General features: G+C 45.3%; 3 protein-coding genes and 1 long non-coding RNA gene across 4 annotated transcripts; all 4 read left to right on the top strand.

The window, feature by feature from the left end:
* Nucleotides 1-10,992: 10,992 nt before the first annotated feature.
* On the top strand, nt 10,993-35,422 carry LOC118774850 (fibroblast growth factor 11-like). The gene is made up of 5 exons (XM_036524397.1): nt 10,993-11,185; nt 25,793-25,903; nt 27,384-27,487; nt 34,866-35,064; nt 35,292-35,422. The coding sequence occupies exons 1-5, from the start codon at nt 10,993-10,995 to the stop codon at nt 35,420-35,422; spliced, it is 738 nt and encodes a 245-aa protein (XP_036380290.1).
* Nucleotides 35,423-50,676: 15,254 nt separating this feature from the next.
* LOC118774660 (claudin-7-B-like) lies at nt 50,677-57,608 on the top strand. Its single transcript, XM_036524053.1, has 4 exons — nt 50,677-51,321; nt 55,389-55,553; nt 55,975-56,059; nt 56,337-57,608. Exons 1-4 carry the CDS (start codon nt 51,099-51,101, stop codon nt 56,497-56,499), a joined length of 636 nt encoding a protein of 211 aa, XP_036379946.1. The 5' UTR covers nt 50,677-51,098; the 3' UTR covers nt 56,500-57,608.
* Nucleotides 57,609-61,444: 3,836 nt separating this feature from the next.
* Nucleotides 61,445-64,345, top strand: LOC118775754. Its single transcript, XR_005004845.1, has 4 exons — nt 61,445-61,552; nt 62,485-62,538; nt 63,495-63,593; nt 63,925-64,345. It is a non-coding gene; the product is annotated as an uncharacterized LOC118775754 (long non-coding RNA).
* Nucleotides 64,346-65,954: 1,609 nt separating this feature from the next.
* Nucleotides 65,955-67,812, top strand: LOC118775647 (cornifelin homolog B-like). The gene is made up of 4 exons (XM_036525658.1): nt 65,955-66,116; nt 66,720-66,838; nt 67,211-67,362; nt 67,508-67,812. Exons 2-4 carry the CDS (start codon nt 66,733-66,735, stop codon nt 67,631-67,633), a joined length of 384 nt encoding a protein of 127 aa, XP_036381551.1. The 5' UTR covers nt 65,955-66,116; nt 66,720-66,732; the 3' UTR covers nt 67,634-67,812.
* The last annotated feature ends 3,706 nt before the right edge of the window (nt 67,813-71,518 follow it).

Below are 71,518 nucleotides of genomic sequence, written 5' to 3' on the forward strand. Positions count from 1 at the left end.
AAACTTGGATCTGAAAATCTGATTAAGAACACAATCTCACCCTCCCTCATGAAAAGCAGGCATAATAACTCTCTGTCCCGTGTAAACACCCACACTGCGCTGAATCTGCGCTAAAACGAGCTACCAAAATCTGAAACTAAAGAGACATAATCCCTTTAGTTCATCCAGAGGCTTGGACTCTGCTGGTGGATGGGGCAGGGAGGGGGTAGGGGGCGGAAGGGGCGGAGGGATGGTGGGACTATTTCTAATATTACTGTCTGTTTGAGTCAGTGGTGTGAAGCTGTGTGTTATTAAAGCTGAACAATAGCGTCGCACAAACGTAGCTTCTGTACATGTGTGTGTGTTCATCACTGTGTTGATTTTATTAATGCCTGTGCGTGTATTTGTGTTTGTCTGCATGTGTGTATATATGTTTGTGTGCATAATAACCATGTATATGTATAAGTATAATAACCATGTATAAGTATAATAACCATGAGTTATTATGGATAGAGTTATGGTTATAACAGGTGTGTATTTCCATAGACAGGATGAGCTGCTGTAAGGAGCATGCGTGGCGGGTGCTGAAGCTGGGGATGGTTACAGCAGCGCTCCTGCCTGCTCCTGTGCCTCTCTGTGTGCCTCTCTGTGTGCTGTATCACGGTGGCGTCGCGTCTCCTCCGTAAGACAACACCCAGGGAACAGGCTGACACATACGCACGCTGTCCCCAGACATTCAGCAGACAGGCTGCCGGAAGCAATCCAGGACAGGACACGCAGGGTGAGGAAGACGGCGATGAAGATGACGACGGTGACAATGTCTAGACTTTGGAAAGGTGGGGAGGGGGCAGGGACGTGGGAAGAGGAGGTGGAGGTGGGGGGCAATTTTGCATGAGCGTGAGTGATTCAGACTGTCTGTTCCTCTTACGCAATCACAGACAGCGCGTGAGGGGGGGTAATCTCGTCCCTCCCGCAGCAGTGGCTGATGGGAATAAGGTCGATTCTGTCAGGGTCATGGGGGGGGAGGGGTTATCTGTCTGTGTGAAATTGAGTCCAGAGACATGATAAAACCAGAGGAGTACCGCAAGACCATAAAACCAGAGGAGTACCGTAAGACCATAAAACCAGAGGAGTACCGTAAGACCATAAAACCAGAGGAGTAAGGGGGCTGAATTGCCTGCAGTCACAGTGTGGTTCCACCCACAGTTGAACCACTCTCCAACCGTCACACCGGGGGACTTCAGTGTGAGTGGTCAGCACTGCTGACCAGAGAGGGCTTAATAATGTCTGCAGATCAGCAGGATCCTGCCTGCACCGGGAGAAGCGTCCCCTCGGGACAGCATGAGCTGAAACGCTGTTTTTAAAGCCCGTGTCTGAATGTTTTGCGTGATGAAGTGTGTAATTACAGAAACTCACTCCCTTTCACTCCATTGCATACACTGTGTGGAACATGACCTCTGGAACCTTTCTGCATTTCACATAGAAACTTTAATCCAAACAGAAACATTGCTATAATCTCCAGCCTCGATATCAAAATGATTTAATGTCACCCATGTCTCTTACAATTATACAATATATAAGGACAGTTATAATTATGCACTTTAATTAATGTGAAGTACACAAAGCACATCAGATGCAATTAAGTAAAAAGGGAACGGGCTGCAGATGGGTGATTCGTGTGTAACCCTCTCGTTAGTCATGCAGGTTTATGACGATTAGTAGCTTAGAGGTCAGGTCCGTGCCTCTGACCTCCCCACACAGGGCCACACAGCTGGGACTGTTTACACCATTCAGGCAGTGGATTAGACTGATGTTTACAGTCAACTTTCAAATTATATTTATTGCTGGTTATGTAACGGTTTTTGAGGAGCGCTTGTTTGTGGAGGGGACCTCAGCGCCATGTTGAATCTGAGACTGCTCTCTCCCCAGTTCTTTTCTGTCTTAATGTGTTCGATGATTGACAGATAGAGAGTGACAGAGAGAGAGGGAGGGAAAAAGAGAGAGACAGAGAAAGAGAAGAACGGAGAGAGAGGGGATGTAGAAATAGAGCGAGGGAGAGGGATGGAGGAGGAGGGTCACAGAAAAGCTGGTTCCTTTTCCTTCAGCCATTTTGGGTGTACAATGTTCTCCCGCTCCGAGCGAAAGTAACAACAAGACATTTAAGGGCATCCTCGCTGCACCGACAGCATTGCCTTTTTGGCGGGGGTGTGCTTTCACTCCAGGGCTGTTATCTCTAAGGGCATCGTCACGCCACCAACCAGTCCCTGACCCGTTTCACACCCCAGCCTCTGTGATGGACGGGTCAGGGGCCTGTGGCTTTGTCCTTGAAGGAGAGGCGGCAAGGTCATGGCACCGCAGGTGAGGCATGGAGTTGTTTGGCTGGAGCTTCTAAGCAGAGGGGTTTACGTTCAAAGGACCCTGCTGATTTAAATGTGAACAGCAAGGTTTCGGACTGACTTCAATAAACTGTCCGTGCGCATTTAATACTTAAAAAAATCTCCATGGAAACGGACTCCAGCCGAGTGCGGGAATAAAGGCGAACATCCTTAACATGATCCCGCCTGACGTCATATCAGAACACAGGGACGCACCCCAGCCTCTTTCCCTGAGACCCAGCCACACAGACAGCCAAACACAGGACAGGCATGTCCTGAGCTGCCTTCACTGAGTCACTAAGGGGGAGGTGATGTGTGTGTGTGTGTGTGTGTGTGTGTGTGTTGGGGGGGGTCACAGACAAGCAGAGCAGCAGAGGTGAGATGTATTTCAAAGACATCTGCCACTTTTTATTAATATTAGCACTAGAAGAAAAAGATAAGGGGAGAGAGAGCGAGAGAGAGAGAGAGAGAGAGACAGAGAGAGAGATAGAGAGTGTTGAGAGCCATGCTAGAGAGAACCATGACTCGAAAAAGAACACCGAAGTGTAATGTCCTGGCACACCTGTGATTACAGGTCTTGGTTGCAGGGTACCTGTGAGGGTTAGTGCATGCTCTTGCCACGTCTATGTTGGTGAGAGAGAGGACATGATCGTTTGCCTTTCCAACAGATCCCCAGGATTATGAAAAGTCCTTTAGGCAAATAAAACCCCACCAAGAACAGCATTATGAGAGCTGAAGCCAGAAACCCCTCTCCTTCCTTTCCTCTCTTTCCCCATTTTTCTTTTCCTCTCTTTCCATTCTGACACTACCTCTCCATCCTCCCTTTCTCTCCTCTCAGTTCAGTTCAATTCAACGGTGCATTACTGGCAGGAAAAAAAAAAGCCAAAACAGTGAGAAATATTAAGTGTAAGCATAACACCTATTCAGGAATATATTCATACACACACAGACACACACACACACATGCATGCACACAAAGACACACACACGCGTGCACACACACACACACACAGTTCCTCCTCTCTCTTGGATGAAAGATGCCGAATCTCTGTGTGTTTTGGTGCGATATCACAGCGTAGGTATTGTCCCTGCATTGTCCCTGTTTAGCAGGGACCTCAGCCATGTCTTGCCACAGGGAAGCACACCCCCAGCCCCCTACGCCCCTACTTTGACCCTGGATTTTGAATTAATTCAGTTACAGCACACACACTTAGCTGCAGTAGCTATCTGTGGTGCACACATATGCTAAAGTATTCTGGCTGTCATTTCCCTCTACCCTCTCTCCCTCACTGTTCTCTCCCTTTCAAGCCGCCTTTCATGTTTGTGTCTGTTTTTATTTAGAGAGCCATCTGTTTATAACACTGCCTTCGAACTATAAAGATAATCACCCTAAAGATGGTTACTGCGCTAAACCACGCAACAGTAATGCTTTTATGTAACGCTTTTGCAGGGCTTTTAATTAAAAGCAGAAATAGATTAATAAATAAATAAACCATAGAAATGATTATTGCTTTACTTAACATACATTAGCAGATGACAGGATGAGTAAACTCCTTCCTGCTTTATTTTTACAAAAAAATATGCTACCACTTTACAGCTGAGTTTGAGCTGCTGTGTTGGTCATGTGACGCTCCAAATTTGCCTTTTATTTGGCATGTACGGTGAAGAGTGGAAACTGTCCCAGAAACAGAGTCTTCCCCTGCCTGGCTCCCCCGCCGAGGGATGCCTCTGTGAGGCCCATCTGCTCCCGCCCTCTGGGTATTGTCTGTTTTTTAAACAATGGTCCTGTCCCTCAGCATCTGGGGCTCTGTTTTTGGGCTCTTTAAATATTTAGAGGCCAGTTGTTTTCTGCCTCCTTCGCATCTTTTACGGTGAGAATATTCCTGAGCCCAGCCCGGATGACAGACAGGTCACACTGCCAAAAACTGGACCTGGAGGCCATTTTTATATGATATATGGGATAATGTTGTACCTTTAGATCTTTGTGAGACCCTGTATGAATGTTAGTATAATGGAGTGACTTAACATACTTACTGCAGAGAAACACACAGTTCATCATTATTATTCTCCAAACATTTCTGCAGTGTGTTTTTGTTACTAAAACATTGCTCCAGCCTGACAGCACCATTTTGCTGATGTGTCATGTTGTTTTGAGAATGCTCACGTTTCTGTGTCTGAGCTGCCGGCTGAAATGCAGCAAATTCGGGGTGCGCGACTTCTGATGACTTCTGTTGAGGCTACACGAGGCCCAAACCAAAACATTACAAAACCTTTGGAAAACAACGCTTTTTAAAGAGACAAAATTAGCACTCGGAGGAAGAGCATCCCAGTGCTCCATGCTCCAAGTCTCCAGTGCAGAAAAGCAGCTGAACAGCAGGATTTTGATCTTGAATTTTCATCTTAAGCCTGGAACGAATAGAAACAGATCTGGGTTCATCTAATGGGTGCTGTCTGAGGCCATAACTGTTAGCTCAACAAATTACCCAGATCCCCATTCTCCCTATTTGATCTTTATTCTACTAAGATTCTTCAGGAAAAAATGTTAATGCATTTTGTTGAAAAGGCACAGCTGTAAGACTGATTGACTGTGTAACCCTTATGCAGACTGATTCATCCAGCACCCTTACTCAGACCAATTCATTGTGCAATGCTTTTGTTCCAAAGCTGTTTTGGTAAGTTACCAAGCTGGATGGCACAACAGCAGTGATCCCCTGAGGATTTGAACCCATGATGTACTGGCCCTGGACCTCCGCTGCAGCACAGAGCTGTATGGAATGAAGCCATTCGAGTTTTGTCGGTTATGGACAAATGAGACACAATGAGATAAAGCACCTCTCTTCAGGTTTTTGACACAAGCCTATGCACCATATTCAACATCTGGCACACCATATGTCATAGAAGATTACATAAATCTCTTGTGCTCAATGATTTCCACAGGTCACACAGAAAAAAATAGAAATGACATCATGATCCAGGCACAGAGTTCACCTCTTTTTGAACATGGCAATAGGAGAGATTGCCACCCTGTTGACATTCGCCAATTGACTGCCTGAATAGAGTATACAGGCAAATGCTAAATTCTTATAAAGAATGGGTGAGGTGAGTGTGAGGCGTAATGGAATCAATTTCCTTCCCTCGTGTTTTTTTTTTTTTTTTTTTGCGATGCTGCAGAGACTTATCTCTCTCCTGTGATGAGCCCCCACCCATCTCAATTTCACAGGGGACACAGGACTACTTCACCCCCACTTCCTTCACGGCATCACTCGAAGGTACTGCCGGTCCTGTTTGATAAACACTGATGGAGCACCGCTGCTGCTTGCTAACGCTACGCTAATGGCAATGTTAGCCAGAGAGAAGCGCAGGCTGGCTGCTGGGCACCCGCACCCTGAGCCAGGCTTTATCAGCTGATTGGAGGTAATGAGCTGCCTAGTAAATAGGGTTTACTGAGCCTTATCTGAGGAGCTGTGGTGCCTCCACATTCATTCTGGAGCTGTCTCTGAACACGGGTTCGAGCTCCCTGTTATCATCTGGCTGTGTATTGGCTCTGAGAGAGATGGGGGGATTTCAGGAGGTAAAGCTGAGGATCCCGGCTATCGCCGTGTTATCTCTCTGCCTCTTGCACCACCCTCATCCAGCTTCCTGCTATCTTTATTTATTGAAAACATTTTTGAATACGGGATGCTCTTTGTAGCTTAACTCTGATACCAAAATTCTTGCATGGGGAAGTAAGCCTGTATGATTTATGAGATTAAGCGCACTGTTAATCTTTCATATTTTGTTCGTTAACCACATCCAATCACCAATGTGCACGTGTGCACAGACGCACGTACAGACATGTGTGCGTGCACACCCACACACACACACACACACACACCCACACACACACACACACCCCCCCATGCACACACACACACGCAAAAAAGCAGGGTCCTGAGAATCAAACCCAATTATTAGCCTGTCTCAGTAAATAGAGGAAAGCTGTAGCTGTCGCCTGCTGTTAATGAAAGAGTGACCTAGAGGTCAAAAAAATTAAAAATATCATTTTTGAGGCAAAAACGGATATTCCACATGGTTGCGTAATAGAGTGAGGATTACAGAACACATTCTCACATCTGTGCAGCGTGATACAGACACGAGGAGTGAGGAAGAGAGATGGAGAGATGACAGAGAGAGAGAGATGGAGAGATGACAGAGAGAGAGATGGAAGGATGACAGAGAGAAAGAGATGGAGAGATGACAGAGAGAGATGGAGAGCAGAAACTAGGCCAGGTTGCTGAGGTTGTGAGGTGTGCTGAGAAAAGGGGAGTCTGGACAGGCATGTTGTAACTCACTAGAACATTCTCTAAATCTGACGTTTACCACACATTAACCGCTTTCAAAAACCACATTCATTTGGCAATGTCAGTCTTGGGATCGAACTGTAATACCAAGGCACGAAGAACAAATAGAGAGACAGAGAGAGAGAGAGAGTGACAGACACACAAAGGTGTAATTATCTCTCTGCCTGCTTCCCCCTCTTAGTGCAGTATGATCATTGACTTTATGAAAGAGCAGCATGCAGGGATCAGTCAGCCTCCATTTCCTCTGCCCAACATGATCCCCTCTTTTTGCCTGTCTTTCCCTCAAGTAAAACTATGTGGAGATGATGGGAATACCTGAAGGGCCCCACTGTCTGCAGGGCTACTCTATCATGGGCCTGGAGGGCTGTAGCATCTGCAGAGTCCTTGGCAGAGGGAGAGCAGGAGGGGACCAGGGTGAAGGGTGGGAGGACCAGCACTTCCATACAGCACCTCCTGATTTACTGATATCAGTAAGTAAGTATACAGATGACCCCACAAAGTGACCCCACATGGCAGGCAGTTTCATCCTGCACCAGTGATAATGAGGACTGTCATTAGCAGAGAAATAATATTTTAGTTGTGTTTTAGTTGTGTGCCATGCTGAATATGCTTTGCAAAATTTCATCATCAAGACAACCGAGCTGAGCCTTCATGAGTCTCTCTGAGCAGAGGCTGTGTCCCCCCCTGAGCAGCAGTGTGCATCTGTGTAATGCTCAGTCTCTGTGCCTGTGAGTCCTTAGACCAGTGAGTCTCTACACCAGTGAGTCTCTGTACCTGTGAGTCCCTACACCAGTGAGTCTCTACACCAGTGAGTCTCTGTACCTGTGAGTCCCTACACCAGTGAGTCTCTACACCAGTGAGTCTCTGTACCTGTGAGTCTCTACACCAGTGAGTCTCTATGTCACTGAGTCTCTTTGCTAGTGAGTCCTTAGACCAGTGAGTCTCTATGCCAATGAATCTTTAGACTAGTGATCCTCTGTGCCTGTGAGTCTCTGTGCAAGTCAGCCCCTACACTAGAGAGTGTCGCTTCGCCTGTGTGAATTTGGTGAGTGGTACGTCGAGCTGACAGATGAGGAGAGCAGAGCAACAGATGAGTATCGCATTCCTTAAAGATGTCATTGCTGACTACATCACAAGCAGGTCACTCAGCAACTGCCCTGACCTTGGTGGCGGAGAGCGGCATTCTCAAGGGTTTTACTGGCAGCTGTCCATCATCAGGCAAAGAGCAGTGGCCTTGATGTTGTAACATGGTTGGGGATGTGGGTTTGAACCTATATTCTCCCTGCTGTCTGTGGTGACCTCTGAGGTCAGTGCCATCTAGAGGTCTCCATCAAGCATAAGCATAAGAAATTTATTTTAATTCAGGCCTGCCAATACCTTTCTTTAGAAATAAAAAAATGAAAAAAAGAAATATCTAATAATGTATAAAACCATGTACTTAAACATCTAAACAAAATTCTAAAAGCTGTTTAGTATAATAATGCATAATAACATGCAATTAAATACTTTAACAGGAAATTATCTGATTCAGTGACATGCTTAGCTCAGCGGTAAAGTACATAAAAACATTTGTCTGTAATGCTGGATACAAGCAAATAATAAAGGAACTGCCAGCACACACAAAATGAGGTCTGGTCCAGTGTTCATTTCATTTTCAGTAGCATTTTCTCTGCCATTGCCTGTTTGGAATCAGTTTTGTTGATTACATAATCACTACAATGTGCTGATTGGCAATATAACCACAGCCTGTCTAATTTCCTCAGTATCAGTGCAGCCAATATGCCAGACAGCGTTCACAGAGGTTCCTCTAGCAGCTTACCTTTGCTGTCACCGTGTTAGACACATTCTCTGAGAGACCTCAGAGTCTACCACTGAACAGTAGGTTATTCGCAGGAAAATATTAAATGATTACAATAAGGAAAACAGAGACAGAAAATATCGTGGTTGCACCTTTTCATTTGATTTAGAATGTCAAGGACAGCTATTTTATGGTATGTGTGTGTATGTTTGTAAGTGCATGCGTATGTGTGTGAGTGTGTGTATGTGGGTGAGTGTAAGACTGAGTGTGTGTGTGTGTGATTGTGTATGCGATTGTAAGATTGAATATGTGAGTGTGTGTGAGAGTGTAAGGTTGAGTGTGCGCGTGTGTGTGTGTGTGTGTGTGTCTGAGTGTGTGTGTGAGTGAGTATAAGATTGAGAGTGTGAGTGTGTGTGAGTGTGTGTGTGAGAGAGTGTAAGATTGAGTGTGTGACTATGTGTGTGTGTGAGAGAGAGTGTAAGATTGAGTGTGTGACTATGTGTGTGTGTGACAGAGTGTAAGATTGAGTGTGTGACTATGTGTGTGTGTGTGAGAGAGTGTAAGATTGAATGTGTGACTATGTGTGTGTATGTGTGTGTGTGACTGTGTGTGTGTGTGTGCTTTTGAGTGTGTGACTGTAGGATGAGAGGGAAAGCTGTCATGGTGTATTTGTCAATGTCACAGTAAACTAATGTTCTGGCCTGACAGGCAGTGCTGTCTGTTCCTTTAAGACAACATTATGCTCCATTATGCTCCGTATTATATATTTATTTCCATGTGGGATGGGTGGGGGGTTCAGGTGAACTGGGGATATGCATGGGGAAAGGTGGGGGGCGGGGGGAAAATTAAAAGGAGGGAAAAAGAGAAAAATGATGGAGGACAGAAAGGAAGAGAAGCTGGATGACACAGAGAGGAGAGAGGGATTTTAAGTAACACAGAGTGTGTGTGAGAGAGAGGGAGAATGGGGGAGGGAGAGGGAAAAAGGGGGAGGGAGAGAGAGAGAGAGAAAACCGAAAGAGAGAGAGGGAGAGGGGGAGGGTTTAGAGAATTAGAGTGTGTGTGTGCTTTTGAAAGAGAGAGGGAGAGAGGGAGGGAGACAGAGAGAAGCATGTTCCTAGTGAAGGCTCTGTGAGCTTTAGTGAGTGATAGCGAGAGAGGGGGACGCATACACTCACACACTCGCAATCACAATCACACTTGCACTGGCACAAACACACACACACATGCACACACACGCACACACACACACATTCACCCTCACGCGTGCACACACATACACACAGACACACACACAAACACACACACACACACAGACACGCACATTGATACCCGGCTCTGAGGGAATAGGAAACGTGTGACAGCAGTAGGTACCGTAGCGTGTGTGCTTGTGTGCTCGAGTGCGTGAGTGTGTGTATGACCCGGGACTCTGTGATGATGGAGTACTTACGGAGCACGCTTGCCCTCTCCTGCAGGTGACACAAACCTGCCACTAACATCAGAGCCACCCCCTTATTCCTCTGCTCTCAACTCTCTCTCTGTCCTCTCTCCTCTTCTCTTTGTCCTCCCTCTTTCGCTGGGAGAGTAGTTGCTGCCTTGCGATCTTAAAGCGTTCTCTCTGAAGAATGCGCTGGCTGGCTGACTGCCTCCCTCTCTCTCTTTCTCTCGCTCTCTCTCTCTCTCTCTCGCACGGGCGCACACTCTCTCTCCTCTTACGAATGTCACCTCTGTATGTGGTAGCCGCTGGGTTTCACTCTCGCAGTGGGGTGTGGGGGTAGGTGGCTGTGGATGTTAGGAGAGACTGAAGGGAACTCTTGGTCCTGCTCTGCTCCACTGGCTCCAGACTCACGGCTGTCCTTCCTTTGGATTTACAACCCTGGGATTATTTTACCCTCCAGTTCAGTGCTGGGAAACTTTGGACGGTGGAAAAGGGAGTCCTGTCTGCTCGTCTGCTTGTGTTTGCTTGTTTGAAGAACGTTTTGTAAAGCTGGGACGGGTGTTTTTTGGGGAAAAGAGGACTGCTGTTGGACCAGGATCACATTTTTTAAAATTATCTCCATGACCCTTTTAATACTCTTTTTACAACGATTTTACAAACTTTCCTGCAATTTGTGGTGGGTTTAGTTGAGCCAAAAGGAGTATTGTGTGTGTGTGTGTGTGTGTGTGTGTGTGTTTTCTGGGGGTGGGGGGGTGGAGGGTGCATGTCACCTCTGTCACGACACATCCTCCCTGTGTCGTAACAATGTGATTGTTGGGGTGCTATTTGGGGGTGCCTCTGTTTCTTTTCCTGTTGATGTTACTGAGGATTGATTGCCCACGTTCCCCTCAGTGGTGACCGGAGCTCCACAAACTTTCAATTTGGACATCCCGTCCCCCTCGCTGCCGGGCACTGAGGCTCGGTACCCCCCCCTCCGGTCTGGCTCCAGGGAGAGTTCGAGTGTGAGGAGGGGGGGTGCGGTAATTGAGGACCCCCCCACACCCCCCCCAGGGGTAAGAGAGGATCATGGCGGCCCTCGCCAGCTCTCTGATCCGCCAGAAGAGAGCCGTGAGGGAGGACCAGGGCAACCGGCCCGTGGCCAGCAAGCGCAAGCCCTGCCCCAAGAGTAACAAGTCCCTGTGCCAGAAGCAGATCCTGGTGCTCATCTCCAAGGTGCGCCTGTGTGGCGGTCGCCGAGGGAGAACCGAAAAGAGACCCGGTCAGTCCCTGTTCCACTTCCCTCCGGCTGGGTTTGGGGAAAATAGGGTTTACCTGGGAGAACCAACAGAGTTGGGGGAGGGAAAGTTTGCGATTCATATTGGACAGTGTGGGAATGAACCCTGACCGAATGTGCACATTATAAACACTCCCGTCCTTCGGTTTGGGTGAGCGTTTGTGAAATTCAGCATTTGTTTTTAACCTTAGACATTCAAAACTGCTATCTTGCAATAATGCCTTGATCCAGACCCAGTGTGATCGTTAAACATTGCAGAGAGCAGGGCTTTCTCTGGTCCTGGCCAAATTTCCAAACTGTCCATCTAATCATCCCAGCACTAATTTAAATCACTCCCTAAATTCCTGTTTCCATTTCTGCTGATGTATGGTTGGCATTCTGTTTCATTTTTATTATTATTATTGAGATTTGTATTATTATGTTTATAGTGGAGGGAATGATTGAAATGCAGCTACTGCAACATTGGTCTGTTTAACCTAAACAGTGTTTAATCTTTACTACACACTTTTGGACTGTTTGGTGACTTTTATTATCAGGGTTGTTGTGCTGATATATAGAGCACCTTTATAAGTTGCGTTTAAAAACACCTTCATAATCATTCATAATCATTCAGAGCTCCTCTCTACAGCTGTCATTTACTGTTATTGAATATAGCATGTTATTGTGGCAACTTGCATGCAATATGACATCTGATACTGGCTTTGCTAAATGACTGTGGGTATTTATGAGAGATGAGGGATGCCATGTAGCCTTATGAATATTTATGAATCACTACGACCCTTAACATGCAGTCTTGTGAAGTGCTTATGTAGGTGCGGTGTGTGTGTGTGCTTGTGAGCATGGCGGAGTGCAGTGCTGTTATTATGGCTTTATGGCTGTCTCTAAAAATCTGAGTGCTGTGCCTCTTTCTGTGGGTTTGGGCTGAGGTGCAGCTGGATGAGTTTCAAACACTTCTGTAATAGAAGGTTGTTTTTATATTCCAGCATGTGTAATGTGGCAAATACAGAAATATATGTGTAAATGCACATTTCTATCAAACCACAAGGAAAATTACACATATTTGATGACAAACGCATATGAAAATGAGCTGAATTGTACATTTTAGATGGGTACTTATTATGTGCATAAAGTATAACACACTGATATTAATAGAAAGAAAACCTGCACACAAACACAGACACTATGCACACACTCAAACATGCATGTGGGGGCTAAGTTTTGGGTCAGGGTGTTGCAGGGTATGTGGTCTGGATGTTAGGTCTGGGTGCTGGGACAGAATGTTGGCTAAGGGTGTTGGGTCAGGGTGTTTGAGCTAGGTGTTGGGTTAGGGTGTTGCAGGGTGTTGTGTCTGGGTGTTGGGTCAGGGTGATGGGTCTAGGTATTGGGGCACAGTTTTTGGGCAGGGTGTAGGAGCAGAGAGTTAGGTGAGGGTGTCAGGTTTGGGTGTTCGGAGTGGGTGTTTGGAGGGCCTAGTTTTACAGGCAGAGTGAGTCTGTGTTTGGGATCTCCATCACCCGCTCACAGGGGAGCCGCGAGACGACATCCGCCATGTACGCACTGCAGCACGGTAATTGCCGCTGTAAAACACGCTAACGACCGCGCCGCCCGCGCTCGGCAATGTCGGGGAAATGTTTGGCGTTCTCCCCGGTTTCTGATACAGGCGATTGCATTACCGTGCCGAGGGACGGCTTTATTACGGCCATTCCCCCCGTGTGTTTCCGTCTGCTCCGAGCGTGCTCTGTAAAAACGTTATTTCCTGTCAGCAGAGGCGGAGTGGCTGGGATGTGTAGGTGATTTAGAAGGCGGGTGCGCTGTGTTGCCGTGGGTCCCCCCGGCGTGAATATTCTGTCATTATGAGCTCACCGGATTCCTGGCCTCAGATCACCCTGACTGCCTCCCTGCTGCTCTCCTCAGATGCAGCATCGAACACAGAGAAATGCCATCACACACGGAAAACATGTTAGACCACACAGCTCACCACACACACACACACGCGCGCACACACACATGCACACACACGCACACACACACACACACAATTAAACACGTGTATATCATTCAAAAATAGAAACTAAGGCTAAAACTCTTAATTTTCCAATTATTGCTTACTTGCTTGTCTCAAGACACCCTATCTGCTGACATCTGTGAGACAGAGACAGCCTATTGGCTGATGCCTGTGATTACCTGAGACAGCCAATTGGCTGAAAACAGTGATATGACAGTTTTCCCAAGTTTTGAACTGTCGCTGTCATCATGTCTCTTAAACAAGTTTCATTACAGACATTAGCGGATCCAGAAAACAATGCAAGCAGCTCAGCTGTTAATGAGGTCACTTCCTCCATTAAACAAGGTCATTTCCTCCATTTAAAAGAGAAAAGGAAAGTGAAAGGGGGACACGAGGGTTAATGAAGGGCTTTGTGATATTGGGTTCAGTGAGGGGTAGAGTGTGGGGAGGGGTGTGCATGTAGGTCCTGAGAGGACACCTGTCTCCCACTGCTGGTAGAAGTGTTGCACTCATACTCATACATACTATGCAGGTGATAAATAATCTGACACAAGCACATGGGAGCTGCTCATTCAGACTGAATTGTAGGTTTTAAGTAGAAGGACACATTTATTACACATCACACCTGCAACAAGAACGACAAAACAGCCACAAGCTGAGAAAACAAAACAGGATAAAATCACATAATGCCCAGCCTTAAGAACACAGTAACACCGACCTGAACACAGTGCCCATCAACTGATTCATTATTATGAACACAGGAACCATCAGCTGATCCATCATCCTGTACACAGTGCCCGACACCGAGCCATGAGAACTGAACACAGTGCCCGGGCACTGATCTATAAGAATTTAGCACAGTGCCTAGTACTCATCAATCAGAGCTGAAGACAGTGCCCAGCACTGACCACTATGAGCCCTATACTGCCACTTGTATAGCGACTGTCAGAGGTGTGAAGGAGCTGCCGTGGCAGACAACAGTGACACGATTGGTCAGGTCTAAACAGCAGCATAGACCCATGCTGCTCTGTGGTACCTCCTCTTTAAGGGAGCCTGGAAGGTACACTCAGGCCCCTCGTTTGACCGCATTCACAGGCAGAAAATGGGGTGCGAGCGACCCGTTCAGGTCCGTGGAGAAGGACCCTCCCTGCCTTCATAATTATGCAGTGATTCATTTGGCTGTAATCAATACGCTGCTCATTAACACACACTGAGTAATGGAGAACATCCTGCCCTAAGCATCCTGATGGCCGGTTGCAGAGATAGGCTCAGTAGCCTGGCCAGGGTCTCCACAGTGTCCCTCTGTCAAGGACAGCCTCGTCCCCTCTCCCACTATGTATTTTTAAGTGCGATGGGGAGAGATAGTGCGCAAACTCTTCCAGCCTTGAAGGTCAGTCTCTCCAAGGCAGCAGCTATGAAGAACAGAGTGAATGTGAGGGTATTCTACTGCCTTGAACGTCTCCTTCTGTGACCAAAATCTGATAACATGATTTGATCAAAGCTTATTATCAGCTACTCCTGAGAAAACTCAAAGAATGCTGAACCTGAGGGCAGCAGTGTAGAGCAGTGCTCATGTTGCTGGACTCTGGACCTGAAAGCAGTAGTGTGGAGAAGTAGCCTTGGTGCTATAGTCATCTAGAAATGAATAAAGCTACATAAATGGTTCTTCAAATTCCCTTTGAAATTGTAAGTATTGTTCTTCAGGTATATTGACATTGTATTCAGGAACATACAGGGTAATCTACTGCCTCCTTAACGTTAACACATCTGTGTATCCACGCATGCGACAGCACCCTGCAGTCTATGCAGCACTCTGTGATAAACGGACACTCTGCGCTTCCCTGCACTGTCTGCTGCTCCCGACCCTCAGACTGCGAGCTGTTTATAAAAGCCGGTTATGAAGTGTTTATGGATGCTATGCCACCCCACAGAAGTGCGAGCTGGCCCAGTGGAGCTCACAGCTGCTGAAGCGCTGGGCGGTGGAGGGGGGTGGGGGGGTATGGGAGCAGGCTGTGTTCCAGGTGTCAGCGCTGCTCACTGAAACAGATTTACACAGTGCTTTTGTTCTGCTCCTGGCCTCCTGCCCTCAGCCTCCATCGCCGGCCGACTCCTTCTGTCTGACACAGATGCACAGCGGCCATGCTCACAAGCGTCGTGTAACGAGTCACCGAGCACACACAGGAAGGAGCACCATTCATCTCTGTCCATCTCTGAGCTCAACACAAACAGAGATGCTGGTAACTGTCTCTCAGGTTCTCCCCCTCTCAGGTGTTTCTACCTGCGTTTGTCTCCATAAAGAGCTCTCTCCCTTTCAGGTGTGTCTACCTGCGTTTGTCTCCATAAAGAGCTCTCTCCCTCTCAGGTGTTTCTACCTGCGTTTGTCTCCATAAAGAGCTCTCTCCCTTTCAGGTGTGTCTACCTGACTTTGTCTTCATAAAGAGCTCTCTCCCTCTCAGGTGTGTCTACCTGCGTTTGTCTCCATAAAGAGCTCTTTCCCTTTCAGGTGTGTCTACCTGCGTTTGTCTTCATAAAGAGCTCTCTCCTTCTCAGGTGTGTCTACCTGCGTTTGTCTTCATAAAGAGCTCTCTCCCTCTCAGGTGTGTCTACCTGCGTTTGTCTCCATAAAGAGCTCTGTCCCTTTCAGGTGGCAGGCCTTGCATTCCCTCCTCTACCTCCATGTGCCATGTATGTGCCATCATGAAGAGGCATGAGACAGTGAGGGAGGGTCAGATGTTTTCCCATGATGCATTCAGCCTGTCTGACACGCTGTTAACTAGTCCCACAGTGCAGGACTGGAAAGCGTGCTGTGAGTTGATTGGCTTAGATTTGTGTCTCTGACCAGATTAGAATTCAGAGAATCTTTGTGGGCCATTCGTAATGATAGTGTGAGGAGTTTCCAGCTCCGATGCAGACCACCGCACCACTGACCCAACAGCTTCCTCTCTGCTGCTTCAGCTGTCACTGCTCCCATATGTCCCCTGTGTCAGATCCTCTGTGTGAATTATTATTATCATTATTATTTCCAGTCAGTTTTGCTTTTTTCCATTAAATTGCTCGTCTGTCACATGGACCTGGAGTCACAACCATGTCCACCTTTTAACATTTTGTATTATGTATATTAGGTAAGATGATGCAGCATGATATGTTCGCTAAGCTATACTGTATCCCGTATATTTATATATATATATATATATATATATATATATATATATACACATGCACTCACACACACACACACACACACACACATACTCACTCACACACACACACACACCCACACACACCCTGTGCTTGCTGTCTCTGACCTTCTGCAGTTAAATAAGGTCAGGTAAACCCAGAGTGGAACCGGGAGGCTCCCGTGGTTTGGGCGAGGGGGCTGAGGGTGGCAGTTTGCCAGGGTGTTGGGTTTGAAAAGACGGAAGAAACAGGGGTCCCAGGTGGCCTCTCCCTCTCCCAGTTGTAGTAACACGTCAGCAGTTGTTTGTAGGTTATATTGACTGTGCTGGAGAAAACGCTGTGTGCCCCAGCGTGCAGGCTCTGAGGGAGTGCAGCACAGGAGATATAGCATTAAGCTGACCACCAGAATGGAACTCCCAACCCGCTTACTCAACAACATCTGATAAGACATGCGGTATTATGTAGCTCCTGATCAGAACTTTATACAAACAGGGGTCAGAGAGAGAGAGAGAGAGAGAGAGAGAGAAAGCTCCTCATCAGAACAAACAGGGATGTAGTTTTTGAAGTTTCTTCGAGTTTATATTTTTGTATGCTAGTGTGTGTATACGTTTGTGCGTGTGTGCATGTGCGTGCGTGTGTGTGTGCGTGTGTGTGTGTATGTTTTTGCATGTGTGAGTGTGTTTCTGTGGGTACATGCATCAGTGTACAGTGCATTGTTCTTGGTTCCACAGCAGCAGAACAGGGGAGCATAATGCAGGAGGTGGTGAATTACAGGGGTTAGTAGTGTGTGGTCTCAGGAGATCCAAGCCCTGCATTAAGCACACCCCCCATACTCTACTCTATTAAAAATGGATGACTTAATGCATGTGTGCAGCTCCTGTAGGGGGGGGAGAGGAGGGGGGGGGGAAGGAGGCGGGAGGGCACCTTGCTGACTGCAGCACCTTGCCTACCTGTGTCCTGCGAGCCCTGCGGTGTGTGCGGGCACAGGTGCGCAATGTGTCCTTCAGGTTACAGCGCCATAAATCTGAGCGCCTGGCGTGGAGCCACCTCCCCCCCCCACCGTCGACCCTGCCACGTTGTGTAAGAGCGAGGGAGTCGTGTGAAGCAGCGAGTCTCTGGGGGACTGTGAACGGGCAAACCGCTGCAGGGAACACCTGACCTACAGCTGCATTACAGCTCACCATACAGCACTAACAGCCAGGGCAACGAGACCCCACACCATCACAACAAGACCAAACACCATCACAACCAGACCTAACACCATCACAACCAGACCTAACACCATCAAAATATATTACAAACAGTCAGGGCAACAAAACCCAAAGTCATCACAACAAGAACAAACACTGTAACAAAAAGACCAAACTCCATCAAAATATATTACTAACAGTCAGGGCAACAAGACCCAAAGTCATCACAACAAGAACAAACACTGTAACAAAAAGACCAAACACCATCACAATGAGACCAAACACTGTGACAAGAAGACCAAACGCCATCGCAACAACACCAAACATTGTCACAATGAGACCAAATACCACTCACAGCTAGAGCAATAAGATCAAATGCAAATAATTTGACATGTGGTTCTATTAAAACACTTTATAATAAGATCTGATGATATATACTAAATATTGCTTTAATAGCTTTATCAATAACTACACTGTTAAAAACATGTGTTTATGTGTGGTCTGACATTAAGGTATATTAACAAAATCCATTAATATTGTACTAATCATCAACCATGTATTTTCAGTTATTTTAATTATGATTAGTAGTACTTTATTCATACTTTATTGAGCATTTATAATTAACAGTATCATAAAGTACTACCAGAAATTAGAAAAATTTTGAAACCCAGAGAAAGCAATGTAGAAGGTGGTTAGCCAATGAGATGACACTGTCCAAACTGACATTACAATTGGACGATGAGATCACACTGCATTCAAACTGACATACCTTCTCTTTACAGTGTACTCTTAGGTACTTTCATCAGCAGGAAACTCCTGATCTCCTGGATGCGAGCACATACAATTAATTTTGAGAGAGAGGGACTTCTTAATCATTTCCCCTAATACTTTTGTGATACCAGAAAAGCTCAGAAACAAATTAGAGATTATGCCATTACGCAATGAAAAGCATCTAAGTGTGTTTGATAATCTCTGGGGAATTTTCTGGAAGAACAGACAGTCAGACCATAGGGACTGGTGCTTGTTTAGGCCTTTCTCTCATGTTAAAACTCTGTAATATCCGTTAGGATATTTGCCAAACAACTGGGTTAAGCATCTAAAAAAATCCAGCGCATAACCAGAAGTTAAACTTTGCAGATTACAGCTAATCCTCTATATGCCTGAATTTCTTTGTTCCATGAGGGTGGGAACAGAAAATGTCAGGCCCCCGCAGATCAGAGCCACAACACCCTAAAGGGGAGCCGGATTCAAATCCCTGGAGGAACAGGATGAAAGTCTCCAAAAAACAGGAAATAGAGAATAAGAAACAGGAAACATCTTGTTGACTTTGTCTTCTGGCACAGATGCCTTGATAGCCTCTTGCGCACAACAATGGAAGAGGAATTTGTTGGTACTTTGATTAAACATGACAAGGACAGATTGGGTTTGACCTCTGCAGAGAGAGAGAGAGAGAGAGAGAGAGAGAGAGAGAGGGAGAACAAAAGTCTGCACAAATTATTTCACGAGTTATTTCACACACACACTCACACACGCACACTCACACACACACATGCACTCATATCAACCTTTTAAATGTGTCTGGACTGATTTACTAAAGATCTCTCTCTCTCTCTCTCTATATATATATATATATATATATATATATATGTAGAGAGAGAGAGAGAGAGAGAGAGATGGAGAGAGAAAAGGAGAAGAGCTGAAGAGCTGAAGGACACCCTAAACACTGTAACTGTCCTCAGTGGGACACTGACAAAATGTGTGTGTGTGTGTGTGTGTGTTTGTGTATGCACGTATGTGTGTGCACGTATGTGTATTTGTGTGTGTGTTGTCTGTTGGGATGGGAGTGCATATTCTTCTTCCCTCTTAAATTCAAATCCCCCCACCCCCTTTGCCACGGGTGTGTTGATATTATCTGTCAAATTATTCATCCATCTCTCACACACTTTCCTCTCGTTCCTCATGGGCCTGAAACAAACAGCCCCCTGAGATTTGGCATGGTGATAATTACACAGCTCAGATTAAGAGATACACCAAGGCCCCGAGGAGCATCCTCTCTTCCTATTTAAAAAGATAGGGAACACAGTGAGTATTATTGATTTTTAATTTTTTGATGATGATGATGATGGTGATGAAAACACAAACCACTGAGGATAAATTCCTGTAAAGTAGCAATATGGCAATGTACTGTAAAATATGAAAACAGCGTTGTAAAATGGCTGTGGTGCTGTGTGTGACAGTGCTGTTGTCATGCCTGGTGCTGTCTGTGGTGCTGATTGTGTAAACACTGTGTAAAGCAGAGTGCTGTCTGTGGTCCTCAGTGTGTAATCTCTGTAATAACACTTATTTTGTTTGGTAGTACATTTGCATTGCATTGGAGTGGCAATGAAGCATATATCTGAAATGAACTGAGAGTGGCAGCTGGTGTAACCGGCAGCATGTATGCGTGTTTATGAGGTGTAATGGAGTCCTTTAATGCAGTATCATATAGCCCTGTGTAAACCAATACTTTGAGTTGCTTCAGTGTTGGAGAAACAAGCTCACTGTTCTGTAGAACAGCAGTTCCCAAACTTATTAGACCATGCACCCCTTTCAAATGTGTGACCCTGTCCATACACCCCCTTCACCTCATCATCCAAACTTAATGCGGTAACAGCAATGCAAGTTACTGTATCTCCCACATCTTAAATTAGAATAATAATAATAACTGTCTACCTATGCTCAATGAGATGGGTGGCCCTGCTTGTTAGAACAAAGCTCAGTGAAGTTGGGAGTAACTCAAGATAGTTTTACTCTTATATCTCTCTCAGCATCCAGCCTCTGAGTCCTGAAAAATCCAACTTCACACAGGTAGGGCATGGCAAAAGGCAGCAACACTTTCAGTGCTTGCTTGGACATGACAGGGCATCCCTGCAATGCTGGTACCCAGAAGTCCATGAATGATTTATTTTCTAACTGTATATGTGCCCTGTATTGTCCCTCTGTATAGTGGATCGGATGGGACACTGGGGCACTAGTTTGAAAGGATTGCAAACTAGTCCGACACAGGTACGTACCCTGAGGGGAAAATAGATCCAAAGCTGTTGGCTGAGATGGCTGCATCCTTCAATTTAGAAACCTTTCACATGATCAGTCAGCACAACTTCATTTGTTTCCATAAATTCATGTAGTGTTGGAAAACACTGAGTGAACTAGCATTTACCAAGCTTGATCAGAATGTCAGTTTTTTTTTTAATCGCCTCAACCTTGTGTTGTGTATTGAACACAGTTGCACCGACACCCTGAAAACTTAAATTCAGTTCATTCAAAGACGCAAAAATGTCTGCCAGGCATGCTAGTTTCTGAAGCCAGGCCTTGTCATGCAATGAAGTAGACAAGTGAAACAGATTGTCAACAAAAAATTGCTGGAGTCCGTATCTCAGCTCAAATAGCCTTGTCAACGTTTCTGCATGAGAACCAGCACGCTTCAGTGTGCAGGAGAAGTGTCTTCTTTTTGCTTCCAATTTTGTGGCACAGCGTTGTAAAATCCTTGAATTTAGCAGACAAGCTTTACAGAAGTTAGCGATTTTCACTGAATCATTAAGAACTGACAGAAACTCATCTGGCATGTTTTTATTGGCAATGGCCTCTCTATGAATGCTGCAGTGCACCCACAAAACTGATGGTGCACCTTTTCTGATGAGAGCCACAATTCCCTCATGTTTCCCTCCCGTTGACTTTTTTCTCCATCGGTACATACTGCCGCACAGCACGCCCAGTCAATTCCATTCGCTCTGAAGAAGACGTTGATTAAATCAAAAATATCTTCCCCATTTCACGAGTGGCAAAGGGCGGACAAAACAAAAAATCCTTATGCACTGTGTCCTCAAATAAGTACCAAACGTAAACTAAAAGATTGGCTAGATATGCAATATCTGTTGACTCACAGATTTGCAAAGCTTTGCTTTTGATGCGATTGACTAGTTTTGCAGAGAATTTTTTTATACATACTATCAATGTGGCGGGCCACAGTATTGTCAGAGAGTGGACTTGTATCCAAATTGTTGCTGCCTTTTCCCTGAGCATGCAGCAGACCATATCTTTACGAAGTGATAACTAAACATTTTCTACAGTTGTTGTTGGCATTCCTTTTTTACAGTGTAGACCACTGTAGTGTACATTGCGACATTTTGCAAAATGAAGAGATAATGTGAAGATAGTTAATATTGACTATTTTTTATATTAAAATATTGCATTGTAAAAATGCATATGGGCAGTTTTATGTTGTCAAAAAAGAAATTTAAACAACTTCTACCATGATGAATTTATTCCTGCGCAGCCCTAAATATTGCCTTGTGCACCCCAGGGGATGCGCGCACCACAGTTTGGCAACCGCCGCTCTAGACATCTGTTGTTAAATGGGAAAAAAAAACATTTTCAATATTCAGTAAAATAAGGGGTCTGACACTGACTGGCACAGAAGCAGACAAAAGAGAAGAGGAGAGAGAGAGAATAGCGTGAGAGTTTTTTTTTTAACTCGTGACATGACACAGACGCGCTTTTTGTTTGGCTTGCTGTTTTTTCTGTTGAAAAAAGAGACGTCTTTCCCCTGGGTCCTGCTGTGGGGAACACACACTAAGCCAGGAGGGAGGCCAGCCTGCGGTCACTGAAACCATGCTCCTTTGTTACCCTGCTGCTGACTGATGGTGGTGTCCGTTTGCCCAATGAGCATCTACTCCAGCTAGCTGCGGGGACTCCCTTTCGGGCTCAGCTCTTCGCACTGCAGAGTGCTATGGTGGAGTGGCTTTGGATTGCTGTGATTTAAGTCAGCGCAGTGTTTAAATGCTCCATTTGCATGTTAATAGCTAATGCAGAAAGCCTTAATTTGCGGGGCTGTATTACAGAATTTTAGACTTTTCTTTGTGATTTCAAAGTGTTCCTGCAGTGTCCTGCTAGCAGGCTTTCTCTGTGATGTTTGTCCTATTTGATGTATTCCTGGTGTCTGATGCGACTCTGCACTTAAGGACCATTAAGCGTGATAGGTTCAGTGACACTTTCAGAATTTTATGGAGGTTGGTGGGACAAATTTTAGAGGCTCATCTTTATGGCGTAAAAGCCCTGCATGCCTTCTCCTGTAATGCATTCACTTCCAGGTCAAACTCTTCTGTGCCACTGCTAATCAGGCCCAGGCGTGTGTAGTTGTTAGAATGCTTCAGAATGGTGTCACTCACCGTAAAGTGAACTCTATTTTCCTGGGATCTGGTGTTTGACTGACTACAGTCAGGGCTCAGATCTGACAGTACTGCTGTAATGGAGTCAGCCTCTGCTAGAGCACAATATTTGTATCTCAGGGTCATTGAGAGACGGCACTGTGACTGCAGACCTCTTTCTCCCTCTCTTACTGGTTGGGATGTGAAATGTCTGCTGTGGAGGCATTTAGTGAAGCTTCTAATCTTCCACTGTTTCTCCCCCTCTTTTTCTCTCCCTCTCTACCTCTGTAAAACAATTCCTCCCTGCCTCTCTCTCTTCTTTCCTTCCCTATTTTCTCTCTCTCCTTCCCTCTGTACCTCTTTTATGCAATCCCTTCCTCCATCTTTCACTTCAGTTCCACAAAAAAGCTTTGCTGGCATGACACACTATGGGTACATATTGCCAAAACAAGAACAATCACTCAGAATACGGAGCAAGAAATCAACTGAGCCTCTCCCTCTCTCTCTCTAATCCTCACAGGCTTATTTTTCTGATTTTCCTGCCTTTCATTCCACACATTCTCTCTCTCTCTTTTTAACTCTGGCTTCACCAATCACAAATCTCTAAATGGGGGGGGGGGTCTTTCTGTCTTCATGCCTTTTTTCCTTTATTCCTTAGCAGTCCCTTTCCTTGTGTATGTGTGTGTGTATGTGTGTGTGTGTTTATGGTTACCCATAACAGACTTGTGACATTGTAATGAAGTGTCCTTTATTAATATTTATTGATGACCTCCCCCTTTATTACATACAGTATTTCATAATCTTCATCATTGTCATATTAATATCAATATCAATGTTACCTTTCTCTCTCTTGCTGGTGAGCAGTGTAAAGAGTTTATCCTGCTTGCTTATGGGGTGATATATTGTGTTATAAGTCACAGCACAAGGCCCTGGGCTGAAGCAGGCAGAAAGAGCCCTAACTCATAGATGAAACCCCCCGTGCTTGTGTCATGTTGTTACTGATGGCTTCATCCCTGCCACTGTGATGCTAACAGCACCTGTCCAATCGAGGGGTGTCCTGCCGGGGATGCTGAAGCGCACTGTGAGGCAAGGCGAGGCTGTGAGCGTCAGGGCGAGGCTGTGGTGAATTTTGGGTCTTCTTTATTGGGATGTGTGGAGGCGGGATCGATGGCAGGGCTGTGTAGGTCTGGAGGAGGATCAGCAGACTCTGCAGCATTTTGCACAGCAAGCAGAAGCAGCTTCTCCTGACCCCTCTGCCCCCCCCTCCTCCCCTCTAAAAGCAAAACACCTTTTAACCTTGACAGCTTCTCTGGGTCTGACTGCTTTTTCCCACATTGCCTCTGTTAGCTGTAATGTGAAAGCACGGGTTGCTGGGAATGTCTTGTCTCTTGGTACTGGGCACCAAATACAGCCAATGGTAAGGGAGAAAAGGCTGACCAATCGTGTGCCACCCTGGAGATTATAGTTGTAAATCCCCAGTCCAGGTGTCTTTGCCAAAAAAATTTGGATGCGCCCATCATCTAATCAGAAAAGTACAGCAGCAGTGAAACAACAGTTTCATTTTGGAGGTTAAAAATGAGCCGATGATTGGGTGATTCTTACTCCGGGCTCATCATTGATCCATGCTGTGTGGAACATCCCAGAATTTCCTGACATCAGCTTTCTCAATTCTGTCTTCCAAATGTGAAAAAAGACTCCTGGATTCGATTAAAGCCCTGAAGTCATCTTGGAGAGAAAAGAGCAGTTTTACTGTGAAGTGCTTCCAGATTAATGTAGGAGTGATTTTGTATTAAAAAGAGCTTTCCATACGTAAAGATCTCATTGATTGAGTCTGCAGGTATGTAATTAGGGGTCAGTTCTAATTGCAGCGATGTGAATGCAGAGCTGTGTCTTGTTCAGAATCGTAAGTCCTTATTCTGGGTTGGCTTAAATTTGGCGTGTTTTGTTACTGATGAGGTCAGGGAGGTCTGTGCTGTCCTGAGAACCTCCCTGAGCACATGCCTCTGAACACAGCAATGCAACCCTCAGGGTGCTGTGCAGGAAATGGTTAACATCCAGGGACTGGAAGCGTTCTCTGTGGTGACACATTTATATTTTCTCCCCTGAAAACCACAAAACAAAGACCCTTTTTACCAGCAGTCACAACGGGAAACTCAAATTCCATTCATATTTAATAAAGCTCATTAAAACTTCATTGCAGTACTCTGCTTAAGTGTGTGGTCTGTCAGCACCATTTTGCTGGCTTTCTCAGGGTAAATGAATGTGTCTGTAAGGAGGCACAGAAATAAGTAACGCTGTTCACACCCATGTGATGAACAGAGGATGGGTGGGCTGAGATCTAAGAACTGGAACAGGAACAGGTTAGACCAAGAGACTGATATCAGTGGTGAGATCAGCACACATGCTGTCTGATATCAGCAGTGAGACCAACACATATGCTGTCTGATATCAGTGGTAAGACCGGCACACATGCTGTCTGATATCAGCAGGGAGACCAGCATGTGCTCTTTGGCACAAAACATTTTACTTGATGATCAAAGCCCACATAAGGACCCATCATCAGTGAATCACATCAAATTTTATGAATCTTATTATATTCATGAGATTTTATGCATTGACCAGGGTGTTTAATAGTGACATTAATCAGCTTTAGCACTCTCCTCATGCAGTGATCTCAGCCATTCTTTCTCTGATACTGTGGTGATTTGCAAGGCCATAGTGTCACGGTCATGCTCAAACATCCACACTGACACAGTGGGTTTTATCAATCATACCGAAGATCTTCCAAAGTACAAGACACAGGGCCAAGCCTGTCTTTCTTGGGATCTATGGTAGGGGAATTATTTCATGATCCCAGAATGCCAGTGTGTGTGTCCATGAAGCACACAGCATTAGGTGAATGGGTGTAGGGATTGTTAAACAGAACACTGGCCCTGGCAGGTATGTGTGTTTGGTGAAGGCACACGCTGTGTGTAAACAGCAGGGTGTATGGGCTTGTGGTGATGTGTCACTCTGTTAACCCTCTCCTCTCCAGAACCCCAGCTGAAAGGCATTGTGACCCGCCTGCACTGCCGGCACGGGTTCGACCTCCAGATCCTGCCAGATGGCACGGTGAACGGAACGCGAGATGAGAGCAGCTCTTTCTGTAAGTCTGTCCATCCTTCTGTCTGTCTGTTTGACTGTTCATCTCTCTGTTAGATCAGACAGCTGAAAAACTGAAGGACTGTATGAGTGTGAGTGATAGAGACAGAGAAAGAGAGAGAGAGAGAGAGAGAGAGAGAGAGAGAGAGAGAGAGAGAGAGAGAGAGAGAGGGTGATTTAGATTTAAAAAATGCCTCCTTTCCTTTAGTGATAACTGATAACAGTGTTGTGGTTTATATGAATTCTAAATCCATAAATCCATAAATCCATATATTTACAGATGCACGTATACATACACATATTTATATACTCCCTCAGAGAGAGGGGGAGGATATGAAGATATGAATGAAAGACACATTCTAGAGATGCAGAGAAGAAGAGAAAGGTAAGCAGAAAGAGACAGAGGGACAGCGGGTGACACGGAGAATGAAGGAAAGAAAGAGAGAGAGAGGCAGAAAGAGGAAGAGAGAGGAAGAGATGCGGAGAGACAGAGAATGAGGGAGAGAGAGAGAGGCAAAAAGAGGAAGAGAGAGGAAGAGAGAGGGAGAGATGAGGAGAGACAGAGATGTATGGCTGTGATGCAGAGACCTGCCTTGAACTTGTCTCAATCTGTCTCTCCTCGATACGCCCCTCCTCCATCTGTCTCTCTGAGCGTTTCTGACAGATTGAGCAGCGCTCGACTGCACTGAGAGGTGTCAGTGCATGAGAACGATGCTGTAAGCAGCCACAATACACAGATATAGAACAAATAGAATGGGCTGGCATGTGGAGAGTAATGGGCAAACAGATTCCAGTGGATGTTATGGCTCCTGTCCTTCCTGGGCTATCTCCACCCATATGCTGTGGGGAACTCTAACAGGGGCCAAACAGGCAGCTGGACCAATCTAGTTACTCTACTTCTACTGATTCTCAGAGCCTCCATGTGGCACACAACTAGCCAAAGGATGCAACACCCACACTTTTCAGATGAACCACTTACTCCCCCCTCTCTTACAAATTCCAATTCAAACGTGCTTCTTTCTCACTGGTTGAGTGCCCTGTTTTGGGGATTTCTTTTGTCACATGGGACTTCACTCCTTTTGCAATCTTTTATCTCTTTTCTCTTGTATTTGTCACCCTCAATATTCAGGAGCACCTCTTGTAATTTTAACTCATCCTTTGATGAGCTCCTATTACACCTTCTATTTAAAATATGCTTTATTGGCAGGTGAAGCTAAAATGTTACTGCTAAAGCATTCCACTACAGTATAAAGAGTCATCATAAATGCTACGGTACAATATACAGCATGAGCATATTTATATCAACATGTACACAAGGTGAACATACAAATAATACAGTAAAATAATAATATTTCTCCCTTCTATCTCTTGTCCCTGTCTCCTTTGCTCCCCCCCTCTCTCCCCCTCCTCTCTCTCTATCTGTCTCCCCCCTCCCTCCTTTGTTCCCCCCTTGCCCCCCCCCCCCCCCTTGTTCCCCTCGGCAGCGCAGTTTAACCTGATCCCTGTGGGTCTGCGCATCGTGGCTATCCAGGGAATAAAGACAGGCCTGTACCTGGGCATGAGCAGCGAGGGCTATCTCTACACCTCTGTGAGATTCTTCCTCTTCTTCTTCTTCTTCTATTATTATTATTATTATTATTATTATTATTGTTATTATTATTATTATTATTGTGTTGACTATGAAGATTAGTTTCCATCAGCTATGTGTGGGTGTGTGTCCAATTGCTTATATTGTCATAGCAGTATTGTGTTGTGTTGCTATTCTATTTACTTCCCACAGCCAAGACATCAGGCAGCAGATGTATCATTAGTAACCAACATGTCCCTGGCATCTCCCTATAAGCTGGTCCAGACAGGTCTCAGAATGTCTCAGCATCTCCTACCCACTCCCCTGAGCGTGCACGCTGAGCACCAGGGCTCCTCGACTGGGCTCACAGGGAGCAGCTCTGCTGCGGGGTTCAACCATGGCCCACATCATCTGTCACAACAAGAGATATGATTGGCTCGCTGAGCTAAAGACCCAAGCCCCCAGCTGAGGGAACGAATCACAGCGTTATTCTTGTCTAGTGGGCGAGGTCACCTTCTGCAGTGCGTGCTCTCTTGCTCACTCTTGCTTCGGAGCTGTCATGTTCAATATTTTCTGTGACATGCCCACGGTGTGGATTTTTAATGTCACTGAAGACCCTAAAACTGTCTCTAGAATACCACTATAAATGTGGATAGAGAAGCTGGAGTTCTAGTGTCATACATGTGCACTGATGTTCAGAGGGTTGTAGAGTTTGATTTATCATAACCACCTCATACTGTAGACACACAGAAATAATAATCGTACATTACCCAGCAGGGAGTGTAAATTATCAAAGATCTCTAATATGTAGGGAAAAGAACAGATTCATGACAGCAGGATACTGTGGTCCTGATTACTATGTTAGGATGAGAATCCTCCGAGTCTAGTTCTCTGTGGAAAACACACAAATACACACCACAGAGAAAACATACACTGCACAGATTAGCAATCCGAGAGGGGGTGTTGCATTTATTTGTGTGGTAGTTTTGTGCAGTTTTGGGTAGTTTTTTTGTTTTTCTAACTGCAAACAGCATGCCTTTTTCCTCTGTCCCAAATCTGGGAATTAATTAGTAGCTAGTAATAGTAACCCATTCCCCCTTCCCCCCACCACCAGTGCACACATATGCGCACACACACACACACACACAAGCCCTCCCAGATTTAGAGAGAACTGCTGTAGGGGACGCTTGTGTAGCAACACTCGTAACAGCAGAAAGGTGACCCATTTTTCAGGGGGGGGGGGGGGGGAGGGAATGCCTGGGAAAATAACTTCAAAGAAACGCACCTGAGGGACGATGACCTGGCTTTACCAGCAAACTCATGTTCTCCTGTTTACTCGCTTCACTGATGGTGTGGTGTGGGCCCAAGGCCGTGGACCAAGCACTGAGACAGGAAACAATGCAGTGCTGTGTGCCATACTGGCAAAGTTGGCCAAGCGACCGAGCTGGGTGTGTCACTGAGCCACTGGTGACATGAAACTGGAAGGAAGTTGGCTAGACACTCCAGGGTTCAGTCAAGCCCTTGTGTGTCATTTTGAAATACCCACAATCATGGCGGCTGCTCTGAAAGCACTTGCTCTGGGACACTGCATGTGAGGGAAGAAGGGACAGGGCGGATATTGAAATTAGGAGAGGCTCATCTCAGAGGGCCTTAGCACACAATGAGGTCTTGCTAAAGGTCTCTTAACAGCATACACAGAGGCCAGTCACTGTCAGAGACAGAGGGAGGGAAAGAGAGAGAGACAGAGGGAAAAAGAGAGAGCGGGGGAATAAAGAGAGAGGCAGAGGAAAGTAGAGGCACAAAGAGATTCAGCTGATAGGGACTCTCTGTGGCTCTGCTTCTCTCCTCTGCATGCTGTTGGGGGTGTAGGGAGTTCTGGAGGGGGGAGTCACAGGGAGAGGTTAATAATGAGGGAAACTCCTTGTCATTGGTCTATCGTCTGAGGGGTGTGTCCCTACACTACCTGTGGGCGACTCCTGGAAATTGGTTTTTGTTAAAAATAGTGCAAAGTCCTGTACTGACCCACTTTACCAGCTGTGTGCTCTGGAATACCCTCCTGGGCCAGGAGAACGAGAGACACGGGAGGATGGAGGAGAAGAAGGAGGGAGTGAAGGGGGGCAGGGAGAGGGAGAGGGAGAAATGGATTGAAGGAGTGAAAGATGGAGAGAAAGGGAGGGAAAATGGGATGATGAGAGAGAAGGACGAGGGAGGGAGAGAGATGGAGAACAGAGAGGAGTATTTGCTATAAGAGGGAGTATATCTATGCACTGCCAGAAGGCAGAAGTTCTTACTGGTCCCAGATTTGGTCTGCATCTAATCAGGCTTCTGAAGTAGACACCCAAGGCACTTGGGTCCTTCCTTTACAGAGATACCACTAGCTCATCTGTGGGAACCTGGAATGGCACTTCTGAGATGAAATTTGGATTTCATCACAAACTGTATTTATATGTAGTGTATGTATTCATTTTAGGATTGCACGATATAGCCGTCGCGATCAAATAGCTATTTTTAGCACAATAACAGCTATCCCCAGTATGTGGCGTTAGGTTTCTTCCTGTATTTTTTTCCCTTTAGTCATACCTGATGCGGGAGCACACCTCCAGTTTTCCGAGGCCATGTCAAATGCTTCCGGGGGAAAAAAATGCCACTCGTATCTATTCAATGTTGATATCACAGCAATACCACTATGCTGCTTCAGTGTGGTAGATAGAAACACATGGCTACAAAGATAAAGAGTGAAAACATATGCTATGTGTTTTTCAAAGCTAATAGGTAAGTTAATCAACATATAGTACAAGTGATATTTTTCTGCCATGGAAGCATTTCACTGAACTTTGGAGGTGTGCTCCCGCATCAGGTATGACTGAAGGGAAAAAAATACAGGAAGAAACCTAACACCACATACTGGGGATAGCTGTTACTGCGCTAAAAACAGCTATTCGATATATCGCGCCGGCTATATCGTGCAGCCCTAATTCAAATGTAGTGAATTCACTAATTAATATTAATATTTAATTTATGCTTATTTGATATAGTGTTAAGGGATTGTCAAAGAGTACTTCAAAGAGTGGATTTCATAATCATTACATTGCATTACTGGCACTTAGCAGACACTCTAATCCAGAGAGACTTACATAGGTTACACTTTTTTTTTTTTTTTACAATATTAGTCATTTATATAGCTGGATATTTACTGAGGCAATTGTGGGTCAAGTACCTTGCCCAAGGGTACAACAGCCTTAACCACTATGCTAAACTGCCGCCCAAGTTATTTTCATATGACAATCAATTATTGTCATATAAAATCAACTTGTCATATGGGAATATGGATATGGATGCATATGCATATAAGGAACAGCAGCAATGCTGAAACAGTGTGATGGAAACAGAATTAATGAGAAATGATTTTATATATGTATTTGGTTTGAGATAGAGGGATGGCCTAAATAGAACACTTACAGCGAATATAGCAGGGATTATATTAAGGAATAGCTCTTGAGAGGATCAACAAGAAAAACCCTTCAAATGTTAATGAGAGAAAAGTTGAAAATTTGTCCTTACCCTGCTCATGGTGAACTCAACAGCTCAAATGCTCTTTGTACCCAACAAGCGTCTTAGTTTCCCAATCTCTCTGAGGGAAGAAAAGCCACAATTGTTACGTCTCTGAGTAAAATACAGAAGCAATGGCCTAAGGATACAGCCAGGAATCCAGCCTGGTTTCTGGAAAATCCCTCAGCATGCGGGACGAGCCGTGACATCCCATCACAAAGCCTTGTGGGACGTGTGTTGTTGCTGTTTACTGAATGAAAAGTTCTGCTCCTCCAGGTTCTTATATCAGTAAGACTCTCCGCTCATCTCTCCACTCTGTGTGCTTCCTCTGGTTTCATTCTGACAAAAGCTTTTATCACCTGCACAGCTGTGGAAAGCACTGCCACCATGTTTCCAAATAGCTTAACCGAGGGCTAAACTGCACAAGGAGAAAAACAGGGGGTCAAAGAACAGAACCTTGTGGAGCTCCATATTTCACTCAAGTGAGGTCAGAGGTCAGGGTTTGTACAAATGGGAAATCTCTTTGACAGATGTGATCTGAGCTATGAGAAGGCACCTATGCTTTAAACCAATGAGCATTTTTGTCTGAGTAGAAGGGCTTGGTCATCAGGTGGGTCAAATGCAACACGTAAGCCAGCTTTCACAAGAGCAGCGTCTGTGGCCTGATTGTCACATATCTCAATGATAGTACTGTTGCTGAATCAAAAGTTATAAAATCATCTGCTGTCTACAGGATTAGGATGAGAATAGGTATAGAAATATGATAATGGTTAATCACATTAATGTTGTTTTTGTTTTTCCTTCAGAAGGAGGACATGGAATTTATTCCAAAGATGTCAGACTTCATTTTTATGATGCCATTTTGCGTTCTTGTACCTAGATGCTGTCAAACAACATGTTTGAGAGGGACCTTGTTTGGTATTTCCATGTAGTCAGGAAATAATGACAGACAGCAGGGTCGTGAGAGAAACCTGCGGGTGTGGCCATGTGAAATCACCAGGTTAGGTGTGTCATTGTGTAAACTTCATTTACAATTTGGACATAACCTCTTAAATCTTATTTTATTTTCTCTGTCACATTTTCCCCCAAATTACAGCTTGATATGTCAATTGCTGGATTAAAATCTCCAAGCTCTGCTGTGAAAGCTGAGAGGAAGACAGAAAAAGAGTGTTGTGACCTGTACACAGTCCCATTGAAAGGAGTTAGATTTAACATCAAACAAACAAAAGTCAAAAAAAGTATAAGATATAAAATGCCTTGTTAAGTCTCTCTGTCATCATGCCATTGCCACCCTTATCTCTGTCGCACCCTCAGTCCCTCCCTCTCCCTCTCCCTCCCTGTCTCTCTCTCTTTTCCTCTCTCCCTCCCTGCCTCTCTCTCTTTCCCTCCCTCCCTCCATTCCCCTCTCTCTCTGTCTATAGCAGTACATGAAGGTAGAGAACATGTCACTCTCCTCACTAAAATTGGACCCGTCACCTCCCCTCGTTCCTTCCTGCGTTACAGTGATGGAAGATCTGTCCTGTCACTGCGTCAGAACGAGTGCGTGACCTCACTCACACACACACACACACAGACACAGACACACACACACACACACACACACACTGCCCTTTGAAATTCTCTAACCATACCACTCGGTTTGGCCACAGTTCATAAATATATTTATCATTCCTAATGACTTAATCCATCCCATCCTGTCTGGGCCCTCTGATCTCTCCATCCATACCTTACTGACTTATGTAATATATCATGTCACGTCAGCATCTGTGCAGCGCTCTGACGGCAGCAACAAACAGACGCTGTGTGCCTTCTCTGCAGGGAGGAGAGAAAGAGAGGGAGAGTGGGAGAGAGGGGAGGAATCTTTGGGTCGATTATAAAACAGCGATTATGAAGTGCCACACTGTGAGCTGTAATCAGAGCAGAGCAGGAGCCGTGCAGCTAACACACCATCGCAGAGAGCGGAGGGATTATCGCAGCCAGACTCGCTGCGCCAGAGAGACCCCTACTGCTCACACCTGGAAGCGCATCCGAGGGACTGACTTTGGTTGTGTGTGTGTGAAGCTTGCGGTTCCGTTGTCACCAGAACAGTGTGTTTAAGGAATATGAATTTCTTTTTTTTTCTGTGAGGCTTACATCTCCACTGCTCTAGATAAAGTGATGGAGAAGGATCAGGCTCAGGACAAACACTCTCCCACTCGCTTTCTCAAACACTTATTCACATGAATACGTCATTTTCAGATCTCAGGTGTTTTCCCCGAGACCGGGCCCAGCAGGCTGTGTTCATTTCCAATGAGGTGCTGAACCTTAATCCAAATGCAGAAATGAGCTATGCAGTGTATGATGTGAACCATGGGTTACTGTGCAAAGTAGTGACAATTGAAGGGTCTCTTTCAAACAGATAAATAGGTAACATGACAGTACATCTATTTCATGTTATGTCAGGATGCAAACCCTCAGATATGATCAAAACTGGTGATGAGGGAAAGTGTTAGTAAAATGGTTTCTGACTTTGCCATTGAATTGCACTTGGTCGTAAGATGGCTTGGCGGATTGGATAGAATCCTGGGGGAAACGTCAGATGTATAAATATGGGCTAAATGCACTAGCTGGCACCTCAGATTCAGCAGGATCCCTCTCTCCCGCTGGTGTGTGCACTGCTCCCTTTCTCAGCTCTCAGTGTCCTTGGCTCCTCATGGGCTGTCCCCTCCTCCAGTCTGGGTAGGCAGTTCCCTCAAATCAGTGGTCTGTGTTCAGCTACGCAAACCCTAGTCCCGAGCCAAGCCATTATGTGCTGACAGCTGAAACTGATCCGGGGGGGCGATGTTATATCTCTGTAGCATTGACTAGGTTTGTTAGATTATAGAGCTGGTTATCCTGTTAAAGATTCCTGCCGATGGCAGGTGGATATAATCACATCTGTAATCAGATGTGCTTGGCTCAGGAGCGGGAGGGGCAGGGGCTGATGTAATCAGAGGTGCTCGACTCTGGGGGAGGAGGGGCTGGAGATGATGTAATGTGATGTGATTGGTTGCAGTGGGGGAGGGGTGGGAGCAGGGGCACGGTTTCGCATAGTAAACAGGCTGTGTTGAGCTGTGGAACTCTGCGCACGCAGTCTGTTTTATTTGAATGGGTTCCGGCAGGTGAATCACCCAGCAGAAGTAGAGTCAGCCAGAGAGCCCTTGGGGCAGTCCAATCTCGAGCCAAGAAACCACCAAATATGTCCCCACCCCCCGGCCAAAGTTACCACAGGGTCAGAGGACAAATCCTGCCATGTCTGCTGGTCATGTGGTGATGTGGCAGATAATAATCATCTTGAATGTAATCAGCAATTGCATGGCGACAGCTCTCCTCTCCCCTCTGTTTGTGTTGTTTTTTTGTGGGAGTTAAAGGTGATTGGGCCACTTCCAAGTGTTTCTGCGGAGATCTAGAGGAACCCGGCTGCCCTGGTGATGAACACAAACAGATCAGGCACCTTGGCAGAACTGAGCGCCATATACACTGAAGAATTAAGAGTACCGCCACCTTCATTCCCATACAGACAATAAGACTACCCTGTCAGCACCTTCTCGCTGTCTGGGTTGCTCCGCCCTGCCCTGCCCTGGCTGATTGGTTTGCCCCCTGACAGGAACTGAGGCTCATGGTTACCCTGGGAGACATATACCTGTCACCAGGCAATGGGGATGGGGAGGGGCCTTGAGGGAGGGAGTGAAGCCTGGCTAAATGGATGAATGTGTGTGTGTGTGTGTGTGTGTGTGTATCATCATCATTTATCTCCTCTTGAGTAATCTGAATTTAAGGCTAATGTGTGTGTCTGTGTGTGCTTGTTTGTGCATATGTGTGTGTGTTACAGGAACACTTCACACCAGAGTGCAAATTCAAAGAGAGCGTGTTTGAGAACTACTATGTGACGTACTCGTCGATGCTGTACCGGCAGAGCCAGTCGGGCCGAGCTTGGTACATCGGCATCAACCGCGACGGGCACGTCATGAAAGGAAACCGGGTCAAAAAGACCAAAGGCGCCGCCCACTTTTTACCCAAAGTTATCGAAGGTACACCGCCACCTTCACCTCCCTAATCCAATCCCTGAAAGCCCTCTCCACTGAGTGGAGTATGTGTTCAGTAATCATTGTGTGTGCTCAGTAATCAGGAACTCCTCTTTTGTAGAGTGAGCTTTCAGTAATCAGAACTCCTTGTCTGTTTAGTGTGTGTTCAGTAATCAGAACTCCTTGTCTGTTTAGTGTGTGTTCAGTAATCAGAACTCCTTGTGTCTTTGCAGTGGCCATGTATAAGGAGCCCTCGTTGCACGAACTCGCTGAACAGAGCCCGCCCAGGAAGACGGTGAAGACCGCCGACTCCCCCTCCCTCCAGAACGGCAGGAAAGACCCCCCAAAGGCCGACACCTCGTAGCCACCAGAGTCTGAGAGCACTGTTACCCACTAGGGTACACCACTGGGAGCACTGGGGGCTTTAGAAAAGCCCTGTTCCACGGGACCCTGCGTTCCCGACGGTTTGGGCGAGGCTGAGGGAATCGGCCAGGGGTGGAGCGGGGAGCAGGAGGCCTGCAGCACACTGGCATCACCAGCTCGCTAGGCAGCTCAATCTGCAACCAATCACCTACCACCTTTCAACTGTCCCACAGGCAACGGGACTCCTCCGTGCCCAGAGCCGTCACGGGAACCTCCTTCTCAACCTCCCATCGTCCACACCTCCACACTGCTCAGCCCCCAGCTTCCCGGACTCTCTGATAACATTTTCTCTTCCCCACAACTTCCCTAACCTGCCAGGCCTGCTCTCCTGTCCTTTAATCCATTTCCCTATCTTTCTGATCCCATTCCCCCTTTTCCCTCATACCCTGCTCCTCCTGGCTGTGCCCATTCATGCCCTGTTACCTGCTGCAGGGAAAAGCCCAGCGTCCCTCTCATTCTGACAATGGTGGTTGTGTTGCTGTAAATTACATGTGATATGATAATAATTACCACCGTTTACACCTCAGTGGGGGTCAGTCTCCTCGCTAAGTCACGGTAATTACCGTAGTAATCGGTCAGCTGTCGGCTCGGCTTCCACTCTAATTATCCTGGATATGATCAGGGCGTCAGAAACACAGTGAGAGGAGCTTCTGGAGGGACCACCAAAAGCCAGGCTTTTACAGGCAGCCATGAAATCCAGGAAAACATGCCACTCAACTCCTCATAATGAAATTTGAAATACTGAAATTAATAATAATAATAATAATAATATTTTGCTGTCATGGATAATGATCTGTGTGCCCAGATCAGGTGCTGTATGAAGCTCAACACAGCAGCAGTGGAAGAGTTTGGAGAAAGAAGGAGCTTTTTAGCACTAAGGCAAACCTTCACCTTGCGCTCAGGGAGAAAACGAAACTGAGATTCCACCCTCCAGCTCTGCGTGTAATCCAGCATATGCTGATTGGAAGCCCTCCCCATATGTCCCTCTCTCCATCCCTCTCTCTCTCTTAGAGATAGCAACCCTGCTGTGTAAATCCTCTCACAGACTCCCATTAGCACTGAAAAGCACAGTCAGGGGAGGACGTGTGCTAAAGGGGGGCACAACACATTTCTCAAACATTTCTGCAACATTGTGGCAGCATTAGAGTATTGTCTCAGTGTTACAGCAACGTTGAGAGAATGTATCATGTGAGGTGGGCTCCAGTCAGCGCAAGTATAGTCGGTAATGGAAAGGACTTGTTTGGTTTACACATTAACTCTTTCACGCCCGTCACCCCTGAACAGGTACCCCTACATTTTAAAGAGGTGGACATGAGAATGTGGGGAAAAGTCTCATGTTCATTCCTTTGTGAAAAAGTCATGTATGTTACATGTGTTGGATATTGATATTATGTCATCTGTAGATCACATGTAATTTTCCCACAAATGACTCATCAGGCAGTCCTGTATGCCCTGATGTGTATAAAGGAAACAATCATACCTCTAACTGGAGGGGTTTCAGGTTCAAATCCAAGGAGAGACTTTACTGTTTTACTGCTGAGGCAGATGCTTAGCCTGTGTTATTGCTGTATAGCACATGTGAAAATATGAGCTCTGATTAAGTGTGCCTGCCAAGCAAACAAACAGTATGAATCACCAGATGATATATGACCCTTATGTCACTGATTCTCAATCCTGCTCCTGGGGCCCCACTGCTCCACACGTTTTCCATCTTTCCCTGCTCTACCTACCTGACTGAACTCATCAGTGGCACTTTTGATTAGCTGAGCACACCTGATTTAATCAAAAGCATGTTAATCAGGTGTGTTTGGAGCAAGGATAGATAGAAGATATGCAGGACAGGGGGCCTCCAGGAGTAGGATTGAGAAACACTGCCTTATGTGATCATCTAACACACAGTAACATACATCACTTTTCCAAAAGGGATGAATGCATGCCCTTTGACCTCCCTATGTTTTTTTGAGCAGCAGAGGGGCGGGGTTTACTCTAGAGGCCCTTCTCCCTCTGAGGGTCCACCCCTCTGAGGTGCCTGGTTTTGAGGTACAGACACATTCCAGCTGGTCACACAGTTGAGGTTCTGCAACTTCATCAGAGCCTTGGAGCAATATACAATTCAAAAGCCAAAAATGCAAAAGGATGATTTTCAGGGGCTCTTGTGGGAATCAGCCATGTTAGTTTTATTGCTGTAAAAGTCAATCTTTGAATCCTCAGAAGCGCTGCTTGCAATATCTGCTGTTACTGCATTGCAGAACATCAGAAAAAATTGCTCTCTCCCACTGTGTGTGTGTGTGTGTGTGTGTGTGTGTGGGTGGGTGTGTCTGTCTGTCTGGCTTGGTAGTTCCCCTCTATTCTATGACACACATTCAGTCAGTCCTAGAGCCCTCCAACAAATTCCCCCCCGCACACACACACACACACACACACACACACAGACACACAGACACACACACACACACATCATCCTAACTCCATATGACATGGTTACTGTTTTAGAGCTTATTTCTGTCATTAACATTAACAGAGTGACAGAGCAGAGGACCCCCAGGTCTGGAATGGCAGTTCGGTGATGGTGCGGGACACTTGAACCAGCACCCAGGGGACCGCTCTGCTTAATTGCACATAAAAGCAGCACTCTGCGTCACATAACGCTCACCTGATCAGTATTCCAATGGTGTTCACTGCTTATCCACTAATTCTACTTATCTAAATGGCACACTGATAATCATTCGGTTTGTGCAGAAATCAATGAGAAACCGCAATGTTTTCCCACCTCTTGGATATAAAATGGTCTGTTGATTTAGCCGTACAGATTGCTGATGCAGGGGCTGTGATTCTGTACAAACACACAAGGGAAAACACAGTGAGGTCACTGCAAAGTGGAATAGTGGTTGTCACCAGAATGTTGTTGGTTCAAATCCAAAATGGAGTTCTGCTGTTGCGCTAAACCATCAGGCTTAGGTGGGTGGGGTATAGCACAGTGAGAGGGGCTTTAGGGAGGTGGAGTTTAGTAAAGTGGGGGGGGGGGGGGGGGGCTCACTGAGGTGACATTAGGGAAGTGGGAGGTGGGCCTGTGGAGGTGGTGTTAGGACAATAGAGTGTAGGGTGTTGGAGGCTCAGGGACAGAGGCAGGGGGATGGGAATCAGGCAGCATATTGATGTGTTTATCCCCTGTCTTGGCTCTCTGAAGTCACGCTTCATTTCCTAAACCAAATCTTCCTTTCCCCCAAGGCTGAGTGTATGTGTGTGTATTTGTGTGTGCTTGTGTCTGTGTGTGTGTGAGAGAGAGAGAGACAGAGATGGGCTGGCAAAGACTGTGTGGGGGTATCTTTGTGTGTCCATACATGTGTGTGTACACAAACACAAACATGTACACACACACATAAACACGCACATACACACAAACAGAAGAGCAATAGCCCAGCACTGAAAGCAATAATTGAAGTGACAGTCCTGGAGTGAGGGAATGTGTGTGTGATTAGGTAATTAGTTAAGTATTTTTGTTCAATTGTGCTGTATGTTCCGTTGCAGTTAGGGGTAGTCTGTCCTACTCAGTCCTACGCAAGATGAATCTTACAAGGGTTACCGTGATGTCCTGCAATAAGTCATGGGAAACTTATCCTGGCTTTTGGTGCATATATAAATATATCTATATACATATTTTTTTCAGTCAAAGAGGTTTTTATGGAGATTGTTGTGTTGTCATTGTGAACCATTGAGTACTACTCATTATGATTCATATGTAATGTAACTGTGGGTGAGTTTCCTCTAACATTAAAGGGCACCTGGAGTCCTTCTCTGAAAAACAAAAACAAGGGTTCATTTTTTGTTGGACAGTCCACGTTGTTATCGGTTAGTGTGTTTCACTGGGTTTTACGGTCATTGGACCGACGTGATGTCCAGCGTGTGAGGGGATAACATCATGGAATCGGGGTGACTCAAACAACAACAAAGCCAAATACTGACATGTTTTTCAGAGAGGAATTCCTGGAGTCAGTGAATGGTACTGTCCTGTTCTGTAGTATGTTATTTTCTTGAGCAGCTTTGTGTTTATTTTAGCTCTTGTGTCGAGATGGGAGCAGCAGTGCAGGGCTTTCAGTGAAAGCATGCTGGGAGAGTGAGCATGGATGCCATACCAGTCGCCTAAGACAAGGGTGTTTGTTTAGCCAATAATGCTGGAGTCTGTAAAGGTCATAGAGGTCGTCTAAGAATCAGTGTTTTCATCTGAACCTGGTGAGATAGAGATGAGAGCGCCACCCCCTACAATGGTTATGACGGGTGGGAGGGGCGACTTGGATTCCTTGCTCAGTGTTAATCTCTCCGAAAAGGATCTACTCTCCAAAAATGCACCTCTAGTTCCGGATCCACCTGCAAGATCTACTGAAAGGATTGACTTGCCGATCCAAGTCTGCTATGTCTTCCAAAAATGACTTAAAAAAAACAATAAAAGTCTACTCGTCCGGTCTTCCAAGCTGTGTATCTGTCTTCCATAAAGAGCCACCGAGACCATGGGAGTTTGGAAAGGGAGAGGAGTCAGAGGTGAGCCCCCCCACCCCCAGAGCGGGGTGGCATGACCAGTGGCCCACAGGCTGTGGGGCAGGGCTGCAGAACCAGCAGGACAGGTGAGCAGAGGTGACCCGGGGGTGACTGGAAGAGCTTCACTGCACCTGCATGCTATAATACTTACCGGACACCATGGAGGAAGAAAGGACAATTCCCACTCAGTGTCTCCTTCAACCTCCCCTGCTCCCCCCTCCCCCAACTACACACACCTCGTCTCTGCGTTTCCTGTCTGATCATTGTCATTTCTGTAACGGTGGAGAGGACGGATGTGACATATTGGATATCATTGAATAAACAGATATATTTGTATGATTGTAAGGCCTGGCCTTTGAGTGCTTCTTGTGTGCAGTACCCCCCCCCCCCCCCCCTCCCCCACCTCACTGTCCCCGCACATGGTCACCTGGCCACTGAGGGCTAGGGCCTCAGAATGAAACCCTGTTATTATTAGATAAGAAAACAGAATGCTTGGCTCAGTGGCCCCCGTGGTTTGCACGATCAGTTACATTCACATCCTCTCTGGGTGATTGCACAGCAGAGCGAGGGGAAGCATTTTTGGATGACTTTGTAAAGGCGAGTCCATAGATTCTCTCCTTGCCCTGATCGGGGATCAGTTTCAAATTTTTGCCCCTAATGATAGTTGACTCGGGTAAGAGATGGTTTAGCCTATCAGGGTGAGGATTAGGCATGGATTGGCTAATAGGTTGGTGTGGCTACCATGAGCTAGTGAGGGCTATTCGGGTGAGAGCTCAGTCATCCAGCAAAGCACTCTGCATGGGCTTAACGTGTGTAATCTACATGTGCATGACAGACTGGTGTGAGAACGATCACCCTCAGAGATAACTGAAGTGGCGCTGCTCCAGAACGTAAGGATGGCCGATGCTGAATCCTGGGCTTGTGCCGGTGAACGCTCGGGTAAAGCGCAAGTGTGTGCTGGCACTCCACAGATGCCACATGTCACCTGTCCCTGTGAGGTCCGGACAGCCACCTGACAGCTGGCCAGAGAAGCTCCATAGCAACAGCTTTTAGTTAGCTGTGTTTCTGTCCCTTCAGTTACAAATTCCGTCATTTATTCCTTTTTCACCTGTGACAGAGAAACTATCTCTACAGGGTATCCACAGACAGACTTGGATGTGTTCCATATTAAACCCCCATTCTTTGGAATGGCCCATTGCACATTAGGCTCATCACCACAAGCTCTGCACTCAAGCAGAAATGCTGGACTTTGCAAATGCAATCCTCCTTTACACTCACACGCCTGCAAAGACCGTTACTCACAGTACAGGTCCCTGAGCCAATCACAATGCAGAGAACACTGCTGGAGGTTAGACGTATCACCACGGATGTCTGAGTGGCACAGAGGTGCCTGATGAGCTGCCAGGTGTCTGGCAGCAGAGGGATGAGGGAACCCTAACTGTAACACATATATGCGCTGGGTACTCTGCTAAATTGTCCCAGGCCCCAGTGATACAGTGTACTGAGATGTGAATGTGATGTGATTGCGTGTTTAAAAATGGGCCGGTCATTCAGGTTAAAGGCACAAACCGCTGACTTGTCACAGAGATGCTGATGGAATGCCTGTAACGGACAGAAGGTTTAAATGGTCATTTTTCAGATAACTGACATGTGGAATGTTGAGTGTTGATGTTTCTGCTGTGTTTGTTTCATGAATGCCAGCATTTCCAAAATCCCTGCTTCAGTAGAAAGCCCTGTGCTCCTGAATGTGGCTCCTGCTACACAACGCACTCTGTGATTGGTGCAAACAGTGGCGCATTGGCCCAAAAATCAACAGTGTATTGTAAACAACCAAAAGTGTCGCCTTGGATGTCTGGCATCCTCATTCAGCATCACCAAAACAGTCATGTTAATCCCTCTGCATTCTTTTGCTCTCAGCTGAGAACTACTGTCTCATTGTGGAACTGTACACATCCTGAACCCCGTACTGTCACTATACTTACTGTATGCACTTTTGTACATCGCTTTTGATAAAAGCGTCTGCTAAATAAATAAATGTAAATGTGAAAGTCTTTCATTAGCATCTATGCATTCTACCCTGGCATCTCACTCTAAAACATGATGGCCACAGGGACAAAAAACAGGAGATCCACACTCTTTTGGGTTTCAAACATTGCAGGTGGGTTCCAATCGGTTTAGCGTATTTAAGAATCTCCTGGAAAGCAAAACAATAATTGCACTTGCACTTGTCTTCCCCGGGGTCCTCACGGTTCCAGTTCAGGCGTGTGTTGCTTTTCTCGCACTTAATTATGTAGTTAATTACATTTCCACTGTATCAGAGCTGGTGAAAAGCCAGGCGTTTAATGAGGGTGGCTCTCTGCACGGTGGGACAGCGATGCTGCAGCTCTGTGCAGATTGGATGGAAAGGTCAGATAGCCTTGTACCAGTCACTGCATGTATATGCACTCCCATAACATGGCTGGTAGAGGCTGGAGATGGGGTAACGTTGCCAGAGCATGTCAGAAACAGAACAGCGTGTCCTGCCGGCTGTGTGCCGGTAACATTACAGCTCCGGGCATGACAAATGCTCTCACAGTAGAGCCCCTGCAAGGGAATTTAAATGCTGGTAGTGACTGGACATTCTACTCTGCAATTTCATTGGTAGAAAAATGCGAAATGCCTCATGCTCTGATTGGACAATGGGCACCATAAGTAATACTGACATCTGCATGTCAACTGCATTTTGGGATTCACAGCCCCAACTCTGCCCCTTCTCAGTCAGGTTTCTCAGTTTCCTGAAAGACTTACAGCTCCTACATTTATCAAAACTTAAAATATTTTTGTTTCTCAGCAACATGTTATTGGCACGTTTTTTAAATTGTTTGCAACATTACGCAGCTAATCTAAATTGAAGTTCCAAACTAAAATTTGGGAGGAGAATTTTCCTACAATCCCTAAGACAATCTCTCAGCATTTAACCAAGCCTAGATAAACAAAACCCAGGGTTTTATTTACAAGTATAAAAAATCCTACCTACTCCAACTTCCTTTCTGTGTCAGCTGTTCACAGCATCTCTCGTCTACCCCATCTTCACCTTCTCTCTCTGTCAATGAGAAGAGGTCAGTAACCTCAACCTCATGGCCAGGTGCAATCCCCTCATCAGATTCACAGCCAAAGATTAGTACCTCTGTATACCCACATCATCAGCCAACCTCCACATTCTCCAGTAGACACATTTGCATTGTGCATAAATTCATATCCACGGAATGCTATTTAAAGGGACTGTCATGTATTAAAAACTTCCCCTTGTGGGAATGTGTGGGACAATGTGTGTGTATACATTTGTGAGAGTGGGTTTAATGCCACTCAGTGTGTGTGTGTGTGTGTGTGTGTGTATGTGTATGTGTGCCTGTCAGTTTGTTTAAGCCTTTTGTTTCAATGAGTATGAGTGTAAGTGTGTGTGTCTTTGTGCGTGAGTGTGACCATGCGTTTGTGTGTGTGTAAGTGTTTGTGCTGCAGTACAGACACACTCTCACTCTGGCTGCTATGATAAAGGGTCTTTCAGCACAGAGAGTAAAGCCTTATCCCTCTCTCCCTCGGTGTGCGTTCATTCTCACAAACCCAGCAGATGCTGCAGATTCTAAGGCACAGCTTTGTAACATTAATTATGCATGAGCTACACTCACAAAACTGATTCTGATGAAATGTATATTTTTCTTTCAAATTACACATCCAAGGGGGTTTCTCAGGCCTGATTGGTCTGATTGGTCAAGATTTTGAGTGTAAAATATTGAGAGATACAGAGTGGTGGTTGCATATGAAATGGACAGTGACCTTTGACCTCTGTTAAAATGATTCTTGGACAAATATTTACCTTAAATGTATGTAACTACGTGAAGGCAGATGGCATTACATTATTGGCATTTAGCAGACACTCTTATCCAAATGACTTACATGAGTTACAACTTTTCAGTTACAAAGTTATCCATTCATACAGCTGGGTACTTACTGAGGCAATTCTGGGTTAAGTACCTTGCCCAAGGGTACAGCAGCAGTATCCTGGCAGGGAAACGAACCGGCAGCCTTTGGGTTATGAGTCCTGCTGCTTACCACTATGCTACACTGCTGCCCAGAAGGGCAGATGTCATTTGGATTTTTATACAATTCCAGCCCTTCCACAGTAACAGGGGTGAAGGACAGCCACATCCATACGTCCAACTCATCCCTCTGTTTCTCTGCTGTCAGCGCTCACATCCACCTCTGACATTCTCTCCTCCTGAACATAACTCCAAAGACCCAACCTCCTCTTGGCCCCACCCCAATGCTGTGGTCTATGTGCCTCTCAGATACCCTCTTACCTTTTTTTTTTGTATCACTGGTTTGTACAAGAATGTCAGACATGGAGATGTGCTCAGTTAAATAACCATCACTTTAGGCAGGATGCTGAGCTGCGCTGGCAAGTCTGTGAGGATAGAAAAAGCCCTTGAGATGCTCTGAGACTGAAGACAGTAACATTGCAGAAAAGCCCCCTCCCAGCTATCCTGTCAATGGTGACCATGGGAAACATGAGCTGTTCTTCCTCCAATGTGTTTATTCTTATCTGCTTCAGTTCATACATTCATGTGGAGGTGACCATGTCTGTTTTTAAAATCCAGGGTGTTGTTGCCTTCTGTCCTGCCTGATTTGAATGTAAGAGCGAACATTGCTGTAATGTTCCAGCAGCAGGATGGGTTGATATAAGGTCACAGGGATGTTATGAAAATGTTGTGGGCAAGCTTGGATAGAGATTTGAAAAGTGGCAACGCTGCCAGCCAAGGGAAGTGAAAAGCAGCAGTATGCTACCCTCTAGTGGACAGAGAGTGTTATAGCTAGGAATCCTTTCTGCAATCAAAGGTCAAAAGCAGCATATTTCAAAACAGATGGTAAAAGGAAAAACCCTATCGATCACTTGATATGTGTCAGGAATTTTTGGAAGAGCTGTAAAGTTGGGAGGTGTTGGTCTGTCTGTCCAGTTGATCTCTCACTTTTCTCTCCCCCTTTCTCTGATTCCCCCGCCCCACCCCCACCCTCCAGAGCGCAGTGAGAAACGCTCTTGAATTTCAATCACAGATGAGCTCAGTGGCATTTACATTAGATACAGGGAGTCACTGCACCGCTCCTCTGATCACTGGAGTCAATGCACTCATATAGAGCTGATTGTGAGTCAATACACAAAGTGGGAAGATTTGAGTCTTGCATGTGGCTGAGACTCCCTGAGACAGCCTGCTTAACTCCATGGGGTTTGGTGTGCATGTACTTACACTGCAGGGTGCAGACCTGTAAGTCAGTGCTCACAGAGCACAGAGCAGAGGGGGGGACGGTAGCTTGCGTCTTCATCATCGTTTCACTTGTATGTCTGGATGACTCCAGCTTTATCTGCCTGTCACGCTGGCCCTGCTCGCCTGCTCCGCTCAGGAGCCCATTAGGCAGTAAATCGGCTCCATTGTCAGGGCAGTAAATGCATGCAGCCAAGATGCTCAGCGGCAACAATACTGCATTCATAACCATGACAACAGGGACAACTTTATAGACCACAGTAACAGCGCTAACAACAGTAATAATCTTCTCATGCCTAGCTCCAGTTCCTTCTCTGTATGTGTGTGTGTGTGTGCATCTGTGTGTGCATGTGTGCGCATGTGTGTGTGCTGGTGTGTCTGAGTATCTGTATATGTGTATATGTATGTGTGTGTGCCGGTGTCTATGCGCACATATTTGTGCTGGGGTGTGTGTGTGTGTGTGTGTGTGCGGGTGTGTGTGTGTGTGTGTGTGTGCGCGTGTGTGCATGCATGCATGTGTTTGTGTGTGTGTGTATGTGTGTGTGTGTGTGTGTGTGTGTGTGTGTGTGTGTGTGTGTGTGTGTGTGTGAAAGAGCAGGTACTGAGCCAATGATACTGTATTACAAAGGATGACCATTAGAGGGCAGTGATCTCCCCTCTTCTCACATCCTCACTGCGCAAACATCACTGTGACCTTCAAGCACTAAAACATAGAATCTCTGCTTGTACTAGGCCATCAGTGCAGAGCTGGCAGTACAGATCCACTAATTTGTATAACATATGGATGGGCTGATAATAGACACTGATAACTGTATTGACACATCCATATAATATAATGATTCGTGAGTTGGTACAGCACTCTAAACCAAGTCATTTCCCTCATAGTTCTCAACTTGTTGGCGTCATTCGCAGCACACACATATTACTGATTAAGCTGTGCTCATGTGTTGTGATTTTTGTTATTAATATGCATGTTCTTCAGCTTTCAAAAATGCTATTCATTCCATCCTTATTCCATGTATGTGTCCTGCACTACTGTTGTTGTTTGTTGTATCCCTGCTGTTGTTTTTTGGTATTTGTTGTTGTCACTTTGATGTTGTATGAAGGCATTATGAGAGAAACTGGAACCAAAGCCAAATTCCTCGCATGTGTAAATGCATGCCAATAAGGCCTGATTCTGATTCTATTCTCTTATATGTATTAAAAACACACGTGAAATTATCAGTTGTTTGATTGTTAAAATTGGAATGAGGTCCCATGGGAGGGGCCTGAGTAGACACTGCATCAGCAAAGGGTTAAACTCAGCCTGCAGATTAACCTGAGAGCCCAAACGCAAACACGCCCTGTGAACACACAACAAAACTATAGATTTTCCAGATCAATGTGTGTGTGTGTGTGTGTGTGTGTGTGTGAATGAGTCATAAGTTAAAATAACCTGAAACCAAAGCCACAAAACATCAGCGTTTTGAGAGAGGAAGCGAGAGATAGAGGGAGTGACAGAGAGCGGGAGGGGGAGAGAGGGACAGGGTGCTGGAGGGAGTTTTCGGGCTCTGAGAAAGTAAACACCACTTCGCCCTTCCGGAAGCACTACCTCAGCTGCTGTGACTGGGCATGTGACATGTAGAAATGAGCATCAGCAGGGAACCCCTGTCTGCTACCTTCAGCTCACAGATTTACATTTACATTTATTCATTTGGCAGACACTTTTATCCAAAGCGACTTACTTAAGTGAACTGATATTACTGTTCTGTCTGATGGATTTGGCTCATACATGCTGAGAATGTCTTTGACTCACAGATACCACGGATGGCTGTAGCTCACAGATACTGTGAATCTCTTCAGCTCACAGATACTGTGTGCTGCTGGGTTTAGCTGACACACTGCAGACAGAGAGAGGGGTCATTCCAGTGCTGTGAGTCAGGGGCTGGGGTGGGAGGGGGGCGGGGAGCGCTGGAGTCCGACAGGAGCAGTCTGCTTTTCCAGGAAGTGCGGCGGCCGTTACAGAAGTACAGATCTCGTCCCGAAAACCTGTCTGACAGGTACTCACCTTGGCCGCACCCTGCCGTTTTTCTTGCTAAGGGAAACTCAAGCCGCACCTGTTTATGCCTAAATATGAGCAGATGAAATGTCTCTGCGGATCTCCTGTGCTTTAGTGCAACGTGTTTAAATCACAACGTGTTCATGAGTGGTCACATTCACCAGAGCCTACGTGTCTCTAATTATCTAATATGCAGTATCTAATTTAATTATGCAGTGACGCTCTGCACTGATGGTGCTCAGAGCAACAGACAGCTCAGTTCCTCTCCTATAAACTACTCTAAGAGAAAACAAAGAGAGGAGTAACTAATTAAACGTTAGTTAATTTTCACAACTTACTCTCTACATGCTAAATATACACATACAGTATACTGTCTCTCTCAGACATACTCTTTCTCACACACATACATACACTTTCTCTCTCTCACACACACACACACACACACACACACAGAAAAACACACTGTGAAAAAGCTGCGATGTATTTAAGAGGCAGAAAAAGCAGGTTGGAAGCCCCTCCCATAACGGATTTCTAAGAATTCTAGGAGAAATTCCCAGTGGGATGATTCCATGCCAACCCACAGCATAAATCACTTGATTCTCACAGGTGTTCCAGCAGCTCAAGCACACGTTGATCAGGCAGGGATATCAGAGAGCCTATGGCACTGCACCATTCATCCACCAGGGACACAGGCTCGAAAACCACAGCTTTTCTAAATGGTTCAGAAAGTGTAAACGAAACTGCTGCCCACAAGGCCAAGACCATAACCTAAATAAGCAAAACACTTTTCTGCTGAGCAATCAGTCATTTATCATTGCATTCACACAGCATGCTAATGCTATGTACCTTTTTTGCAAACTAACCACTGACACAAAAATATGTTTGGTAAGCCCTGTCCACTGCAAATGGACAAATCCTCCTTGCTCAAATGTCACTCAAATTAACACTCATTTCACAGTCACAGGTGAAAGCACTTCAGAGAATAGTCACAAATGGAAAACAATGAAGAAGAAGGGCACCATAAGCCCAGGTAAGAAGAGAGGAAGGATGTCTAACCAGGAGGCAGGTGAGGAAGAGGAGGCAAAACAGAAGTTCCTAATGGGATACATGACACTGACCATGTAGGAAATCACGGTCATTCAATGCAGGAGGCTGGGAAACGGGTGAAACCCAATATTACAGCTTTAGTAAGGCCTGATACACCAAACTATGAGGTTTAATGAATCAATGCAGCACCCCTCCACTCTTGTCAAGTGAGACAGTGATTTGAAGCCCACATTCATGTTTCTGTAACTCTCTGTGCAGTTTCCACAGACCTGATTCATAAGTTTGTGTTCTCTGAATTCAGAACACTACTCCAAAACTACAGTAAACTCAGTAACTCTGTAACTGAGTTACAGTAACTCTTCTGAAGAAGTGAAAATAGTTTCTAGAAATGTACTTAGGCAATGGAGAAAAACTACACAACCGGTTAGATTTGTTTTCCAACATGGTAATGAAATATAGGTGTGACATCACAGCAAAACAAAATGGCACACAGGGGGTTGGCTACTTCCTCCCAATGCGGCTCATTCCTGTCACATGATGGGATTTACCTGAAAACACACAGCACGAAAAAAAAAGATTTATCACTCCAAGCATAGTCTGTCCCCATCTCTCTCCCTCCCTCCCTCTCTCTCAATTTCTGTCTCCCTCCTGCTCTCTTTCTCCCCCTCTCTCACTCCTTCCCTTCCTCCCTCTCTGATTGTTCTCTCTCTGTGGCGGAGTTTAAAGTTAGATATGATAGGATATATTTTGAGTGTTTTTGTCTGGGTTTTCGTAATTTGGTGTGGAGTGTGTGTGGTAATAATGAAAGTAATAATGAAAGCAGCAATAAAGCCAACAATATGGAATTTATTCTCTCCATTTTCATCTATATTAAAACAACATTAAATCAAACATACATACATTCGTACATACATACATGCATACATAAATACCAGAAAATATTTAAATTGAAAGGCAACAAATGGAAAATTACCAAGAATTATATGTAACTAAATTTAACTAAATTGTCTGTTACCCCCTCACCCCTCTCCCTCACTTCATCTGTCTGTCTTCCTCTAACCTCCTCTCTCTTTGTCAGTTAAGTTCAGTTCAAATAATGTTTTCTTTTTCTGAAATGACAGTGACCAAATTCTTTTTTAACTTTATGTAGATAAGCAGACAACCATCAATATGAATTGACATGGCAGGAAGAAATATATTTATGTCTGTCCATCACTAAAATGTACTTCATAGATATACTTCAGTGCTTTTCACTTCACTTCTCTCGCACACACACACATGCTTCTCTCACTGTTCCACAGTGGTGTTCAGCTGTGATGTGATGATGTCACTGTTATACAGTAGCTTTCAGCTGTGATGTGGAGGTTGTGGAATAGTTTCCCCTGAGAGTGATGGAATAGATTGTCCCGCTGAATCACCTGTATCCACTGACTGATGAGGTTCTGGGCAGTGGACAGTACCCACTGAGCACAAACAGACAGGGTTACATTTTATCTGCAGTGCTCTGATTGTAGAGTTTTTTGTTGGGGGGGGGTGCTATTCTAGAATTCACCAGCACAGCTGTAAGCGCTAGTGAATGTATCCAGTCTTAATTTCTTATTACCTTAATCTTCCTTAAATTTGGAAGTGATTTTTCATGATTAATATGATGACATCATGGCAGGTAAGGATGTTTGGCCCCCCTTCCCGCCCCCATCCCCCTACACACACAGACACAGTACACGTCATAACCCCCCCCCCCCCCCCCCCCCCCAACCTCCAAACCCCCAGACTCCCACCTCCCACCGAACAGTATCTCTCTGTCCTGGAGTTGTTCGCTGAGTTATTCACTTATAGGTTCCTGTTTTTGATGCGTTATGTATCATTTCATGGTAACAAAGGAAAAAAACATTCAGATGTTTGTTTTGCCCTCGAGCGACTTCTCGAGTAAAACAAAATATCTGCCAAAGCCAAGGGAGGCGTCGCTTTGTCACACGCAGTGACAACGTTACCTGGCAGTTGATAAACAGGTAAATAGAGGGATATTCTAAAAAAAATAGCTTGGGAAGGTGAAGTATTTTAACCTTACGCAATCCAGCCATTTTGCGTAACTGAAAAAAATGGATTTCTAGACCTGTATCGGCTTCTTTAAATTTAGCTTTGTAGCCTATTGAGCCACCGCAGTGTCCTCGTTTCCTGCGAGGTAGACTGATACGGTGACATCATGAAACTGCGAGAGCAGGAGAGAGAAACTACGTGTCCCCTCCCCCCCTTGCCGTGACCTGCTCTTAAAACTCGTCCCCGATCACCTGCATCGCTTATTCAAGGTGCGGCTCTGCGCAACAGGTGCCGGGAAATAGTGCCAAATACATTCTATAGCAGTGTGATCGCGTGTGCATTTCCACTATCGACAGAGGTGAGGAATATACATTTTCGGTGTCACTGAAAGGGAATTTACAAAGTTCAAACACCGAGTTTCCTGCTGAAGGCAACAGGTGCGCCGAGGAAAGCGGACAGAAGACCCTTTGTGAAGATTACATTTTCCAAGGATTTTTTTCCTTGCTAAAAGGGGACATTAAAAGTGTATTTTTATATATTTAAGGCATAGAATATTTATTTTTGATTAATATCTCAACTTTTGATAAATATTTTGGTAAATTAAAGTTTACAAGTAAGAATTTAAAAGGCAACCACCTTTTTCGGCATTTGATTCGACAGAAGTCAACATGGCCAACTCAGGGCTTCAGATCTTGGGCTTCGCCCTCTCGCTGATCGGGCTAATTGGTCTGATAATCGGAACCATCCTGCCCCAGTGGAAGATGTCCGCGTACGTTGGCGACAATATCATCACCGCGGTGGCAATGTACCAGGGCCTTTGGATGTCGTGCGCGTTCCAGAGCACTGGACAGATGCAATGCAAAGTCTACGATTCCATTCTGCAACTCGACAGTAAGTGTTTTAAATAAATAGGATTGTGTGTGTGTGTGTGTGTGTGTGTTTGTGTGCGAGAGGGAGAGAGAGTGAGACAGAGACTATTTGGGAATATAAATACGTAGTTTGAACAGCAGTAGTTGTGTGCGCTTTGTCATGTAAGTCACCTTACCCAGCGACACTGTCAATGCTATGGGTGAGTAAGTATCTGTAACATCACCGGCCCCTGCGCGTGCTTTGCGCGGGGCTGGCCAATGCGCGCGCGTAACGCCCTGTGCGTGAGATTCTCTTCTGTTTAACATTCCTGCCCTCGGAGTTTTTACAGTCAACCCGTTACCGGAAGCATTGCCCCATGAGACACACTTTATCAATCCTGGCGGGTAATTTCTGAAACACCAAAGTGTCTGCTGTTTTGTGTTCAGTGTCCGTGGGCATGTGGCCATTCCCTGTTCACAGGTGGTCTAGTTCCGCAGTTATTACGCCTAATGAAAATGACGTCACCCGGGGATCATTTGTCCTAACCTTGATTAACCTCCCGGTATATTTGCCCTGTTGTCCTCTGTTTGCCTAAACATGTCGCTGTAATTATCGCCTGCATTGGGACTCTTTCTGATCACAGGTGTTGTATGGGCAATGTATGGTCATCTCTTGGCTACAGCTGTGAGGCTCTCACATCCTCCTCTCCGCCATTTTCTCTGGGCGGGATAGATGTGAGCTTCCTTCACACCCAGCTCTGAGCAGTCCCCATCCAACAGAGGCTGGCAAGAGCACACCGCCTATGGGTGGGGGTGGGGCTGAGGGTGATGTAGGCAGGATTTCAGCCATTAATTCAAAGGGAGAGAAACAACTGTCAACGGTGTGAGCACGTAGGGTATTTATTTATGAGTGCCTGGTGATTTCAACCAGCGTGAATGACAAAAAAAAAAATTACATCTGATTTGAAATGGGCACAAAGCTTTTCCATTTAAATGACTGTCCATGTGAAAAATAAAGAGAAACATGCGGTTTGGGGATTAGCGTTAGTGTTTGGCTCTTTGTGTTGGGTTGTGATTCATGTTTGATGGCATATCCTTATTCATGAATGTGCGATTTAAATGAATGGGTGTGCTCTGAGAATTCAGCTGCTCCTGTGGTAATGATTAGCTGCAGGGCCATTGTTCCACACCACACTCTGAACTGTGTGTGTGCGTGTGTGCGCTCATGCGTGGTAGTGGGGGGTGGAGGGTCCTGAGTGGAAAAACCCGGGACCAGCTGAGTATGCTCCAGGTTTGAGTGACATTGTTGTGCTCTGATACAGTGGAAATGTAATTAACTACATAATTAAGTGTGAGAAAAGCAACACACCCCTGAACTGGAACTGCGAGGACTCCAGGGAAGACCACCAAAAACACAAAATAAGACAGGGCAATTCAACACAGGGGCCTTCACAACATACACCTGCAGCAGAGAGAGCATGTATGTATGTGTGTGTATGTGTGTGGGTGTGATGCAGATTCTCTGTGTGTGAAACTCTGGGATTCTCTTTCCTACTGTGTCTGTGGCCTTTCCACAAGTTAAAATAAAACAGAACTGAACATCATTACAGTTCCTCCAGAGCTGGGCCCCATGAAACGTGACTCCCTACCTTGCGCATGTTTGCCACTTCCTTTGGACCCTGACATGCACAACCTCAGTCTGACCTCCACAGCTGAGGGTCGCACTCCCTGGCCTCCAGTACAACCCAATTATTAGTTATGTACATGTGGTGAAACTAAGACTGTACACATTGCTAGTTATCTCACTAAACCAGCAGGCAAATGTATGGATAGAGCAAATGTTTGTGCTGTTTTTCTCTGCCCTGTCTCCCTTCTCTTTCACCTGCCATCTCTCTCCTCATGTCTTTATTTGCATTTCTTTCTTCCCCCCACCTGTGTCTCCATCTCGTCTCTTTCCTCCCTCCTCTCTTGCTCTTGCCTTTCCAGTAAGGTCTCATAGCTGATGTCTTTATGCTTCAGGAGGAATGCCGCTCACACATTCTACTCATGCTTCTTATTCCAGAGACCACAAATCTCCCATAATCCCCCACAGATGCATCTGTAATATCTGCAGAGCCTTCTGTGGTGCTCTGCAGCAGATCTAACCGCGTTGCTTTACCATGCTTGACACCTGACACAGCATGCTGGGCTTCTATAGAATGCAAAACGGTCCAGCGCTGTGTACTTTCACCAACTCCTGCATTCAGTCAACGCGTCGCGTGTCTATAATCGGCCCTGCTGTAAACAGCTGTAAAGGCACTGTGTGTTTGATGTGTGTATCAAAACTCTTGATAAGCGTGAATTGTTTTATCGCCCTTTATCGCAGTTCAAATACGAGCAGCATGAGCCGCAGCTGATAAAGAGCCGTCTTTAAAGAACCGTGTAGCCTGGATCAGCTGCGTCAGAGATGGGGAGATTTGCCACAGTCTCTGAGATTGGAGAGTGAAATGATGAGAATTTGACGCTCTGTACTCTGAGGCTAAAGAGAATCAGTCATTCGATGTAAATGAGTTTGAAACTGGTGTACTTATTTGGAGAATAATCAGGCTAATGTCTTATTTTAAACACAGGAAGAATGTTATAATATTTGGAGTTTTTCAAAGGAAAAAAAAACATGAACAATTTTTGTTAACAATGAGAGGTAGTTACTCTTCTGCTCCGCTGTACTCTCCCACTGTATGGGTGGGGTTATTCCCAGAATGCCTTGCGCTAGATCAGATGGGTGTGGGTGTGCGTGTGAGAACACAGCCCATCCCACACTGGGACAGCGGTTGGGGGGCAGGGGGTGGTTCTTCAAGGTGAAACCTGATCTCTCTGCCCCTATTCTCACCGGTCAGACTGGTTCCAGTCACCACTGTGTGCGCGAGTATGTGTGTATGTGTGTGTGTGTGTGTGTTTATGTGCATGTGTGTGTGGGAGCAGGCCTAGGTTCTGGTTAGAACTGGTCTGGGCTGCACCTCACTGTAGGAGGAGTAGGTGTGGAGAGCTGAAAGAAAGAGGGAGCAGGAGAGAAATAAACTCTTAAAACAAACCATTACACATTCACCTTTAAATACAGCCACAGAGAGAGAGAGCAAACAAAAGAGAAAAACAGAGAAAGACCGTGAAAGACAGAGAGAGAGCAAGACAGAGAGTGAAAGACAGAGAAGGATAGACAAAAAGAGATTTCACCGCCAGCTCATTTGCTTGCATGGCTAAAGTTTGCATTGGAAATTTGTACGTAGGAAGATGAGCTATTTCCTCTTTTACTGCAAATGGGCTAATGTTGGAAAGATGTGTTAAGAATGCACTGAAATGTGTAGTTCCTCATTAGTTAGACTAGATAAAGGAAGTTTAAATCTCTAATTCAACCTTGCTCGACTGTCATTAAAAAGTCATTCGTTGCAAACATCCTTTCTCTTTCTTCAGTGAATTGTTACATGGTTCACGTGGAGTGTTAACTGGGCAGTGTTAAGTTTTGGAATCAAACAGGACTCCTCTAAATGGTTTTGTTTGATGACCTTTTTGTTTGGTCTGGTTGAAGGTGAAGTGTTTTGTTTCCAAGAGTTTGCTTCCTGCATGTACCTGACTGAGCTCTGTGGATACACCCATTTCTAACCCAGTATGGGGAGTAAAGGAGTGTGTTTGCGTGAAATTGTGGAATTAGTGGAATGTGTTCCAACTTTTTATCTCTTTCTCTCTCCCTCTCTCTCTTTCTCCTGTGGCAATGTGAACATACTTGAATAACGTTTTTTAAGAGTTTTTACACTTGAATTATGAATTATGGACATATGAATGGGGAAAGAAGCATGCATGGATTCTTCCGACATGAGAGCTGTGCTCTCCTGTAGTGTAGCATAGTGGTAAGGAGCAGGACTCGTAACCGAAAGGTTGCTGGTTCAGTTCCCCACTGGGGTACGGCTGTTGTGCCCTTGGGCAAAGTATTCTGCCCAGAATTGCCTCAGTGAATATCCAGCTGTATGAATGGGTAACATGCAAAAAATGTAGCCCATGTAAGTTGTCCTGGATAAGAGCCTCTGCTAAATGCCAATAATGTAATGTCCTGATGGCTTGTGCCTCTCTCTCTCTCAGGCTCTCTCCAGGCGACGCGGGCTCTGATGATTGTGGGCATCATTGTGACAGTGGCGGGCCTGGGCGTGGCCTGCATGGGCATGAAGTGCACAAACTGCGGCGGCGACGACAAAGTGCGCAAGTCTCGCATCGCCATGGCAGGCGGAGTCATTCTGCTGGTGGGAGGTGAGTGCTGTCACTCCCTGCAGTGTCTCTCTCTTCCTGCAGGACTCATCCCTCATTATCTTTCTTCTCCCTGTAGGAGTCATCCCTCATTCTCTCTCTCTCTCTGTATGACTCATCCCTTATTCTCTCTCTTCTTCCTGTAGAACTCATCCCTCATTCTCTGTCTTCCTATAGGACCCATCCCTCATTCTCTCTCCTTCTGTCAAACTCATCCCTCATTCTCTCTTTACATCTTGTAGGACTTATCCCTCACTCTCTCTCTATCCCTCTGTCTCCCTCTTGCTCCTGTGACGCTCCTTCCTCTCCTCTTTTGCTCTCTCTGGTCTCCCATTTGTTCCTGTAGGACTCATCCTTGTCTCGTTGTCTCAGTTCTTCTTGTAAGTCTAAAAGTCTCGTTCTTGCCTCTTGTTCTGCTCCACAGCTCTCTGTGCTGTCGTGGCCTGCTCCTGGTTTGCCCACAACATCATCCAGGCCTTCTACAACCCCTTCACCCCCGTCAACACTAAGTACGTACCAACCCAGATAAAATATGTGGAAACTGAAGCTGGGGAAGGGATAGGATCTGATGTCTTTAACCTATTACAAATTTCACTTTTATCAGCTGTTCAGGAATGATTTACAATGCACAGTCTTGCCATTAAAGCACATCTGAATTAAGCTGAGCTGAGTGCGGGTGTAAGAGCAGGAGATCTGAGCAGCTGAGACCGGCTGAGCAGCGTTTGCGTTTCACAGTGATTATCTCAAACTGGCTCCATCCTGACCAACCTCAACTCCCCCTCACAGGTATGAATTCGGGGCAGCCATCTTCATCGCCTGGGCAGGTGCCTTCCTGGACATCCTGGGCGGAGGCATGCTGGCTGCGTCCTGCCCCAGGAAGAGCAGGCCGGCCACCAAGTACCCCATTGCCTCCTCCCGGCCCCCAAGCAGCACCAAGGAGTATGTGTGAGCACCCCCTGCTGCACAGGCACGGCACTGTGGTCCACGCTGAGGGACCCCACTCCTGCACTGGCTCCTGCAGTGACTCTCTGCTCTTTCCCCTCTCTGCTGACACCCCTCACCTCCCCGCTGATGTGACACACCCCCTAAGTCACTGTGACAACACATTCACATTCAGGTTTGGGACAAAATGCACAAATATCCCATCCCTCAGAGGAGGAGGCTGCCATGCAGTGTGGTGCCTTGGGTGAGAAGGGACTGCCACAGTGGCCTTTCAGTGTGTCCCCTGCAGTCGTTCTCCCCAGCACCACACCAGTGAACACACTTTAAAAGCTCCTCACTGCTTAATAACAGCTTGGAACAGCTACCCCATCCTTTAGTTATTTCCAACCTTCATATCCCTTCATAAGCCTTTAATAAAAACTTTTTTTTCAAAACTTTGTGAAATAGCTTACTTATCCCTGCATTGTACTGTAAACAGATTATGGTAGAAGTGATTTTTTAAAGTTTTGTATTTAACATTTTTTTTAGATAAAAATCTTCCAAATCATTGCAACAGAGTATCGATTTACCCCTTTGATTTACAAAAGAGGTATTCTTCCAGTGCAGATGTGTGTGCGTGAGCTAGGTCCTGTTTTAGGATATCTTGCCATGCAGATTCTATGCAGTCACTGATCTTTACATGATACCGCCCAGTTCCCTTACTCTTCCTGTGGCATACCAGCTCATCTGCATTTCACAGATCATTGAGACTGCACAGAATCTGCTGAGCACAGAGCCCTAGAACACAACCTGACCTGATCCAAACCAAACTCTCCAATGCAGCTCAGTTTGGTCCCACATGTACATTCTGAGGGTCAACAGAAGCTCATGATTGGTCCCTTCAGTCTAGCGGTGGTCACAGGGAAGGATATGGCCAATCACACCTCTCCTCTCATTTCTTTTTTTGTACCATATGGGCTGGTGTGTGTTTTTGTTTTCATGGCAGGTGACTTTTAATGGTAGTATTTTTAAACTGTAGTAATTGTTATTGCACATCTGATATCTGAGCATGTAACTTTCAGTTCAATTATGTTTTTGACAGAAAATTTGTGTAAATAAAGAAATGGAACTGAGTAATATTTTTTGTTGTTTATTATGGACACATGATTGGTGGGATGGCTGAAATCCAGCTCTGTCCAACACTTCAGTCCATCCATTATTCCACGGGCAGTAAAACTCAACATGTAACAGGTTCTGAATAAACAGACTGGTTTGGGTGTTGGGGAGTGGGTGATTCCTAACTTACAAGAAAAACAAGTTGCTTAAAATGTGGACGCAAATTTATACAAATCCGTACCCGAATTAGTAAAATTCATCACAGCTGTAGGAATTCATAACAGACAGACGACTGATCGTTTTTCATCCCGAGGTTTTGTTCCCATCGGGTGGTAAATTTGAGAAGAACTCCAGCTATGGCATGAAGGTTCAAGGCGCACGGTTAGCAGGTTAAACGGACAGATTATGACAGGCACAGGTATAAATGCCATGAAACAATAAATATGAAAACGCCGAATAAAACCATGATCATTCTACACACACATGCACGCAAAGCTTTCTACGGTCGCAGCGAAAGTAATGGACAATAGGATCGTCACTGAGTCGCTTCGAGGAGGCACATTAGCTGTTCTGTGCAAATTGACTTCTGCCATAAATTATGCAGGGAAAGCTGCTCAAATGTTTATTACACAACTTTGCAACAATCGATATTCAAAGGTCAAACACAATAGGAAGTGCTGCAAACGTGTATTAGTGTGTCCGTACCCGTATGTAAAATAAGTAAATACTGTGCACGAGCCAGTTACAGTGCATACGGAGCCGTTATGTACGAAATCTGCAACAAGTGTGGAAGTCTTATTTTAGCAATCATGTTCTATGGGCTGGAAACATGAATCACGTGACACCCCGACGAGGTGCCAATTTTTGCTCCGAAGATTTTTGGCCAGATTGCACAGTGTTTAAAATTATATCTGAATAACTCAAAGGTATATAGAAACGATATATTTCACATTTTACGACTAAAAACGCCGTTTATCATGCCTGAAGAGGGGAGCGTTCCCTTTTCTCAGCAGTTTCAAGACATACTTTATATTTTCAAATACCATCTGGAAACAGCTATCAAATCGCGTACATCACCACACATCGCTAAGAACAAAGAGGTTAGCATTTCAGCTTTAGCACTTTAACCTTTAACTGACTGCCCTGACTATCCTTTTACAAGGTGATACCAACACGCGTAAACAGGGCAGCATTTGGAAGGAATCTGCCGCTATTCGAAGTTTGGAAAACCACTCTTTTACAAAACGGAACATTCAGCTTCTTTCAAACAGACCCACGCTTCCTCGTGCAAAAGTAGGATAGCAACGAAACTGGAAGTGATGCGCATGCTTTTCCAGTCGTGCCAACGGGCGCCAGGGGAACGTAAACCTGTCCATATGGAACCCCCAGCAGAATAGGGAACATGACGCAGGCTGGATTCTGGCATCTTTGGCACGGGATCACGGTCAGGCCACGGGTGAGAGGGGAATGGGAAGCGGCCCGTTGTTGTTCATTATGTCGTCCAAATCGTCATCGTCTATGACCACTGTAAACAGACAGATCACATAATTAGAATCCCTGACTGGCTGATTCATGGTAACACCTATATCAGTTCTTGTTGACTTTACTCTCCCCTAAGATGCCCTACGTCTTAATATCTCATGGAGTTAATTAGTTGCGAGTTAATTAGTTACGCTGGTATAAACGGGGCTGAACTATTAATCACATAAAAGCCTAGTGACTCCATTTGAACGTAGTCTGCTTCCATTGACTTCTAATTTCTCCTCGGCTTGCACCCGTCAAACCTAAGTTTACTGGCACACTCGCCTCTCTTCGAGCGTCCGATTTGCCCCAGCTTCGGGGCTCGCTGTCCGAGACGCCGCTGCGGTGAGTCGAAGCTCAGCGAGCTGCGGTCTAATCCCGCACCCATAGCCTGTGCCTGAATCGGGTCGCAGCGAGTTGGAGAGGGCTGGAATGGAGCTCCAGGCGGCAGAAGTTCGGGCACTGCTGGCTCGCCGTACATCTCCGGCTCTGGCCCGGCTTTCTCTCCGTCTTTCCGCCCTTGTCCTCCCCTCTCTCTCTTCACCAGCGCCTTCTCGTGGCGCGTGCTCTCCTCCTCGTCCCTGCTTCCGCAGCAGTACAGCATGCAGGTGTGGTTCGTGAGTTTCCACGACAAATGCCGGGGCTAAGCACTCTGGCGCGAGCTAATGTTGAAAGGGAAAAAAGATATACGTTTCAAAATGGAGGACTTTAATTATTAATAATTAACATTCCTATGAGGTAATCGGGCGCAGACTGAGGCTGCTGTGTCCGCGTGGTTTTACTCAAATAGGCATGTCAAAACTCGTGAAACAAATTAATACTCATAATAACGAACTTTAATTATAATAGACGTTAATGTATTACAAAGAATAAAACAATGCCCACGAATCATCTGAAATGAACGCAGGGTAGGTCAGCGCCCATCCACGCTGGTTCCTACAGATCCCGTTTAGCTGTATGTTGGGTTTACAGTTCTGTCACATATGGTTCTATCCACAATGCCGGTCTTTCCTGACCTGTACAGTGCTTCTTCAGCGTCTTCAGCGCGACAGACTTCTAAACGACATTTCCACGGTGCGGTGTTGTTGTTGTTGTTGGAGATATTCAGTTACCTCCCATCGCTCCGCCTTAAAGGAGCGGAATCGTCTCCCGTAACCGGGGGATTTCCCAGCGCCGTCCGCCCTACGTCACCACGCAGGGGCACTGTTCCGCACAGAAATATCGAGCCTATGTGAAGGAGACGGTGCCTGTCCTACGCTCTGTCCCATCAACTGCATGCACCTGACGCATGACAGTGCCCTAAAACAGTGCCCTAATTCAGCCAGGTTCAGAGGACATTTTCATACGAGGGGCTTCATCATCTTCGTCTCTCTCCTCTCTTTCCCTCTCTCCCCCTGTCTTTCTGATGTAGCATTAGTCAGTAGGCATAACCACACCGCTGAATATTATATATTTATAATATAATATCTAAAGAGTCACCAAGCCACACATACAAACACCATCATTCTTTACACTGTATATGTCAGTCTAAACATGCATATATCAATATCTATATAGTATACACATCAATTTACCTCTTTAGTCTTTACAAATAAGTCTCTGTGTCAAAACAGTCTATACATCAATCTATACAGCCATAAATCTATACATCTGTACAGATATTGTTCTATACAGGCATCAATATTTCAATCCATATTGATCAGGTGGAAACTGCTGTAGGTGGCAGAACACCCTGCTGTAATGTGGTTGAAGGGATTCCGCCACATGTTACACAATGTCTGTGGGATAGCGGGGTACATACTGACCAATGCCCTTTGAGCTGAGACACTGGCGCTCTGCTGAGGAATTGACCCACCTTTGGAAAACCCACAGTAATAAGACACTTTGAATCAAGCTCCAAAAGGGAGCACCTTTGGGTTTCTGATTGATCGTTGAATCAAAGAACCATTGAAAGACTTTTGCCCACACAAGCATTGTATCGTTTCTGAGCACTTGTTGAAGCGTTTTCTGGCATGAACAGCATGGTTTTGATAGACTGTGAGTGACTGCTGAGTGATCACCCTGTTAGTCAGAAACACCGCAAAGCACATGTGATGAGGTTCTGTTACCTGCCAGGCCTGGATGGACCCTCAGCCCCCTAAAAGGAATCGTTCCATCCTCCAGAGGAGATGATCTGGTGAAGTAAGATACTATCTGTGTGTCTGTTCTAGGGGGGAGGAGGCATGCAGATTTGACCCTGTTCTTAACCTGTTGAGGCAGATCTGTGGCTCGCACGCCTGGGTTATCTGGGGTATATAAGACGACGCTCCATCACAGAGTTCCTCACGCTACTCAGACAGGAAGGGTCCCCTGCGCTCTCCTCCCGACGGCCGTTGCTATGTCCAGGATAACATGGATGACCCTTCTCCTGGTCATTTTGACCACCATCTGGGGCGACCATTCAGGTAAACATGCACACCTTCATGTGCTCAATCAGACAGGTGTCCAATATGCTTTGCAGTAAAGTGGCGTTGTGCTATTTTCATATGAGGTGATTTATTTGCTAGAATGTATGTCACAAAAAAACAGCCGTCGGACCTTGTATTGCTATTTTATTAGCTCAATTGCTTATAATCACATTGTCCTGACATATTTATCTGCTGGATTAAGTTGTGTTTCATATGACCGATAATATTAACCTGATTTTTGCTTGTTGGGGTAATTCTTCTCACTTTTTTGCTCATAAGAGACATTAGTGAATGGATGTGAGTTCCATGAGTTTACTCACATTTTCTTTGTTTGTTTGTTTCTGTTTCTATTCAAATGGAATGACAGCACCAGCCTGAGCATGCCCGTGGTATTTACAGTATGTCAATGCGCTTCATGCATGTCTGTCTTGTCTGCCAGTGAACATATTCAGTTCAATAGACTTGAATATGTTTGTTATTTAAGTCAATGAAATCAATATCTGCTGATGTGTTTAATAATGCATTAGTCAATCACATTGCTGAAGTGTAAAGGAACATTTCTGATAAAGGAATCACATTGGATCAGGGTGAACTGATGATGGCTGTTATGGTTATTGTTTATGTACCGTCATAGGTTATGACTTTTGGCTGAACGTTACTAAACTGTCTGGTCATGGTGACAGCAGAGGCTCGGTGTGCACAAACCAAGTTTGCAATGGAAATCATTAAACACTACACTATTATTGTTCAGTCCTTTTCTCCAGTTTGAAATTCATGTTCCCTCTGCAATGCTCACAAATATTTGTGTCTGTATTTAATCTCTGCCATCTCATTTGCTCTTTTCTCCCCTCACTTCTCTATCTCCTTTTATCTCTTCTTCTCCCCTGCCATCATTTCCTCCATCTCTCACTTTGCTCTCCATATCCTAGTGCAGTCTCATCCATGGAAAGGGGAGTATCACCCTGGGCCATGCAGATGCCAAGGTGAGTGTTTCTGTGCAGATAATGTTACAGAGCTCCCCCTGGTGGTGGAACGTGGGTAAAGGTCGATAAGTGGTGAGGGTATTGACTTCCAACAGATGGCGCACATTGCACACCAGTCTGTTTGAGAGTTTGTGGAGCTAATATGTAAAATGGTATATTTCTATGCCTCAGCTCAGAGATAGTTTCTTAAGTGAGTATTACTGCCTGCATGTGGAGCGGCAGTGTAGCATAGTGGTTAAGGAGCAGGACTCGTAACCGAAAGGTTGCCAGTTCAATCCCTGCTGGGACACTGCTGCTGTACCCTTGGGCAAGGTACTTAACCCACAAATTGCCACAAAAGTAAATATCCAGCTGTTTAAATGGATAACATTGTAAAGATCTGTAACCTATGTAAGTCGCTTTGGATAAAAGCGTCTGCTAAATGAATAAATGTAAATGTAAATGTGGAAACCATACTGCATACATGTGGAAACCATACAGCCATACTGCCACATGCAAAGCAAGCTTGAAGTGGTTTCAGCTTCTAGCATGTCACCTTTAAAGGAGCTGCTGACACAAAAGAAGGACATTGCTCTTTACAATCTACAGTGGAAGCGCTGGGATCATAGCAACAATACCTGCTAATACAGTGTAATGCCATATTGAAGCCAAACTATCTTTTATGCTTCCTGTGGGTACATGCAAGCTCTTAGACAGATGGGTATAGGGATGGGTTGGGAGACACTGTGAGGGAGCTTCTTGTGCTGGTGTTACTGTGTATGTTACTGTGTATGCGGTTGGCCCTGTAATACAAAACCTGGATATCTATAACACCAATTCTCTCTCTCTGTCTCTCTCTGTCTCTGTCTGTTTCTGTCCCTCTCTCTCTCTCACTCTGTGTGTGTGTATATGTGTGTGTGTGTGTGTCTGTGTGTGTGTGCGTGTGTGTTTGTTTGAGTGTGAAATTATGTGTACAGCCTTGCCCAATAAAAAACTAATTTGCAAAGGAGTCACTTCACTGACTACAGAGGAGGTGAAAGAGCAAATAAGGTGTCTCTGCAAGATGCACCAACATGGTGAGTTTGGGTGCCACCTGCCACATCTCCCTTGTAATTACTGTGGAAGCTGCTAAACACACTATGCGTTAAGGTTTACATTAATTAGCTCTTAAGTATGCTGTGGTCTATTTTCAATTCACTGCTGATCACATCCTGTCCTGTTTGAATAGTCTTAAAGATGGAGGTCTATCTCCAGGCTGGAGCAAACACCAGCAAGCAAGCTGTGACTTTTAAGGCAGATATAGACCTGTGTATGTTTAAACATACAGTCTTCAGATGATCATGCATCCATTTTGTCTGTCTGACTGCCTGTTTTTTGGTCTGTTTGTGTCTGTCTGTCTTTGAACAGAGTTCAGCCAGATGCAAGTTCCACAGCATATCTGTGTTAGGCTGTTCCGTTACCCTCCCATCTCTATCCCTATCAGCTTAGTTTGAGAGATGCTGTTCCATCATCCTCCCCTCCCCTATCACGTAAACCTGAGAGATGCTGTTCCATTAGCCTCCCCTCCCCACACCAGCACCTTAACCTGAGAGACTCCCCCCAACACGTGTAGGAGAGAGAGAAGGAAACATCTTGTGACCTCATTGGGACAGGAGAGCATTGTCCAATTTTGCTGCACTACAGCATCACTTCTACCAGATTTTCTATTTCCTTTGCTCATTTTCCACTCCACTGACATACAGTATTGCCGCCTCCAGCCCAGCAGTACAGAGTCCTTTATGCGAACCACAACAAACCTTCATCCCCTTTAATTCAATTTACTTCAATAAACGCATGTTCATAAAATCATTTGAAACAGCAGTGTGCTTCATTGGTGTCTGGGTAATTGTGTGTGTGTGTCTGCGTACACTGTAGGTGCCAGAGCATGTGTGTATTACGAGTGTTAGTGTATGTGTATAATATGAGTGTTCTTCCACAATCACGTGGCAAACTCAGCAGGACAAGCACAGCAGAGAAAATCTCAAAAGAGTTTGTGCAGAGATCAATGGAGAAGGGGAAGACTGCTGACAGATGCCCCTGCAGAGCTTTACTCCATGAAAATACCAGCCACTGAAAAGGTACACTGCAGCTGGAGTCTACCAGGTTATAAAACTGCACCTGGGCTAGGTAACTGTGAATACAGCTGCACAGCTTTAGCTGGGAGTTCTGAGAAACTGCATGAGTTCATCCAGACAGGCAGGCACTAGGGTCAAATGAAAAAGACTTCAGAGAATTGGTCACAGTCAGTGTCTGACTGAATTGCCATTTAATGTCATGACAATCCCATTTTGTCCAGATAGTGAAATGTCCCTGGTCTTACACTGAATCTCAAGACTGAAAGCAAGCTCAGAAAAGCAACAACATGGCCGTATTCTTGTCAGTCAGAGAACGGACAAGAATAAGAGTATGAGTGAGTATCAGTATGAGTGAATATCAGTATGTGTGAATATTAATATGAGTGAATGTCAGTATGACTGAATATGAGTATGAGTAAATATCATTATGGTCTCTACAACATTTCCCTTAAAGCAAGTCACCACCAAATCACCATTGTGTTAGCTCAGGCTACTTTTGGTTAGACATTTAGTTTCTGTTTACTTTTCTCTGTGAAACTATTTTTTCCTCATAGCACACATCTTCCACCTCAAGTGAGTGACTCACTGAAAATTCCAGTAATAATGTATTAGTATGGCACCTCCCTGAGCCACACCTTTGCACCCTTTCCTTCATGTGGAGAGATATCTCTTCACAGGTCATACAGAGGTCTGTGATCTCACTGCTGTGTAGGGTATAGGGAGACAGATCTGTGATCTCATTGCTGTTTAGGGTATAAGAAGATGGATCCATGTTCAGAATGAACATAGACACATATGCTACTGTACTTGCTTGTTATGGTAACTCATGGTGATGATGGGTGTCCTATGGAATGCATCTGATCAGCTGCAGCTATCTGTCAGCACTGGGATTACCTCCACAGCCAATGAGAGAATAGCACACAAAGGCCATACTAGCCTGTGACAGTTTCTTGTGAAGATTTCAGTGTCACAGAAAAAGGTGTTGAGAGACTTCTTCATCTTCCTCATCTTCTTCTTCTTCTTCTTCCTTGTGTTATATCAAGAAGCAGGATTGTGCAGTAATCGCTGAGTAACGGCATGACACAACCATGATATCATGACAGGATATATTCCCTTCTGCAGAAGAGAGGTGAAGTAAATAGCATTTTCCCTGTCTGTTCCTACATCCTGTCACACCCTGTGAAGGTAAACACGAGGACCAGACCACGACTCGGTCCCGTAGGGAGCTCTGGCAAAGCCAGCCTCTCTGGGGTGTGTGAAGGCGGTTTCGCCCTGACATAATGCGGAACAGGCAGTCACTCCTGCAGATGCCAGCAGGTCTGACCGGCTGGAGCAGTAGCTAAAATTGCTTCCCTTACTGGAGTGCATCACCTCTTGCTCACCCTCAGCTGCTCTCTCCAATAAAACTGCTCCACTTCCGTTCTTACACTTCAGTTCTGCAGTTGCTCCGACATCTCCTCCGTCTCAGGGAGAGCATACACACAGGTAAGACCTCACCTCCGCATGATGGTGATGCTGATGATGCCGATGTGTAAGGATGCTGGGAGAATGAACAATTTTAACTTTTCATTCTCATTCCCTCTCTTAAACTGAGTGCATACACTGTTCCTCATGGGAGACACACTGAAACTGTGAGTGCAAAAACACCTTAAAAACTAAAGTGAAACATGTCTATTCAGACATTCCCTAGCATCAGGTTTGACATGTGAAGCAGTAGTTTGGACATCATGTCTCTGTGATCATTTGTGCATGACTGGCGTCGTACAGGACTTTAGGACACTGGAACATGGCAGATGGATGTAGGCAGATCTTTTTCAGCTTTTTCTTTCTGCTTAACGTTTTCACATTGTCTCACTCTCCCTGCCTACAACCTGGGTTGGTCAGAGGTGAGGTGATCAGCACTGAATGCCATTTAGAGTAGAGAAACAGAAGAGAAACAGAAACTCTCACTCTGCCTGTGAGAGAATGTGTGTGCACCTGAGTATGGTGTGGTGGTAAAGATCATGTGTGTATGTGTGTGTGTGTGTGTGTGTGACGTGCTACCTTAACTCTGACCTGTCCTTTAAAGATCAACTGTGTGTGTTGTAGAGAGGCCATAGCCATGACGACCAAACTGGTCATCCAGCAGCCACAGCCTGTAGTGGAGACGGTGCAGTCCAACCAATGGAGCTCTGGCATCTGCGACTGCTGGGAGGACAAGGCCAACTGTGAGTGTGTGTGTGAGAGAGTGTGTATGTGCGTTTGTCACCATCCATCAGGTTATGGCATGCGACTACAAACTGGTCTGCTAGTGGGACTGTAGCCCCCTCTCCGAAAATGAATGACATTTTGTCTGTCAGTCAGTTGTGTAAAATGTGGGAGGACAGATGTGATGTTTGTTATGAATATTTCTCTTGTGTGAGAATATTTGTTATAATTTTGAATGAAGTTGACCACTGTCTCACCCTCTCCTTTATGGCAGTGATCACAGAGCCTGTCTTCCCTGGTTATCCAGTGTCATCCCTTTTCAATGGCCAGGCTGTGATCAATTAACTTAGATGTCTCTCTGACTCTGTCTCTCTCCCCCTCTCTCTCTCTAGGCTGTTTTGCGTTCTGGTGTCTTCCCTGCTTCACCTGTAAGACGTCACAGGACTACGGACAGTGTCTGTGTCTCCCCCTGCTGGACCTCGGCATTGTACCCCCAATTACCCTTTCTATGAGAGTCTCCATGCGCAAGCAGTATGGCATCACGGTAGGGGCACACAGACAAAATGTAGTACCATTTGTAACGACTGTGTGTGTGTGTGTGTGTGTGTGTGTGTGTGTGTGTGTATGTGTGTGTGTGCGTGTGTGTGTGTGTATGTGTGTATTGATCAGCGTTGATCTCTCTGTTTCAGGGTACCATCTGTAATGATTGCCTCTACGCCACATTCTGCAGAGCTTGCACCTGGTGCCAGATGGCCAGAGAAATGAAGCAACGCTTCCAACCCATCGTACTCATCAACGCCAAGACCAAAGAATGATCCTCCTCTTCTTCACTGTCCAAGAAGACCAAGAAGAATCCCACTTCTTCTTCACTAACATGGAGCAGTGACCAGTCTCTTCCTCATAAGTGGTCTTTCTTCTCTTTCTCAGTCTAGAACAGCAAGAATTCATGGGAGAAGCTGACTCAAACTCTCACTGCTGCCACTGCTGCCAGTCATCCTGCATATTTTATAGCATTTAATATATGAAAATTACATGATTACATACATATACATTATTTTGTACATAGATATTCTATTATTTCCATTTACTTCCATATTGCATGGAAAATGAGCATGACATGCTCTATGTATTTATTTTTGTATCTTTAAATAAATCAATCATATTGTCACACTTGAACTGTTGCAATGAGATGTCATCACTGCTATGCACATCAAGACTATGCCACACGGAAACACAAAACTGTGCGTGTGTGTGTGTGTGTGTGTGAGTTTGGGTATGAGGTCACATCCCTACCTGTAGTACCTGTTTTGTTTTTGAAGAATAAAATACCTTTGTGTCACCCATGCCTTAACCATAAACAATGTGCCATTCTTTCGATAAGGTACAGGGCTTACCATATTCTGTCATGTCACAGGTGCTAATCTCACCTTCCAGGAAACACAGAGACACTCCAGAGACCTCCCTATTCTACAGTCAGATCAGGCTCACTCTGCGCAAAGAATTCTGGGAGCAGGGGTCAAGTGGTCAAACAGCAATGCCGAGGCAGACCTTTTCATGCTGATATTTTTTATCAGAGAAATATACATGCAATTTTGCATTTGTAAAACATTGTCTGTGGAGCACACATTGTACCGTTGTGTGAATTGTACCAGTGTTACTGATGTTTAACCAGTATACCCCCAAACTTTACAGCTTTCGTGCTATCTCAAGCCTCTGTTCTCGCCACCCTGTCTTCCTCCTCTCTGCTGATTCTCTCTTTCTTTCCTTTTTCTGGCCTCCAGGCTGCCATGCAAGATGATCGTGCTGTTTTTAAATCTGTCATTCCCTCCTCAGGATCAGGGTTTATTTTTGTCTCCCCCTGCTGGACAGCACCAGTTCCTGGCTGTGTACCAGTCATCTTTCCTAAGCCCCCTTCACACATGCACTGGACGCCGGAATGTATCCGGAGGAGCTTTGAGGTATAGTTTATATTAATTTTGGAGATTGTTACTTCTGTATCTGATACAGCATATTGAAGGCACAAGAATGGAAAGGATCCTCCGGCCCGACCGGTAGAGGCAGGGAGTGGTGAATTCACCACACTGTGCTGATAACATAAGGGGCTATGTTGGGGCAGTGACTGGTTCAGAACTGGAAAAAAGAGACAGAGGCCATGGCCATGGCCCAAATCACACCCTAGCAACCTATGCAGGGCCCTAAGCAATGATGCGTGACTGTCAGATCTATTTATGCTTGATAATATGGATAGCTTAGCATGTGTCAAAGTACCTGCATGTCATCTGATCAATCACTGAAAAAGAAGGATCCTTCACCTGCACACTACGCAGGAGGTGTTCCTGTTTGCTATCCTGGAATTCATTGCCAAAGGAAATGGAGGAAGGTGGAATTCAGAATGGAAAAAATGAAGTGAAATTTAAGTAGTGATCCAAGGCCTATATATAAACAAAAACAGCTAGGTAGCTAACACTCCTTAGTATTTATAGAACATATGTTTTCAATCGTACAAGGTGACTTGGCTGTTGTAGTTACATAAGAGCAAAATACTGATTGATATGAGTACATAGCCAGCTCACCTGGCTAACGTAACTGGCCTCAGAGTTCACCTAGGTAGAATTATAAAGCAGATACACATTCACGATTGATTTATAATGTTTCTTTGTATGAAGTATGAAATTTGGGACATAATCCATGTATGAAATCCAAGTATGAAATTTGGCACATAATCCATATTTCACAGATTATTAAATTATGTGGATCCCAGGGAATCTCTGTGATCTGATCTACAATCTTTCCTACAACTGCCAGTACCAAAGTGTGTGAACGGCAGAAAACTGACCCCTGGTGCCAGCAGATGTACCAAGTGACTCTATGTGATGATGCTGACACTACTCTATGACTCCACCATTTTGTCTGTGTGAAAGCAATCTTAAAGAGGTCTGAACATGAGATGTCCCTCTCAGAAATAACTCATCTAACCACTTCTAAAGTTTCAAGTTTCCTTTAATTCACCTCTTCCCCTAAATCAGATCTCCAGTGATGCTGAAATTTTGCCTTTATGTGGTTAATGCCTTTGGGGGGGATTGTAGTTCTGAGGCAACAGCCATGTTGAGTTGTAGTCCTCTGAGTCAGGCTTTCCAGGGTACTTCAAAAGCCTGTTCTTACATAAGGCGGTGATGACTGATGAGCTATCGGAGATGTAGTGATGTCACCTTTGTTTGGTCATTTAACCAACATTGCTGTTTTCCAGATATGTGTGTGTGTGTGTGTGTGTGTGTGTGTGTGGCTTGCTCCAGGTAATGATCAGCATTTTAGTGATTGTTTTGCATTGTATCTCAGGCTGGTCTTCCAAGGCAAAAAAAGAAGAAATGAAGAAAATGTAAATAATAAGATTCATCTTTAGCTCCTGGAATGCCTTTGTCTAACGATGCGAAAGAGCTATGTCTGATTGCTTATCATGACAGCTTTCACAGAGACACATTCTGACATTTGTGCTGACATTTCCATTTTTTTGCTTTGTCATAATTACACAGCTAGAAAAGAGTCATGATGCATCAGTCTCAGAGCAGCAGCAGATACAGAGGTTGTAGGATACCACTACGGTAAGTCCAAATTTAAAAGTAAAATTCATATTGTTTAAAAGAAATATTTATCCTCAATAACATTATTATCATATATACAGTATGTATTTGCTTAGAATACATATTTACAATTTACATGAGTAGAGATTCTGGGTTTCCTTGTACAGTTTGCTTAACACTACAGTGCGCTCACTTTACAAGAAACGCGTCTCTATCTTTTGGACATCCAGTATCAACAGCTTTCCTCAGACTGTGTCTGTTTTATCCATGTCTCTCCACCAATTAAAGAATAATAATAAATTAAGCAAACAAATTTGGAAATCTGTGCTCAGTTTTTGGTGGAAGGACCACATTCAGAAGAATGAAATGGTACACTCTGTGTAAGTTTTCCTTTACCCAGATATATGACAGATGTGAGATATGTAAAGTACATGCTTCTTTTTGTTTGGCAAATATGTGATGTGCAGACCTCTCAGTTTATAGTGTGTAGTAATGTTAAATTTCATTTAAAGAACAGTGATAAATCTCAGATTTGTAATGTTAAGGTAATCTAAATTTAATGTATAGTGTATGAACTCGGATTTGTAATGCTGTAGTTATCTAAGTAGTCTACAGCATCAGGTCTCAGTTTTGTAATTTTAATTAAAGCTTAATGTACAGTGTTTAATTTCAGCTAAAAGGACAAGCCATCTCTACCTGGGGGGGCAGGACCCTGCACATCACTATGGCTACAAGTACAATTGTTCAACAGCAGATAAAGCCTATCATCTCAGTTCAGGCCAACCAATGGAGCAGTGGCATTTGTGATTGTTTCAATGACCTGCCTGACTGTGAGTCTGTCTAACTGTTTGTATATTAATCTGTCTGTCTGTTTCTTAGTATAAACCTGTCTGGGAGTCAGCATGTTTCTCAAGTGGTCTGTCCCTTGGTCTGTTATTTGGTATGCATCTGTATGTAAGTCTGTCAGCTTCTCTATGAGTCTGTATGTCTGTTTCTTAACATTAACCCGTCTGTTTGCATGAAATTGTCTGTGAAATTGCCACACTCCAGTCTGAATGTGGCTGTAATTCATATTCACTTGAGAGTGTTGTTTCAGTGCATGTTTGTTTGAACATGCGGTAT

The sequence above is a fragment of the Megalops cyprinoides genome, chromosome 3 (assembly GCF_013368585.1).
Source record: "Megalops cyprinoides isolate fMegCyp1 chromosome 3, fMegCyp1.pri, whole genome shotgun sequence".
Taxonomy (NCBI): domain Eukaryota; kingdom Metazoa; phylum Chordata; class Actinopteri; order Elopiformes; family Megalopidae; genus Megalops; species Megalops cyprinoides.

Excerpts from the sequence above, each read along its gene's own strand:
- LOC118774850 (XM_036524397.1), top strand. The coding sequence starts at position 10,993 with ATGGCGGCCCTCGCCAGCTCTCTGATCCGCCAGAAGAGAGCCGTGAGG. Across the intron at positions 25,904-27,383 it reads AGATGAGAGCAGCTCTTTCT|CGCAGTTTAACCTGATCCCT; the intron begins GTAAGTCTGTCC and ends TCCCCTCGGCAG. Across the intron at positions 27,488-34,865 it reads AGGGCTATCTCTACACCTCT|GAACACTTCACACCAGAGTG; the intron begins GTGAGATTCTTC and ends TGTGTGTTACAG.
- LOC118774660 (XM_036524053.1), top strand. The coding sequence starts at position 51,099 with ATGGCCAACTCAGGGCTTCAGATCTTGGGCTTCGCCCTCTCGCTGATC. Across the intron at positions 51,322-55,388 it reads TTCCATTCTGCAACTCGACA|GCTCTCTCCAGGCGACGCGG; the intron begins GTAAGTGTTTTA and ends TCTCTCTCTCAG. Across the intron at positions 55,554-55,974 it reads AGTCATTCTGCTGGTGGGAG|CTCTCTGTGCTGTCGTGGCC; the intron begins GTGAGTGCTGTC and ends TCTGCTCCACAG.
- LOC118775647 (XM_036525658.1), top strand. The coding sequence starts at position 66,733 with ATGACGACCAAACTGGTCATCCAGCAGCCACAGCCTGTAGTGGAGACG. Across the intron at positions 66,839-67,210 it reads CTGGGAGGACAAGGCCAACT|GCTGTTTTGCGTTCTGGTGT; the intron begins GTGAGTGTGTGT and ends CTCTCTCTCTAG. Across the intron at positions 67,363-67,507 it reads GCAAGCAGTATGGCATCACG|GGTACCATCTGTAATGATTG; the intron begins GTAGGGGCACAC and ends TCTCTGTTTCAG.